The sequence below is a fragment of the Benincasa hispida genome, chromosome 3, assembly GCF_009727055.1.
Source record: "Benincasa hispida cultivar B227 chromosome 3, ASM972705v1, whole genome shotgun sequence".
Lineage (NCBI taxonomy): Eukaryota > Viridiplantae > Streptophyta > Magnoliopsida > Cucurbitales > Cucurbitaceae > Benincasa > Benincasa hispida.
In genome coordinates, this window is record NC_052351.1 from 21,901,657 (window position 1) to 21,973,745 (window position 72,089).

Below are 72,089 nucleotides of genomic sequence, written 5' to 3' on the forward strand. Positions count from 1 at the left end.
AAAATTTATTAGACATTTTTTTGAAAGTTTAAAGACGTAGTAAATAGAAATAATTCTATTTTTTTTATGTTTGTTTATATTAGAGGTTAAACTTGTAAATTAATGATATATCTTTTATGTTTTTTTTTTTTTTGTCATGAGAGAGTTTGATAATAATCTTGTTTGACCTTTTTTTTCAGAGAAAGGTAGGTGATAAGAAAATTTTAGGTAATAGAGTAAATTTGGAAATTAAAAAAAAGTTAAAAATGTGGTTGTTCAACATTTGTCATATGCGTAATTATTTTTAAATGGTATTATATTGATAAATATTGTTCCTCATTTTTCCTTTTATTATAATTTTTCTTTTTTATATTCCTTGAATTGGATTTTGGATTAATGGTGGGTTTGAAATGATTTTTTTTAATGGTTTTTTTTTTTTTCATTTAGAAAATCAATTTTTCTACGAACCTTTGAGAAAAATTAATATTGGAATTGTGTTTGTATATAACCTCTTTAATGATTTTAGAAGATAAAAAATATTTTTTAAAGTCTTAATGCATAAAAAAATCAAAAGAAGTTTTAAAAACTAAAAAAGAGGCCGATAGTAATTTATTCTGAGCATAATTTTCATCTTTTTTAAATAAACTTTTGAATTTTTAGGTAAATTCTAAAAAATAAAAACAAATTTTCAATATTTACTAATTTTTGGTTTTCAAAATATTTTGAACACACTTTTAAAATGTACATATGTAACAAAATCAAATCAAGAACCAAACAGATGGTTTTATTTTGAAAGCTTATTTTGACTAACTATTCAAATATATATATATATATATTATTTTAGAAAAAAGGAATATGAAAATTACCGTAAAGGCTTATGAAAATATTAAACCAGCATAATTTTTAAACCATTATCAAATAGATCTAAATTTTCTTTTTTACCCTCAGATTCGAATCTCTTTGACTTGAAGTAATTTGCAAAAGAAAAGTAAGATATATGGTGGATCGACTCATTATAATATTGGTTTTGATCAAATATTAGAAAAGCAATGGTTCCACGTTGAAAAAATTGAAAGAAGTGGTAGGTTTTAAACACAATAAAAGAAGTCTATACCTTTGATTTCAAATTATCCCAATTAAAATATTTTAAATGTTGATATTCTGACTTAAGTTAAATTCTCTTTTGTATGCTCCAGTTTAAGAGCGTGAGAATAAAGAATGGAGTGGTACAATACTTTGAGAGTGTTTTCTTATAATTGGGACTGGAGAGAGATTTTGAAAATCGTAATTTTTCATATAGTAGAATTTTTCTAGTATGTGATTTTTTTTTCTTTGGTATAGAGTTTTTCTATGCTAAATCTTGTGTTCCTAATTTTATTGCTTTATTTAATTTCTCGATATTTTTTTTCCATTTAACTCTTTGATAGTAATGTGAGGTTTTCCCAACATATAACTCTTAAAATAAAACCAGAAACCTAACAAAACATCAAATATATATAAACTAGTAAAGTTGAATGTACAGTTCAATTAAAATGTCTGAAATAAGTCATTTTGTAAGAAATTTGAGTGTTTGGTAATCATTCAAAATAATTTTTTAAGTGTATTTTAATCCCTTTTTATCAAAAAGTATTTAAATAAAAATAAATTTTTTTAAAAACATTTTTTTCTCAAGTCAATCTATGCACATTATTACTTCTTTTGTAAATTGAATGTTCAAAATTTTCACCAATACATTTGTAATATTGATTAAAACAATGATAAAATAGCTAGAGATAAGTACAAGGAAATAAAAGATAAATATTATAGTTATAGAAAAAGCTGTTAAATTGGATGGTAATGATATTAAGGGTGTATATGGGTTGAGGATTGGGTTGAGTTGGGTTGAGAATGTTTTTTGGACCAACTTGAAAATTTCGGATGATTAGATTGACAACCAAAGGACCCAAATAAAGTCCCTAACCCAACCCTTAAAATTTGGGTTGGTTGAGTTTGGCTGTCTTGTCGGGTCATAACTTATGTTTTCTTTTTAATTAAAAATATGTAAATTTATATACAACATATGACTAATAACTAAAATCTCATAAAATTCAAATGTTAATCACCTAATATTTATGATATATATTGTAAACTTTAGACAAAGAAAAATATCATAATAATTTTAAAAGAAAATATTAAAAATTCACAAATTAATCAATACTAAATAATCAAACTCTATATATATATATATAAATTCGAATTGGGTTGAGTCAGCCCAATTTTTTTTAGCCAACTCACGATCCAACCCAACCTAACAAAAATAGAAAAAGTTTAACTCAATCTAATCCAAGAACAAAATTAATCCAATACAACCCTTATATTTTGAATTAGGTAGTTCGAGTTGTTTGGATGGTCAGGTTATTTGAACATCCTAAATGGTATATCACAAGAATTGAAATTTCATTGCACATAATGACTAATTAAATGTCCTTGTTTGAATTTTAATTTAGAAAAATAATATCAGAAATAGGATCATGAATAATGAATATATATATATATGTGTGTGTGTGTCTATTGTGAACTTAAGGAGAACAATAGAACAAGGATACCAATAAAATATAATATAATAATAAATTAAATTAAACATAATATATAAATAAATAAAATTAACAAAATATACAATAAGAAATTTCTCTAAATTCTCCACTTTCTCCAATTTTCATGGACTTTACCCAATATGTGTGTCTTTCAAAACCCATCAAATGCAACTATTTATAGGCGATTTGGTAAGTAGAAAGTGGATTACATAGACACTAAGAATGAGTATTTACAAGACATATAATTAAATAATGGACTATAGAGGGGGTGACATTTGGCTTTTTGACATTAAGGTATCTATTTTACACATAATTTGTGATATTTATAATGTTCCCTCTTAGATACCTATTATATATATATGAAATATGTCGCATTAAAAGCTTACTAGGAAAAACCCCATTGGGAAAAAAAATTCTAATGAAGGAAAAAGAGTACATATTTCATATAATATAATACTCTTAAAAAGAATTCAGTATAGTTATTCCCTCTCATGGAAACATCACTTGAGATCTTTGAGTCGTCGCATTCCAATATTGTGTACCAATTTCTCAAAGGTTGCAATTTGTAATGATTTTGTAAATAAGTCCACTAGGTTATCCCGAACAAATTCGTTACAGTGATGTCACCATTTTCTTCAAGATCATGAATGTAGAAAAGTTTTGGTGAAATATGTTTTGTTCTATCTTCTTTAATATATCATCATTTGATTTGAGATATACATGTTGTGTTGTCTTCGTATAATATCGTTGGAAGATTCTACTAGAAGACAAACTACATGTTCCATGAATGTGCTGAGTCATTGATCTTAGCCATACACATTCTCGACTAGCCTCATGAATTGCCAGCATGATTTGAGAAAGTAGTCATTATGCTCTGTTTCACTGGTCGCCATGATACAACAGTTCCTCTACATGTGAATAGATAACCTATTTGAAATCTAGCTTTATGCAGATCATATAAATATTCATAACCTGCCTAACTAACTAGATAAAATTTTGATTTATTTGAATAAAACAAACCCCATTAGTCGTTTCTAGGAGATAGTGGAGTATATGCTTAATTCCATTCCAATGTCTTTTTGTTGGAGAAGAACTATACCTTAGTAATAAATTTACTGAAAATGCAATATCTGATCTTGTATTATTAGCAAGATACATAAGTGCATCAATTGCACTAAGATATGGTACTTCAAGACCAAGAAGTTCTTCATTATCATCTTGAGGTTGAAATATTTCTTTCTTCATATCTAGCAAATGAACTTCCATTGGAATTTTCAATGGATTGTCCATATAGAACCTTTTCAAAACTTTTCCTGTATAAATTGATTGATGAACAAATATCCCATCTGTTAATTGCTCAGTTCACAAGTCAAGGCAAAATTTTATTCTTTCGAGATCTTTTATCTCAAATTCTTTCATAAGATATTCTATCGCCTTTGAAAGCTCTTCAAGAGTCCCAATTATATTTAAGTTATCAACATATATAGTTATAATAGTAAATCCTAATTGTGATTTCTTTATAAAAACATATGGACATATTAGATTGTTTTGATATCATTCATTCAACAAATATTCACTCAAGCGATCGTACCATATTCGTCTTGATTGTTTCAATCCATATAGCGATCTCTATATCTTTATTGAATACAATTTTCGGGAATCTGATTTATATGTTTTAGGTACCTTAAATTCTTTTAGGATTCTCATATAAATATCATTATCAAAAGATCTATATAAATATGCTATGACTACATCCATAAGAAGCATGTCTAGATTTTCATGTACAATCAGATCAATTAAATATCTTCATATAATTATATCCACTACCAGAGAATACATCTTTTCATAATCAATACCATGTCTTTGTGAAAAACCTTATGCAACTAGTCTTGCTCTATATCTTGTGACCTCATTATTTTCATTTATTTTCCTCACAAATACCCACTTGTATCCCACAGGTTTGACACCTTCTAGTGTTTGAACTACTGGTCTAAAAATTTGATGTTTTAAAAGTGAGTTTAATTCTACCTCAATTACTTCTTTCCACTAAAGCCAATCTTTTCTATGTCGACATTCTTCAATAGATTTTGATTTAGAACCCTCATTTTCAGATATAATATCAATAGTAACATTATACGTAAAAATATTGTCAATAACTATATGAGCTGGGTTCCATCTTTTTCCTATCATAACAAAGTTTATCGAAATCCCATTATTATCTTTAGGTATTTCACCTTCCTCACTAATCATATCAACGATTTCTTCATAGGTATTTGCATCCTCAACCAAGTCTTTTTTACTATTAATGATTTTTATCTTTGGAACTCACTAGTCTATCACGCTTCTAGTGTGTTCCAAACTCATTAATGACAACTTTCTATGTTAGGATATCAATTTTCGATGGAACATTTGCAGTAGTATATGTGATTTACCTACTTTCTTTGCATCTATAAATGTTGGGAATGTCCTAGAACTCGCAGTTCGTGTTAAATATTATATTTATCAATAATAATAAGTTGTTGATTTTGCATTCTATTATGAAAATTCACTAAACATATTCATGGCTATAGTCTGAATACTGTAACTTTATATAGTGACATAAACAGGATCAAGTTAACAGTATATAGCTTAAATGGTCTAAAAAGTATATGGATGAAATTAGGTATCTTATCTTGGTAACACTATTGGATGTGACCCACTCTGTAGTTGTTACAAGAAGTTGTAAAGTACTACAAACGATGTGATCCATAGATAGTTCATGTTGAGACATGTGAATGGAGGCATCCTATGCAATGAGTTTGCATATAGAGTAGAATACGAAAATAGTCACTTTTCTTTATAACGCTTGTTTACTTTTAAAGCTGACTATTTCATCTATTAAGTAACCTAGGTTAACTTGATCTTAATCCTGATCTAGTTATGAACTTCTGTTTGTTCAGGATTATCTTTTGATCTGCAAACGGCGAGAGTAGTCCAAATAGCATTGCTCAATAAGCCTCCCATTTTGGGATAAGACCGGATGAATAGCTGGGGACATAGCCCTGCAAGATGAAATTCACTCCTACCCAATTTAGGGTTAGTAGATAGGTTGTTCTCTTAAGTATTGATTCCAAGTCTTAAACAATCGGGGCCCCGCCTTCTCATGATATAGAAAGGACTTGATTTATAGGGATTATGAATCAAAATTGTTCATTAGATGGTTAATGGAAAAATAAAGAACAAAATGTATTCACAGGGGTAAAAAGGTTATTTTGACCCAACTGTGATTACGAACAACCTGTGAAGAATCAACTTGCTGATTATGGTTATATAAAGTGGATATAATATATTTATAATGAGGGGAATTCAATTATGGGCTATGGTGGAGTGACCCATTAGTTAACGAATGGGGGGTTAATTCGGTCTAGTGAGTTTAGATGATTAATCTTGGATCGTTGGAGCCCATAATCTATAGGTCCGCGAGGTCCCCCTACTAACTCATAAATGGATAAGCTTTAAAGTAGCTTGAGAAGTTAATTTGAAACGTTCAAACTAGAATTAAACGGAATAGGAGAATTTATATTTAAATATGATTTAAATATATGAAGATGGATTTGTGTAAAAATTAATTTAATATTTGATATTAAATTAATTAGAATTATTTAAAAATTAAAAATAATTTATGAAATTAATTTTATAAAATTAATAAAATTTTCAATTTTTGAAAATCACTTGATTTTGAGAAAAAATTGAAAAGTTGGAAACATGCACAAAATGGAAAATCAGTTTTTTCCATTATCATCTTCTACATGCTCACACAAACACCACTTCCTTTTTTTACATTTACTCCAAGCATGAGTTGCAACCCATGCAGTATTCTTCTTTGTGTGTTCAACTGCAATAAATAAAGAAGATTGGAGTGAATTTGAGGCAGACATTCTAAAGAAATTTGAGAGAAAATTTCGGGTTGAAGAAGAGTTTTCAAAGCAGTGTGGTGCAGTGAGCTTCTCCTTGTTTATTCATTGCTTCAAGTTGTTCTGAGTCCCACAACTCGTTCTAAAGCTCTAAGAGGATAGTGGGGAAGATCTTGAGGTGGTTCACGGTATTTTTTGGAGAAGACAACTGCAGTTGATCAAGATCTTGAAAACTTCTATAAAGGTATGACTACAAACCCTCTTTTATTAGATGAGTATGCTTTAGTTTCTGCCAAAATTAGTTAATTTGAATGCTTATTGATTCTTGTTGCTTCCGCTGCATGTTGTACACTCTTACAATATAAATGCATCTAGTAACTAATTTACTATATTTTGTAAATGAAATATTTTCTGAACTTTAGTTCACATTGATCTGTACGGAGATCTAAATGAGACAATAGCGATGAATTCCATCTAATTTCTTTTTCCAACTTCTTAATTTCTTCCCCTAATTTTGGAAAATTTGTCTCATTAAAATGACAATCAGAAAATCGTGTAATAAATACATCACCCATCAGGGGTTCAAGTTACTTGATAATTGATGGGGACTCATATCCAATACATTGTCAATTATAAATTTTGTTCTTCTAGGAAAAATAATACTTGCTTTTCCAAACCCTTCACTTAGATTTGCAGAACCTGATATTGTATTGACTTTTGCTTCCAACATTGACAGTTTGGAAAAATATTTTCTACTTGTAAATATTGTATGTGTAGTTGCACTCTCTGCCAGACATATATCTTCATTACTCATTTTTTAGTCACCCAACATATGAAATTGATCCAAGTTTCTTCATTAAAAAAAAATAATTACAATAAGAAAACAACATTTGGAATATACAAAGGTTAACATCTACTAAGAGAAGAAAAAAACATAGAGATGAATAAAAAAAAAACAAATTAAATCTAGATATTTTCAAAGTCAAAGGAAACACTTGATGTCCCATCAATTCTGTCGATTTTCTCTTCAAGAGATTCAAGAAGTCCGCCACATCCAAAATTATCATATGGGATGGGTCAAATATGTCATCCTGATATTCAAAATTTGCTTCCACATTTTTTTCTTTTTTCCTTCAGAGAGACTTGATAGAGATCAACGAAGTGTTTGACGTATGATAGGTATGTGACCAATGCCCACTCATTCCATATCGGAAGCATTTATTTCAACACTTCTTGAACCCTTATCTTGTGAAGGTTTTCATTTGTGATCATCATTTTGTGTGGTTGTTCTTTTAAAATTTGAATGATTAGAACGACCATCACGAAATTAATAATTATTTCTTCCTCTGCCACGATCACAACCTCGACCATGATTATTATTAAAATTTACAACATTCACTTCAAGAAATGGTGTCGTTTCAGTTGGTCGAGATTCATGATTTTTCATCAATTACTTGTTATTTTGTTATTCCACGAGAAAACATGAAATTAGTTTAAAATATTGTTTAAAACTTTCTCTCGATATTACTACTGTAGAAGTATATTCGAGACATGAAATGTAGAAAATGTCTTCTCTAACATATAATTTTCTCTCCGCATAACAACAATTTTGAACTGATTTTAAATAATGCGGAGTTGTAATCACTTACTAATTTGAAATCTTGTAGCCTCAAGTGCATCCACTCATAACGAGTTTTAGGAAAAATAACTATTTTTTTATGATCATATCTCTTTCAAATTTTTCGAGTTATTTTTTATTGTAAGATACTTCATCTTCAATCCCTCATGGGAATGATGATAAAGGAAAATCATAGTTTTTGTTTTGTCTTGACTGGATGTCATATTTCCTTATTTAATAGTCTCTCCAAGATTCATAACATTCAGGTGGATTTCGGCATCAAGCACCCATGACAAATAATTATTGTTGTTAATATCAAGGGCGAAAAATTCTACTTTTGTGAGATTTGTCATGACAACACTATCATAAAATATTGTATTTATATTAAAAATTTAATAGATATTAAATATGTAAAATTATATTAAATTTATTAATTATAACGAAAAGGGAAAAACCAACATACCTTTAGAACTACCTTTAGCGGGAAAAACAATAGGAGTTCATGCTGATAACGTGTTGTGAAATTAAAGAGCATAATGGAAACACGAATAGTAATAAAATATAATATTAAAATTAATATAATATAATATAATAATAAAATAAATAAATTAAATATATATATAATATGTAACATTAATTAATTAATAAAATATGAAATAAGAAATTTCTCTAAATTTTCCACTTTCTCCAATTTTCATGGACTTTATCCAATGTGTGGGTGTTTTAAAACCCACCAAATGCCACTATTTATAGGCGATTTAACAAGTAGGAAGTGGATTATATGGACACAAAGAATGAGTATTTACAAGATACATGCATGGCTATATACATGGAGCATAGAGAAAGTGATATTTGACTTTTTGACACTAAGAATAGGTATCTATTTTATACATAATTTGTGATATTTATAATAATGATTGTATGTTGAGTCTAGCTACTATTTAACATGTTGATGTCATTGCTTACACACACATATATTTATTTATTTATTTAACAGACTCTTCTATATAGACACACCCTTTTGAAATTATTGCTTCAATTTTTGGAATTGATTAAGAAGTTTCTTTGAAAGATATCTCTTCACATCTTCTATCTTAGATAGAATAATTAAACCCTTCCTTTTCAATTCTTTTTGGAATACCTTCAAATTTTTTAGTTAAAATATCATCTTAGTCTTTGTATTTTAAATTTATTCAATTTTAGTTCATACATATTTAATAGACCTCAATTTAAGTCTCTCGATTTTTTTTTATCAAAATTGGTTAAATAATAATAATAATAATATTTATGCAAGAAAATATGATAGGTAAATGTTTCCATAATTCATAATAAAAATGGTAATAGGTAATAAAAAAAATTATAATAGTCAACAATAGAAACTAAATTTAAGATTTATTAAAAGTGTGAAAACTAAAATTAAATATTTGATAATACATAAAAACTAAAATAAAATAAGTCTTAAAGTATAGAGACAAAAATAGTATTTTAACTTTTTTTTTCAATAAAGCCTACTAGGGTGTTGGATAATTATCAAGATTTTTCAAGTAGCTTATTTATTATTAAGAAGTTTCTTGGAGACAATTTTGGGTCATTGGATCTTACACGTTGTCCAAGATCAATTCATGGTCAATAGATTTTTCACATCTCTCCAAGACAATTGGAGCCATTGGATCATTCACATCTATCAAGAACAATTTGAAGCCATTAGATTTGCTTGATGACCATGTTTCTTTGGGCTATAAATAGGTAAGGTCCCATGGTTGCGAAACTATCCCAAAATCTCCAACAAATAAATGAGATAAAATAGAGAGAGTTTCTTCTTGTAAGGGAGTTTGGTGTTCCTCTATAAGAAATAAAGTTTGTACCTCCTATTTTCATATAGTGAAATTCTTCTATCCTTACCCGTGGTTTTAACCCTAATTTGTTTAGGGGATTTTCAAGTAAAATCACTGTGTGTTATTCTTTCTTTTCTTTTTCTTCATTATTATTATTCTCAATCTACTTTAGTTGCGATTTTACTTTATTCGATCACAATCCATTTTCACTACAAGTAGTATCAGAGTCTAGCTTAGTTTTGTGTATTAATATCTACTTATCATATGCTCTGTAGTTGCCATTAATAGTTGGATTCTCCACATCAGAAAATAAGTAAGATATTTTCATCCGAATTAAAAGGCACAATTGAGAATTGTTTATATTTTGTGATAGAAGTAATGGCAACAAAGTTCGTGATTGAGAGGTTCAACGGAACTAATTTACGTTGTGGAAGTTGAAGATGAAGGCTTTCTTGAGAAAAGCTAATTGCCTTTCAGCCATTGACGAGAGACCGACAGAGATCACAGATGATAACAAATGGAACGAGATGGACAGAAATGCTAAGGTAGGAATGCTATGGCAAATATTCATCTAGCATTAGCTGATAATGTATTGTCAAGTATTAAAGAGAGAAAAATCGCAAAGGAGATTTGGGACCATCTCACAAAATTGTATGAGGCCATATCACTTCACAAAAAGATTTTCCTTAAGAGGAAGTTACATACTCCTCAAATGTCAGAATCCATGTCAATGATAGAGCACATGAACATGTTGAATACTCTATTTTCTCCATTGTTAGGTTATAAAATAGAGCCAAATGAATGTGTTGAACTTCTACTTCAAAGTCTTCGTGATTCGTATGATCAACTTGTCATCAATCTGATAAATAATGTTCTCACTGACTATCTAAGCTTTGATAATATTGCAACTGCTATCATGGAAGAGGAAAATCAGTGCAAGAACAAAGATTAGTTGGTAAGTTCACAGCAAGCAGAAACCTTGGCCGTGACAAGAGGCAAATTAATGGAACATGACTCAAGTGGGAGCAAAAATCAAGGAAGGTCAAAATCACGAAGCAAGAAGAATATGAAGTGCTACAATTGTAGAAAGAAAAAACATCTGAAGAAGGAATATTTGAATATAAACAAGAAAGATTTCAATCCTCAGGGAAATGTAGCAAGCACCTTAAATGAAAGTGGTGCATTGTCTTGTGAAGCAGTGACAACTACAGAAGCCAGAAAAAAAAATGGTTGATGTATGGCTCTTCGATTCAAGAGCCACTTATCACATTACCTCTCGCCAAGAATGGTTCCATCCTTATGAACTTGCCTCCGGAGGACCTGTCTTCAGCTGTAATGATCATGCCTTAAAGATTGTCGATATTGAAACTATCAAATTGAAGTTCCATGATTATACAATTCGTACGATTCAACAAGTGCGACATGTAGAAGACCTGAAAAAGGACTTGCTCTCATTAGGTAAACTTAATGATCTTGATTACAAGGTTGTAGTTGAGAAGGGAATCATGAAGGTGATTCAAGGTGCGCTAGTACTTATGAAGGGAAGAAAGGTGGATGCAAACTTGTACATGTTAGAGGGAGAAACTTTGCAAGAAGGAGAAGTATCAATTGCTTCAAGTAGTCCAAGTGAAAATCTTTCGATGATGTGGCATCAGAAACTTGGGCACATGTCTGAACAAGGATTAAAAGTTCTTGCAAAGCAAAATCTACTCGCAAGGTTCACTAAGGTATCTCTATCCTTCTGTGAGGATTGTGTTACAAGTAAGTAACAAAGATTAAAGTTCAACACATCAAAACAAGTAAGTAACACAGATTAAAGTTCAACACATCATATTCTAGAAGTAAAATGATCCTAGAATTGGCTCACTCTAATGTATGGCAAGCACCAGTTACATCTCTAGGAGGAGTAAGGTACTTTGTGTCCTTTATAGATGATTACTTCAGAAGATGTTAGGTGTATCCCATCAAAAACAAAGGTAGATGTGTGTTCAATCTTTAAAGTATTCAAAGCGCAAGTGGAACTTCAATCTGGTAAGAAGATTAAGTGTTTACGGATGGAAAATGAAGAAGAATATACAAACAACGAGTTTGCAAAATTTTGCAATCAAGAAGACATCGAAAGACAATTCACTACTACTTATACTCCCCAACAAAATGGGGTAGCAGAGCGGATGAACAGAACATTGTTAAAGAGAACAAGAGCAATGTTGGGAGCTTCAGGCTTAGAGAAAACTTTCTAGATGAAAGCAGTCAATACCACTTGTTATGTAGTGAATCATGCTCCATCAATTGTAATTGAGTTGAAGACACCAATGTAGATATGGACTAATAAGCCCGTTGATTATTCGAACCTCCATATATTTGGAAATTTTGTGTACGCGATGTACAATGCCCAAGAAACTACAAAGTTGGATCCAAAATCCAGGAAATGTTTATTCTTGGGGTATGCTAATGGTGTGAAGGGGTATCGTCTGTGGGATCCCATTGCCCATAATATTATCTTCAGCAGGGATGTGATCTTTATGGAAGATAAGAAACAAGTAGCAGATGATAGCACTATAAACGAAAGCTCATACTACGAAAGTACATGTGGAGCAAGAATTTATAGAGGACTCTTCTAAAGTTGAACCAGTGCATGAGATCCAAGAACCAGCTGAGTCACAAGTACCACGTTGATCTAATCGAATAATAAAGCCACCAGGTTAGCAATTTGAATATATTATGGAGCACAATGTTGCATATTGTCTTCTATCCGAGGATAAAGATCCATTAACTCTCAAAGAGGTAATGACAAGTTCTGATGCTGCTCAGTGGATGACATCAATACAGGAAGAAATAGAAGCTCTTCATAAGAAGAGGACTTGGGAACTTGTAACGCTACCACAAGAGAGAAAGCCCATTGGTTACAAGTGGGTGTATAAGATCACGCGGAACAATGATGACCAAGTAGAGCATTATTGTGCAAGATTAGTGGTAAAGAGATACACTCAGAAAGAAGGTATCGACTTCAATGAGATCTTTTCTCCAGTAGTTCGATTTACTACTATTAGAATAGTCGTGGCAATGTGTGCTACATTTAACTTACACTTGGAGCAGTCAGATGTTAAAACTATGTTTCTTCATGAAGATCTCGAAGAAGAAACCTATATGCTCCAACCAGAAGATTTTGAAGTAAAAGGAAAAGAGAACTTGGTTTGCAAGTTACATAAATCTCTGTATGGTCTCAAACAGGCGCCGAGGTGTTGGTACATGAGATTTGATTCCTTCATTGTGAGCCTTGGATACAACAGACTTAATGCAAACCCTTGTGCATATTTCAAGAGGTTTGGAGAAAAAGACTTCATTGTCCTGCTATTGTATGTTGATGACATGTTGGTAACAAGCCCCAACAAAGATTGTATTGAAGAATTAAAGGCTCAATTGGCTAGGAAATTTGAAATGAACGACTTGAGACAAGCAAACAAGATTTTGGAGATGTAAATTCACTAAGATAGAAATAATAGGAAGATTTGGCTATCACAAAAAATTATTTGAAAAATGTCTTGCAATGCTTCAACATGCAAGATTGTAAGCCAATTTCTACCACTCTTCCTGTTAATTTTAAGATATCCTCTAGTATGAACCCTAGCAATGAAGTAAAGAGGATGGAGATATCTCGAGTACCATAAGCATCAGCAGTGGGAAGTTTAATGTTCGCCACAATTTGTACCAGACCAAACACTGCACATGCAATGGGAGTTGTTAGTCGGTATATGGCGAATCCTGGTTGAGAGCATTAGAATACTGTTAAAAGGATCTTTAGATGCATTAAAGGATCCATAGATGTTGCTTTGTGTTATGGAGGATCTAACTTTATTGTTAGAGGATATGTTAACTCAGATTTTGTAGGTGATCTTGATAAAAGCTTATTGGCTAATTATCAAGATTTTTCAAGAAGCTTATTTATTATTAAGAAGTTTCTTGGAGATAATTTTGGGTCATTGGATCTTACACGTTATCCAAGATCAATTCATGGCCATTAGATCTTTCACATCTTTCTAGGACAATTGGAGCCATTAGATCATTCACATCTATCAAAAACAAGTTGGAGTCATTGAATTTGCCTGATGGCCCAAGTTTCTTTGGGCTATAAATAGGTGAGGATCCATGGTTGCCAAACTATCTCAAAATCTCCAACAAATGAGAGATAAAATAGAGAGAGATTCTTCTTGTAAGAGAGTTTGGTGTTCCTCTATAAGAAAGTTTGTAACTCTTATTTTCATATAGTGGAATTCTTCTATCCTTGCCCGTGGTTTTTACCCTAATTTGTTTAGGAGTTTTCCACGTAAAATTACTGTGTGTTATTTTCTCATTTCTTCTTCTTCATTATTATTATTCTCAATCTATTTTAGTTGCAATTTTACTCTATTCGATCACAATCCATTTTCTCTATGTAGAGTTAAAACTATAAGCTTATATATAATGACAATTTAATGTGGTATTCGGGTGAGACCATCTATATTCAAACCCGCTTTTTCAATAATACTGGTATTTCCTTCCCTATTCAAATTGTGGAAACTAAATTACTATTATATATTTAAGGTTTCACACTATGTCACTAGAGAGAATGTACAAAATATATATTAAATGATTAAATTAACCTTAGCCTAAGTTTTGTCTAAAATTAGCCCCTAGGATGCACATATTATTTCAATATAAAGAAGAAAAAGTGTATGAATTTAAAATGTCTCGTCGTATATATGTGCATTTAAAATAACATCTTAGCCGCCGCATAACCAATTTTTGCTTCGGATTAGATTTCCATCCTTTTTTTTCTAAGAAAAAAACAATTTATTGTTTTGCAATAATTAAAATAAGCTAATTTTGTTTAATAATGAAATGTTATTTGTTTCCTTGTTGTTTGTGGAGAATGTTTGGAAGATTATGTGGATTTGTTTTTTCAGTATTTTTGTCGTCTAAACTAAATATTATTCCTATCTTTGGCTAATATTATATTAAAGAAGGCATCAGCCATCAAATAAGTTGGCTTCATTATTACAATATTTTCCAAACTTGATTTTCTAAGTTGAGACATTATACGCCACAAAAATATTTGTACTTTTGACCGTCAATATTAGACCCTTATTTAATTTATGGATAAATGACTATTCTTAGTGCTTTGTAAAGAAAAAAAAAAACCTTTAAAATACATAAATTACTTGTCTCATATTATCCATTATAATATCAAAGCTCATAAAGTCTAAAAAAAAAATGCGGAGATCTTACAATCTAAAATTGTAGATTTAGATCTTTTCTTCGACATTTGTTAATATAATATTCACAAATAATATATTCAATCTAATAAATAGAGGTAAGATTTTTTATTTTTTATTTTTTTTATTTTTTTGACAATATGAAGAGAGAAGATCGAATCCCTAACCTCAAAATTGATAATATAATTTTTTATATCAATTAAGTTAAACTCATTTTGAGAATAGAGTTAAAGATTAAACTAACTTTTATGTTGCATTATATTATTCGCACGTTGATGAATTGACTAGTTAGTTAATATTAGAGATTAAATTAACATAAGTAAAATTACAATAATAACCTCAAAATGGAAGAATTTTCCATGGTAACTAATTGACTGAGTCAATCTTGGCTTCCTTTAGTATATTTACAAATGATGTGTCAACTTTTCTTGGGTTGAAATCTTAATTAAATAAAACTTGGTCTTATTAGAGCATCATAATTGAGATTATATTGAATTCATTACTTTTCAACAACCACGTGATTACATTGATCGATTAGACGTTTGTTTTGTCAACTACAAATATATTATTACACAAAACAATTTATCATTATGCAGCATAAGCACCCTATTATTATTATTTAGAATACGAACCTTTGATTTTATTTTTCTTTCAATATTGGTGAATAATTTTAATCAAAGGCACCTATCTTATATAATAAGAGCTAGAAAATTATTTGCATAAATCAAGTCGATCGTCAACAAACCTGTTTTAAATTTGAATAATGACTAACAAAAACAAGAAAGTATACAATAAAAAAAATGCTAATCTCTTTACCTTTAGAAATTTTATTAATTAATCTCAATAATTTTTATTATTAATCATGAATGTTAAAATATACATTTTGACACTATATATATAATTAAGACCTCAATATACATACACACACCCACAGAGTTTAAAATGTCGATATAAGAAAAATATATTGAAATTTTAATTTTACAAAAATATCGATAAAATGTTGATGTCGATGAATATTTTTAGAAAAATATAAAAAAATAAATTTAAATTAGTAAATAAACCTTGTATGATCTTTAAACAAGTTTAATATGTTTATTATTTATAATATTTTTACATTAGTGATATTTTGTTACTTATTCTTTATGTTTTATGAATTCTTTATAATATAATGAAGATACCAATTCATGTCTCATATTAATATTGAAACCATAGAAATTTTTGTTCCAAATAATATTATTTATTCTCATAAAATTGATATCAACAATTCAAAGTATTATGCGGAAGTATGTCACAGCAATAACGATGACTGACAAACAAAATTGAGAAGACTCTTCAAGTCATTAAATTGATCTTAACAAAAACAAAATGAGTGCCAGCCTAGGCATTAGAATGATTATAAATCTACTAATATGAATTAACAATGAATAAATAAATAATAAACGGTAATAATTTAGGTTTATTTTCAAAGAAGTCAGCTCAAAATGTCAAAGAATGATGTGAAAAATGGTGAAATTGACGGAAGGAAAGCTGAATTTGGATTGGAACACATTGACAGACATGGTCCAACTTGCACGTTAACCTTTGCACTTAAAACTCTAAAAAAATCTGCTTTTGACTTTAGAAATATATATGATATATATTACAATTTACAAGTATATAAAGAAAGTTGAAACTTGAGTGATTTTTGTGCTTCACTTTCAAATTTGTCATTTCCCATAGCTTAGATTCCTATTTTTTTAATCATTTGAGTTCATTATTATCGTCTCATCTATAATTGTATGATGCATTATGATTATGTTTTTTGTTTTATTCAACATAATTTCATTTTCAAGATTAGGTTACATCCAAAGTAGAGACGAATTAGCACCTATAAGATTCGAAAAGTAAGTTATTTGTGATGAATAAGGGCAAAGCACAAAAGAAGGGATGACCTTGCCTCCTCTTAAGTTATAGAAAATTGTACTAAAAGTTAAATTTTTTCTTTTTTTTTTTTTTTTTTTTTTTGAAGTTTTCTCTTCAAAATAGAAATATTATACATATAATTAAGTATAATTCATAAAAGTAAAGTTCTGGGTTGAAGATATATTTGTTGATTGGTACAAATCGTTGAACATATTTTACATGTCATTGAAAAAATTGTTGATACGACATCTTAGGTGCAATAATGATATGTTATATTTAAGTTATATAAGATATTCAACTTATAATGTAGTTCAATTGATCCAAACTTTCACCTTATTGTTGAAACAAAAATAAAGAACTTCAACTCAAATATTTGTAAACATGGTCTTTAAATTTTAGTTATATTAGAGTTTCCTTCTAACTTCTTGACTGCTTTGGACTTTGTTCATTTTTATCGTATTGCATTCTCGTTTAGACTTTGAAGTGTGATGAAAGTGCTAGACTATGTTAACTTAGTTGAGATATTTTATTGCACTTATTGATTCCTTTCATGTCAAATTATTTTTTTTTTAAAAAAAGGTTATACTATAAATTTTTTAAGTACATCCAAAAAGGACCATTTCATTTCTCACTAGTGATGAGCATTAAATATTGTAACCTCCTATGACTAATGCCATACATGATCAAATCTCCAATATGTTTTTTATTTGAAAAAAAAATTGTGTGTAGTCTCTGTGCAACCGAGAACAACACCCAATAAAAAGTTATGTAGTAAAAAAATTGAATTGAATTGTTTTTATTTTATTTTTACTGTGTAAATACAAGGGGAAGCATGAGATAGGTGGAGATTAATTGACATTTTTATTCTATACAACTTAAATCATAGTTTAAATTTTCGTTAGTAACTTTCATATTTTTGTGTACTAAGTATATAATAGGTCTTTAAATTTTTAATTTTATAACTAGTACACTTTTGAAATTATCTTCCATTTTGAATCAAATAAATCTTTAACTTATTCAGTATCTTTGTTACACTTCATAAATCTATGAAACACAAAATGATTAGACCAGATATCAATTTTCTTTCAACCAAATATCTTTTTGAGCTTTATAAACTCGAATATCATATTATATAAGCATGAGTTTTCATCTCAAGACCAGTTGGCGACAATGAGAGAAGTGACTCGTGTATCTTATTAAGATATTGAGATCTCCTCATCATTCAAAACCTTTCACTTAATTAACTTAACATTCAATCCATATGTATGAATGAGATAAGGATTTAAGTATATATTAAATTATCTTAAATTTTTAAGAAAAAACAAAGAAACTTCTTTGGATATAATGAATAATGAAAGGATTTGGAAAGTGATTGATTAAGAGATATGTTTAAATTGTGAAAGAATAGTGGGACCATAGGGATTTAAAGATAATAAGCAAGTGGTAAAGGTTGTATTGTGTGTAATACTAATAATGGGAGACAAGGGATGGTCCAAGTTGTGAAGAAAGGAACAGTAATAATGCTGTTGAATGGTACAGCTGATGTATATTATTCCAAAACCAAATTATATAATGATTATATATAATGTCCAATGGGTGACTCCTTCAATTCCTTCTTGATTTTCTCTCTATAAACACACAGATATGAGATTCTGACACTTTTACTACAATACCCAATCCCCCATATTCTTATATTATTCAAATTTATGCTTCGTTTTTTGGTTGGAATTACATGGGATGGCTGTTTATGTGGGAAACAAAACTCTGTACACAGACATGGAGAAAATTGGTGTGAGAAAGAAGCCATTTTTATGGATGCTTTTCTTTGCTACATAACAACTAACTCACAGCCAACACACTCTGTGTCTATATATAACGAACCTTCTTCTTCCACCTTCCACTTCCATCCCTTTCATGGATAATCCCAACCCTAATTTATCAAATCATTAATCACACTATATTTAACATGGTTTTCCATCAAGTTCTTTGCTTTTGTACTCCCTAAAAACCATGTTCTCTCTTTCCAATGGAGTTTTCTTTCAAGTACTACTTAGTTTTGGTAATATGCATATACTTGTTGTTGAGGTATTTGGCCCAAGAAATTAGGAGTATAGAATCGCGAACTTCCACTTTTTGTATCACAATTAAAAATAATAATTTTATATCATATTAACTCTATATTATAGATTTTAGAAGTTCGCAACTTTCCAAAATTTTCAACTCTTTGGGAGCGTCTAGAGCAAGAAGTAGAGTTGTGAACTCCTATAATTCCGGTATGTATGGAGTTAATAAAGTATAATTGATGTTTTTTTAGTCGTGTGACCAATAAATTTCTTGGATCAAAGGAGTGGAGTTCACAACTCCATTTACCCTAATTCAATGGGCCAATAGAGTTCACAATTTCACTCCTTACTATAAAATGAAGCAAATGATTTGAGGAGCCACTATAAATAATCCAAACAGTTTTATACCATTATATGTATGATATCATTAGAAACTACAAATTAAAAGTATCTTAAATTCACATGTAACAGTGTAAAAGTGTCGGCTACCCTGTGACAGTAAGTGAAGAATTAGTATTCTTACCCTTGGAGACCTTTCAGTTTCCAGAAACATAACTAAATAGAAGATTGAAGGGAAAGAAAATAAAAATTATATGGATATATATGAAGTGGGATAAAGATTAAGATAGAAAATAAGAAGAATTAGAAGTTCTAGAGGAACAAACTCAAATTAGGGGGAAAATAAATAAATAATAGAGAGAGATATATGAAGTTAAAGATGGAGCATTGAATGAGATTGGATTAAGGGGAAAAGAAAACCCAATACAAATTTACAAACCCTTTTTGTAGTGAAGAGGCTTAGGTTGTTTTTGTCATTGGAGGGAATAATGTGTAGAGTGATGAGCAAAAGCAGGAGCAATAACATGATGATTATGATGTTGGGAAGCTTCAAAATCTGAATAATTAAAACCCAAAGAGCTGATTTCACCCAAACTACTGCTTTCTCCAGAATTACTACTACTTGCCATAATCCCATAATTAAAATCCTCCACTAACCCATTTTCAAAATTCTCCAACATTATTGGATCTCCAAATTCACCACTACTATTTGTATTTTGATCAGCTCCATGGAATATTGCATCATTGCTCACTCCAAATTGCATGTTGAACTCATCAAAATTTGAACTTTGAAACATTAATGGATTTTGATTATCCATTAATGGGTTGTTGAATTGAAATGATTGAGGATGATGATGATGATGATCAGAACAAAAAAACTTTCCACCCATTTTCAAGATCAAGTCTCTAACTTGATGATCTTGGCTGCTTGTGTTGGGAGTCGGAACATATGGGGCTTCATAATTATTGAGATTCATGGACGAGACTGAAGCTGCAGGATGAAGAATGATATTATTGTTGAAGTTTTTATCAAAATCATCCTTTTTGAGGGGTTGAATAATTCGACGAGCTGCTAGAGCTTGTTGCTGCTTTCCCAGAAGCTTTTTCTTTAATCTTGTGTTCCAATAGTTTTTTATGTCGTTATCAGTTCTTCCCGGTAACTGAGCTGCAATTATTGACCATCTACAAAATCAAAAAAATTCTAGATTAAATGTTGAAGAAACAAAAAAGGGATTTAATTTTTCTTTTCCCAACAAATTGAAATGAATTACCTGCTTCCTATGCTTATATAGAGGCTACAAATGATGTTATCTTCTTCCTCGGAGAAGCCTCCATGTTTGATGTTGGGGCGGAGATAATTCAGCCATCTCAGCCGGCAACTTTTCCCACATCGCTTAAGACCTAACAATAATATTCTTGTTAATGACGAGTAATTTGAAAGAAAACAGGAGAAAAATTGAAAATGATTTAATTAGTGGCACCTATTTTTTGAGGCAAGGCAATCCAGTTACCGCCGGTGCCATATTGCTCAATATAAGCTTTGAGTTTGGCATCTTCCTCGGGAGACCAAGGACCTTTTTTGACATTAGCTTTGTCACAACAAGGAGCTCTTCCCATCTTGATCTTTTCTTTTTCTTTTGAGGTTTTTCAGCTATTTAATTTGTTGGTGATTGGTACCAACATGATAATGGTTAGGTTTATATATATATATAAATATAAGAGAAAAAGAGAGAGAGTAGTAGCTGGAGGAGAAGAGAATGCATGGAAGGAAGGGGTCACACACACATAGGATTTCAAAAGGGGGTTTTGGAAAAAGATCCCAACTTTATAATTTAATACATAAAGAAATTGAAATTTTGCCACAATAGGTAGACTTAAAAAAAGCTTTCTTTTTTGTCCTTGACCTTTTCCCCCTCATTCTAATCTAATATAAACATTCATCCCCCTCCAGCCACCTCTCCCTCTCTCTCTCATATTTATTATATTATAATTTTTTTTACTACTATTCACCATAAAAATTATTTTTAAAAAAGAAAACCCAATAGAAATAGAATTAGAAAGAAGGGGAAAGTGTGTATAGAATAGTCATTTGAAGGGTTCTCTTCTCACATGGGGCTTTGGTCAGGAAGAGGAAAGAATGGTTCCAAAGTAACAAAAGTATGAAGAATATTTTTATGGTATCATATGTGGGTGTTTGTTTGTGTGTCCTATAGAAAGGGGAATACCCTCTTAACTATTTTTTTTTTTTTTGAAAAAAGTTGTTTTGAATTGGTCAGGCAAAGTTGTTCCCTTCTTATTTCTTATATTTTAAAAAAAAAAAAATTTAGAAAAGGTTTGTAAAGGAAAAAAGTTGAGATGATGGTGGATAGCATTGGGGGCAAGAGCAGGGCTTTTTCGGTACATAAGAGAGATTTGGTGTTGCCTTGCTGCTAATATTTATACTTATCTGCTTTAATTTCCTCTTCTCATCTCTTCATTTAATCCTTCTAACTTATCATCTATATACCAATTACCATAACTTACCCCATGCCTCACTACCTCGTAAATTAAACTTAAATTTTCCATATGTACTTTGAGACTTTAAATTAAATCAACAATTTTTGTGCAGTTAAATCAATGTGCATAAGGTTTTGGGAGAGAGGGTCAGAAAGAGAGAAATTATAGAGTTAAAAGAAAAGAAATATTAGACTGTAGAGTGAAGCAAAAACATTTTCTGAGTGGGAGACTGACAGGATATATTCTAAACCTAAAATAGTGTTAGGGCAATAGGTCTCTGCCATCATTTTGGTCTCTCTTTTTTTTCACCAAATATTTTCTCACTTTTTAAGTTCTAACTGATAAATGAAAACTATATGCACATCCCTAGTTATTTAGGGCTCAACTTTTTTCTTTCTCATCACACACATGATGAAAACAAATCATAAACAATGCTATATATTTTTTATACAATGTTTGGCCTGTGGGATCTGTTTCTGTAATTTGATATTAATTATGAAGCTTTCTTTTTCTTTTCTTTCCTTTTTTTTTTTTTTTTACGATATGTGGCAGAAGAATCGAACTTCTTAGTTCAAAGTTTATAATATAACATTGAGTTATTGCTCATTTTGACAATCAATTACGAGATTTTTTTTTTTCTTTTAGAGAATGAAACAAAGGGTCAGGAATTGCACCCAAACATCTCTATTAGGCAGATACCTTCTTACCACCTTCATCATCTCCCATAAAGATATAACATTAAGTTCAAGAGGGATTATAAAGATCAACAATCAATTACGAAGTTAAAGCTGCTTTGTCGATTTATTATTTAGTTTTTAATTTTTAGTTCTTAAAAATTGTGTTTTCATATTTCTTTTTCATCGTTTCTATTTTTCTGTTAATTTGTTGTTTAAAATGATTTTTTTGAAAGACTCAGGAAAAACAAGGTTAGAAGACCAATTAAAACATTTCAACTAGATTGATTATCCCTAAATAAACTCAATTTTCATACTGACTAATTTTCACCAGTCATAGATGCACCACTTCAACTCAGGTGACAAAATTTTAGGTTTCAATAATTTAATCTCATTAGATTATAAGTTTAGTCCCTAATCTTCTTAAAAAGTTGTGTTGGATAACAAACCTCTAAGTTTTTTTCTTTAAACGGAAAACAAGGTCGCTTTATTGATAAAGGTAAAGAATATAAAGGAACGTTGAAGGAAAATCTTTCAATTAAAGAAAATGGTATAAGCATCATAGTTATCTAACAGTTTAGATTTAGTACACCAATTAGTGGCAATGGTGATGATAATGAACCTCTAACACTTTAAAATATAACAATTAAGTCTTCATAAACTTTCAATTTTTAGGGTAAAAGATCTCCAAATTTTAGAAATATCTAATAGATTTTTAAATTTTTAATTTAATTTCTATTAAATTTCACGTCTACATAATATTAAAAAAATCACATCACTGTTAGATGTACAAATTTTACTTATATACCTACACAATTAAGAGGAATCTATTAAATTACAAGTCTAAATAAATATTTCAATTTTATGTCTAACAAGTCTATGATTTTTTTTAAAAAAAAAAAAAACTCAAATATGTTAGAAAATCATTAAATACAAATTAGAAATCCAATGACCTTATCAAACACACTTTTAAAAAATGTGGACTTATTAAATAAAATTATAGAAGCTTAATAACCAAATTAACAGGTAATTAACGTTTATTCTTTCTCATAATTCAAACACCCAGATTCATGTTTTTCGATCCTAAACATACTAAAAACAACGATTTCCAAAACTTATTTTATTCGGAAATATACATATATAGGTGTAGCAAACATTTCCTTTCTCTTAATATTTTCCAATTTTACTCAAACATTTCCAAAGCTAGCTAAACACATGTAATTAATTTTTCCCAAAGGTTGTTACCTTTTTATATACTTCAAGCAATGATGCTTGTATTAAAATATGTTTAGCCGTTGAAATTTTAAAAAAGGTTTAGTCAAATATCAACTTACAAATATATTTTCTTCTAGAGGTTGCAATTAAATTCCAATTTTTCATTCTAAGTGCGATTGTAAGATTTTTTAAAAAAATAAAAAATGAAATTTTTTTTCACACAAATAGTAAAAATATCAAACTACTTACAAAAAATAATAATAAAAAAACACTGATAGACTTCTACTTTTAATTTCTATCACTGATAACACTGATAAACTTTTATCAACATTTATCAAATAAGGTTAAAATTTAGCTATTTTGTATAAATAATTTTTTCTAAAAACCTTCCTTAAAAATTAATCAAGCTGAAATTACATTTTACAACCTTAGAGAGATAGAAAAGAAATAGACACAATTTCAAGAACTAAAAAATTATGAAACACGAAAACATGACAACGTATATATCTAAATAAAATTCAAAATTATTAAATGAAGGGAAAAAAAAAGATCTAGAAGGTAAAGATAATGTTTACATAGAAACAAAGACCCATCCATGTGTGAATAAATGGGTAAATTTTCGTAACGGTTGGTGACCAAATGAGAAGAGAAACAATTGAAATGGGTGTAAATTGGGATAATAATAAATAATAATGGGAAAAATAATAAGAAATAATGAAATGAATGGAATAGGATAATAAAATAAGTTAAAGAGAAAGGAGAAAGAAAAGTTTCAAATTATGACAACAATAATGGGAGTGACTTTTTGGTTAGCTAACAAAAAAAGGAAAAAGAAAGACTCGTTGTGAATTATTAAAATAAATTATAAGTAAAAGAAAGGTAGTGTTATTGAAAGGGAAAGGATATAATGGGCAATAACCAATAGACAAATGGCACATGTCATCTAATGGGACCCAAAAAGGTGAGTAGAAATCTTTGACAAAGATGCACTGTCTGTCTCTTTGTTTGTGTGTTATGAGAAGGAATTGGTAGCACAAGAAAACGAGGCAGCCACTGTCAAATCAACTGCGTCACCTTAATTTGGCCTATATTTTCTTCTCCCTCACATATGTTACGTGCCTTTCTTTTCCCACATTTATTTCCCCCTAATTTCCATTTTCACTAATTCTTTCTTTACTGCTTTTTTTTTTCTTTCAAATAATTTAATATTAAATATTATCACTAATTAATCTCATCCCATTAAAATGTGCATTTGCTGACTTGACTCACCCTAAAGGTTCGATTTTATACAAATATGTTTTCAGTCCTATCCAACTTTTTGTTTAATAGATTCTTGAACTTTAAAAATATATGGTAAAAATCATTGTAAAATAGATCAATACGAAACCGAATGCTTAATAACTTATTAAACACAAACTCATAAGTGGAAGAATTTGTTAGACGTTTTAAAATTTAGAGAACTTATCGGACACTAAATTGAAAGTTTAGAGACTTAGCTATGAGATATTTTTTTAATTTCAAAGACTAAATAGACGCAACTTTAAAACTGAGTGGTTAAATTTGTAATTTAAATCTTTTTTATCTTGGTTTTTTTTTTTTTCCCCCTCTTATATAATGAATGGAGAGAGAAAAAAAAAAGGTAAGTACAACATATGGCTTTGTCAACACCAAAGGGATGGAAATGGTCTTCCTGGCCCCTGCCTTCTATCTCTCTCATATAATATGGTTGTGTTTGTGATGTGGGATGCATATAATATGCCCTTCAAATATTTGTTTTTAACAGTGTCCATATATGTCCTAGAGATTATGTCCTTTTCCCCTTCTTTTTTTTTTTCTCTGCATGTTTATTTTATTTATTTCTTTTATCGTGGTGATAAAAAGGACATGTTTGAAAGTATTTTTAAATTGATTTAAAGCACTTTGGTTGTTTTCAAGATCACTTGGAAAAAATATATATTAAAAGACATTTTTCTATTTTAAATATTATAGTCATTTCAATCCTCACTTTCAAATATGTTTTAAGTTTTACTTATGTAAATGATTAAAATCATTTTTATTATATTTAAAATCACTTTGAAATATACTTTTTAATCATTTAAAATTAATTTAATGTTTACGTTTATATTTTTTAACGTATTTTTCATATTTTCAAAATAAAATTATTTTCAAGTGATTTTGAGAATAACCATGGTGATTTCACTCATAATTAAGGATGCCATAAATTGTTGTGTGTGTGGCCAATTAGCATTGCCTCCTATAAGATCTTATAAGAGATTTAATTTGCTGAAATTTATTTCAGTGGCTTTGATGGATGAAAGACCCTGCATTTTTCTAATTCTTCTAGGTCTACTTGACAACTTAATTAACATGTTAAATTAGGTGTAATGTAGATGTTCATTATTAGTATTCATTGGTTCATGTGTCACTTATTCATTATCTCATGTGTTGTCCATGTGCCTCCAAACTACATATTATTAGTATCTATGTAATCCACCTCCACTTATCAAATTGTCTATAAATCGTGGTGTTTAGTGGATTTTGAAAGATACACATATTGGTGATCAATCCAAAAAGATTTGAGAAAGTGGAGAAATTCATCTTTGTTGTTTTATTTATTTTATAATATTTTTATTATATTATATTATTTTTAATTTTAATATTATATTTTCTTCATATCCGTGTTCTCATTGTGCGCCGTTGTGCTCCTCAAATTCACAGCATGTTATCAGCATGAGCTCCTGTCATTTCTCCCGCTAAAGGTAGGTCCTAAAGGTATGTCGTTTTTTCCCTCTTCGTTAAATTTAATGTACTTTTTCATATTAAATATAGATTAAATTTCTAATATAAATACAATATTTTATGACTGTTATGACGAATCTCACAAAATTAGAATTTTTCACCCTTGATATTAACAATAATAATTATTTATCATGAGTGTTTGATGCCGAAATCTACCTGGATGCTATGAATCCTTGAGAGACTATTAGATAAGGAAATACGACATCCAGTCAGGATAAAGCGAATGCTATGATTTTCCTTTATCATCATCTCCACGAGGGATTGAAGATGGAGAAACTTACAATAAAAAATCCACGTATCTTGTAGAAAATTTTGAAAAAAAAGGTATGATCATAAAAAAAAATAATTAATCGACCTAAATCTTGTTATGAGTGGATGCACTTGAGGTTACAAAATTTCAAATCAGTAAGTGATTACAACTCCGCATTATTTAAAATTAGTTTGAAACTGTTATTATGCGGAGATAAAATTATTGATGCTGATATGTTAGAGGAGATATTTTCTATATTTCATATCTCGAATATGCTCCTACAGTAGCAATATCGAGAGAAAGGTTTTAAACTAATTCATGTCTTCTCGTGACCGAACAAAGTAACAAGTTATTGATGAAAAATTATGAATCTCGACCAACCAGAACGACATCATTCCCTAATAATAATCGTGGCCAAGGTCATGGTCGAGGTCAAGACCATGGCAGAGGAAGAAATAATTATTATTTTCGTGGTGTTGGTTCTAATCATTCAAATTTCAAAAGAACCACACAAAATGATGATCACAAAGAGAAAGCCTCATAAGAGAAGAATTCAAAAAGTGTTGAAAAGAAATGCTTCCGATGCAGAATGACTAGCCATTGGTCACTACCTGTCGTACATCAAAACACTTATTCGATCTCTATCAAACCTCCCTGAAAGAAAAATAGAAAAATGTGGAAGTAAATTTTGTATACTAGGATAATGACATATGTGACCCATCCCATATGAAAATTTTGGATGTGACGGACTTCTTTGAATCTTTTGAAGAGAAAATCGGCAGAATTGATGAAATATCAAGTATTTCATTTGACTTTGAAAATATCTAGACTTAATATTTTTTTTTATTCATCTCCATATTTTTTTTCCTCTTAATAGATGTTAATTTTTGTACATTCCAAGTATTGTTTTTCTTATTGTAATTATTTTTTTTTATGAGGAAACATGGATTATTTTCATATTGGGTGATTAAAAATGAGCAAAGAAGATATATGTCTGCCAAACAATGCAACTACACATACAATACTTACAAGTAAAAAAATATTTTTCCAAACTAACAATGTTGGAAGCAAAAGTTAATACAATATCAAGTTAACCTAATTGAAGGATTTGAAAAGGCAAATATTATTTTACCATGAGGAACAAATTCTACAATTGACAATGCATTGTTCTCTAGTCAATCATAGAGAAATCTACTAAGTTTTAAAGATATACGTTGTAATGATTATCATATTGAGACTAATAGTAAGAATAATGTGGAATGTCTACATATCATATCTACTATCTCATATGAAAAAATGTATACTGGAAGAGTATCTTCTGGATTATATTATACTTATATACGAGTAATTGAAACATATGCAACAATGAACCTGAAGTTCATGAATCCAAATATATTTGCTATTTGATATGACAGATTGAGTCATCCAGGGTCTATAATGATGAGAAAAATTATTGAGAATTCAAATGGACATTCATTGAAGAGCTAGAAGATTCTTCAATCTAATGAATTATCATGGGATGCTTATTCTCAAGGAAAATTAATAATTAGACCATCACCAGCGAAAGTGGGAATTGAGTCCCATGCATTTTTAGAACGAATTCATGGTGATATATATGGACCTATTAACCCAACGAGTAGATCATTTAGATATTTTATGGTATTAATAGACGCATCCAGCAGATGGTCATACATATGCTTATTATCAAGTCGAAATCTTGCATTTGCAAGCTTACTTGCTCAAATAATAAGTCAAGAGCACAATTTCTTGATTATACAATTAAGATCATTCATCTTGATAATGCTGGTGAATTTACATCTTAATCTTTTGATAATTATTGTATGTCGATTAGGATAAGTGTTGAACATCCTGTAACTCATGTTAATACACAAAATGGTTTAGCAAAATCATTCATGAAACATTTGCAATTAATTGCTAGATCATTGCTTATGAAATCTAAGTTTTCTTCATCTGTAAGGGGACATACTATTTTGCATGTAGCATCACTTGTACACATTAGGCCAGAAGCTTATCATAAGTACTCGTCATTACAATTAGCTTAAGGCCATAAGCCAGATATTTTCCATCTAAGAATTTATGGAAGTGCAGTATATGTTCCAATTGCTCTACCACAATGTACTAAAATGGGTCCTCAAATGAGGTTAGAAATACATGTTGAGTATGATGCCCATCAATTATTAAATATCTTGAACCCCTGATGGGTGATGTATTTACTACACGATTTGTTGATTATTATTTTATTGAGACAAATTTTCCAACATTAGAAGGATTAAGAAATTGAAAAAAAGAAATTACATGGAATGCATCACTATTGTCTCATTTATATCTCTATACAAATCAATGTCAACTTGATGTATTTACCAGATGTATTTATAGCAAAAGATAATTTATTTGCAAAATATAGCAAATCAATTACTAGATGTATTTATAGATGCAAAGAAAGTATCTAAGTCACATTTACCAGCTACAAATGTTTTATCAAAAATTAATATCACAAAATAGCAAGTAGTTACTAATGAGTCTGGAACATGCTAGAAGTGTGGCAGACCAGTGGGTTCCAAAGATAAAAATCCTCGAAAAAAAAATAATTTAAAGTAAAAAGAACTTGGTTGAGGATGTAAATACCCATAAAGAAATCTTTGACATGACTAGTGAGGAAGGTGAAGTACTTAAAGATAATAATGAAATTTCAATAAACTATGTCATGACAGGAAAAAGATGGAACCGAACTAATGTAGTTATTGACAACATTTTTGCGTATAATGTTGTTCTTGGTATTATATCTGAAAATGAGGAACCTGAACCAAAATTTGTTGAAGAATGTTGGCACAGAAAAGATTGGCTTCAACAGGAAGAAGCAATTAAGGTAGAATTAAGCTCACTTTTAAAACGTCAGGTTTTTAGACTAGTAGTCCGAACACAAGAAGATGTCAAACTTGTGGGATACAAATGAGTATTTGTGAGGAAAAGAAATAAAATATGAGGTTACAAGATATAAAGCAAGATTAGTTGCAGAAAGTTTTTCACAAAGACCTGATATTGATTATGAGGAGACGTATTCTCCGATGGTGGATGCAATTACATTAAGATATTTAATTGGTCTAATTGTGCATGAAAATATGGGCATGCATCTTAACAGCATATTTATAGAGATCTCTTGATAATGATATTTATATGAGAATCCTTGAAGGATTTAAGATGCATAAAACATATAAATCAAATTTTCGGGAATTTTATTCAATAAAGTTACAGAGGTCGTTATATGAAGTGAAATAATCAGGATGAATATAGTACAATCGCCTTAGTGGATATTTGTTGAAAGAATTATACCAAAATAATCTAATATGTCCGTGTGTTTTTATAAAAAAAATCACAGTCATAATTTATCATTATAATTATATATGTTGACGACTAAAATATAATTGGAATTTCTGAAGAGCTTTCAAAGGCAATAGAATAAGAAAGAATTTGAGATGAAAGATCTCGGAAAAAAAAATTTACCTTAGCTTGCAAATTGAGCATTTAGCATATGAGATATTTATTCATCAGTCAACTTATACAAGAAAAAATTTGAAAAAATTTTATATGAACAAAGCACATCCATTGAACATTCTAATATTTCAATGGAAGTTCATTCACTAAATGTGAAGAAAGATGTATTTTGACCTCAATATGATAATGAAAAACTTCTTAGTCTTGAAGTACCATATCTTAGTGCAGTTGGTGTATTAATGTATCTTGCTAATAATACAAGACCATATATTGTATTTTCAATAAATTTATTAGCAATGTATAGTTCTTCTCCAACAAAATGACATTGGAACAAGATTAAGCATATACTCCACTATCTCCGATGAACGACTGATATGGGTTTGTTTTATTCAAACAAATCAAATTTTGATCTAGTTGGTTATGTAGATTCTAGATATTTATTTGATTCACACAAAGCTAGATCTCAAACAGTTTATCTATTCACGTGTGAAGGAATTGTTGTATCGTGGCGGTTAGTTAAACAGCCATAACGGTTATTTCCTCAAATCATGCTGAAATTCTTGCAATTCACGAAACTAGCCAAGAATGTGTATGCTTAAGATCAATGACTCCATATTCATGAAACATGTGGTTTGTCTTCTAATAAAATCTTCCAATGATATTATACGAAGACAACACAACATGTATATCCCAAATCAAAGGAGGATATATTGAAGGAGATGGAACAAAGGACATTTCACCAAAACTTTTCTGTACTCATGATCTTGAAGAAAATGGTGACATCACTGTATAGCAAATTTGTTTGAAGGATAACCTGATAGACTTATTTACAAAATTATTATCAATCACAACCTTTGAGGTGCACAACATTGGAATATGGCGACTCAGAGATCTCAAGTGATATTTCCAGGGGAGTAAATATATTGTATTTTTTTAAGAGTATCAGATTATATGAAATATGTACTCTTTTTCCTTCACTATGATTTTTTCCCAGTGGGTTTTTTCCTAGTAAGATTTTAACAATGCATATTTTATATATAATGGGCATCTAAGGGGAAGTATTATAAATATGTTAAATTAGGTGTAATGTAGAAGCCCATTATTAATGTCAATTGGTCATGTGTCACTTATCTATTACCCCATGTGTTGTCCATGTAATCTACCTCCTACTTGCCAAATTGTCTATAAATGTTGACATTTGTTGGGTTTTGAATGACACACATTGGTAACAAATCCAAAAAGATTGGAGAAAGTGGAGAAATTTAACTTTTGTTTTTTATTTATTTTATAATATTTTATCATTATATTTTATTATATTTATTTTAATATTATATTTTCTCTATATCCGTGTTCTCGTTGTGCACTGTGTGCTTCTAAAATTCACAATAGTATCCAAATAAAATATTTGGAGAGTAGTATTTAATATGCAAATTATATTTGTGTGACCAAAATCAAGAAGTCAGCCCTATGTTTTCATATGTATACTTATGTAGTTGGTTTTCTAAATTCTAAATACATAACCAACCCAAACTTATTACCAACTGTCAATCATCCCATTTTCTTTTACAAACCTTGTGTCAACCAATTTCAATAGATTGGTAATGAAAAAATACACAAGTTTTTTTCCTATCATATTTGTGAGATGCACAAATACTTTACCCCTAAATTAAAAGTACCTTAAATTATTAGATTATGATAAATTCAATACTTCCAAAATTTAATATTTCCAATGCATATTAGTATTTGAGCCTACCAATAGGAAAATTTATATAGGTTGACATATTCAATTTAACCCAAGTGGCTAGTATAACAACCTAAGCCTTTATATATATATATATATATATATACACACACACACACACACATATATATATATATATTCATTTTACCCATTATTCAATTTAATCATATAGTTTTTCCTTTTTTTGTTTAATTTTCTTTTAATGGCTTCAAGTGAATGTGATTCTCTTAAGTTTAAACAAAGACGTGTATGACCATATAAATGTGGGGAAAAATCAACAGAACTGCAAGAAAATTAAGAACATCTAGAAACACATTAAATAATAAAACCTATCTTCAAACAAACATCTACTTAATTCTTCACACGGTTCCTAATTACAATCAAATTTAGAAAACACTGGAGAAAAGCAATGTAAATGTAAGGAAACACGAGATTTGGGTTGGACATCGAAATGATATCATGCTTAGCTAACTATTGGAATCATTCTTACAAATTGGCTAAACTCAAACAAAGTCTTAAAGTACAAATTAGCTTTAATATTTATATAAATGGCCACTGAAACTAAACCTTTTCCATGGAATCAACTTCTTCTTCCTCAATAAAGCTAAAGCTATAGTCAGCTATGGGAGAGCTTTAATTTCCTCTCTAACCATCTCTTTTAGATCCAGGTGTCCTTTGAGTTTAAAAAGGAAAAAGAACCCTTTATTATTTTATTTTTTAATTTAAAAAAATAAATAAAGAGAGGGTGCAAAAGGTCAAAAATAAAAAATAAAAAAATAAAAAGTTAATAGAGAGATGAAAACAAAATAGGAAATATTGAAGATTTCAAAGTGTGAATTAGGGGAGGTGTTGGGCTAGGTGGATGACAAGATGGAATGTGTGTAGCTTATTTTACTTCCAAATTTGACCTACTTTTGGACTCCTGAGGCAACAGGACAAAGACTTGAAGAAAATTTGATAAATTTTTATATTATTATTATGATTATTATTATTATTATTATTATTATTATGTTGTGATGGTCAATGAAAGATTGATAAGATTTGTTTCCAGCTTTCATTTCATTATCTTTTCAGACTGATGTTTGCCTGCAGCTTCCCTGTTTTTGTTTATTTTAATATTGTTGTTGTTGTTTGTTGTTTGTTGTTTGTTTTTTGGTCGCAAAGAGAGAGATGTGGGTTACAAATTATGGGAAATTGTTTTTGTTCTTCTTTCAACAGTTGTAAAACAGTACGAACTATAAATGGGAATAGACAACATATAAAGTTGTAACTTCTAATTGCACTCCCACACTATCTACTTTGTTTGAATTTAACTACTATTACTCTACTATTTTTCATACGCCTTTGTCTTTCATTTCTCATTTTAAAATTGATAGTCAAGTTGTTGGTGGTTGGTTTACAAATATTGCAGGGTTGAAGCTTCACCAATAATTTAGAAAGAGTCATCCTAGGTGCAATAAGGTACTGATTATGTAATGAGAAGAATTAAATAACTATGTAATAAGATAATTAGTATATTTTAATTTAATATTTGTTTACTTAGCCTAATACCTTTTTTTGCTACATCAAAATGGATACTTGCATGTAGCTTAGTTCATTCACATTTAATTGAAGCAAACTTATTTAGTTGAGGGATCAAAAGAAGAAAAATGACGTTTCATTGCATAAGGATGTTCTTAATGATTTTTTCACTTACAACATTATCTTTCTCAATCTAAACATAGTACATAGCAAAATAGTCAAACAAGAAATTTGGAAAAAAAAATAAATAATAAAATAGGAGTGCAAGTCCCACTCTATTACATATGCTTGCCAACTATATTTCACTGGGATTGTTGAAATGTTGCATCAATTTCTTTGAAATTCACACGAGAAAAAGGGAATAATTAAATAATAAAACATGAGCGCTTTTAAGGAAGTCATTTTGGCCAAACTTTAGAAGGGAAGAAAAACAATGCTCTAATCAAATTAGTGCATATTTAATTAAACAGTCTAGATGGTCTAAAATATGGCAATTCAATTATTTTCTAGGCCTGTCCAATTCCATATAATGTTACGTGTGAACTAAAGAATTGGTGGCAGTTCACCCAATTATTCCATGGACGAACGACTTGCTCAGAGGGTTTAATATTAATGGCCAGCAAAGGAATTATGCAAAATAGTTTTTGATATTCGTAATGCCATTGGCCACTCATTTCCAGTTCAAACCAAAGCATACAGAAAAATCTTATAATTATTCTTGGAACATTTTCCAAATCTATCTACACCGTTAATTAGAAATGAGAAAATTACAAAATCTCTGGGACTGGCAGAAAAGGTAAACGATGATTCTACAAAATCACCTATGCCTACGATAGACTGACAGTCCAATTCATTTTATCTTCGATAAGGCCCATTTGTAATCTGGTAAGCACAGAATAGAGTTGTTGTGAAACAACTCCAACACCATTTCCATAAGATATCCTGCAAAATTCAGCCATCAAATCAATACAAGGAGAATGCTTTCATGTCTAACACTCCAGAAACCACACGTCCAGTCATTGCCCCTACTCAAAGCAACTGACGTACAAAAAGAAGGGAGATATATCTCAATCTAGTTAAACGATCTCCCATTTCCAAGTCCTCTAGAGATAATTAATGGTTTATGTTGAGGAGACTTAATCCCATTCTAAGCATGTCGAAATGTCTTCTAATTAAAAAACAAATGAATACGGGAGTACTTTCAATCAGAGGGCAAATTCAATTTCCCAACTACTCAATCCACGGTCTCGCTGTCTCACAACGTATCCAGATATTGTTTTTGTAAATTTTACCTTTTCCCGAGATATGTGACACTGCCCACAGGTGATACAACCACTGCCGTCCCCGTACAAAAGACCTCGTCAGCTTCAAGTAACTCATCCACTGCCACAAATCGTTCCTCAACCTGACACTCATTCAAATCAGTGCCAACTTCTCTCGTCTTTTTATCAGAATCCCTTTTTTTTTTTTACCAAGATAAACAATTAATATTCCTTACATAAGTATTTAAACCACCTAAAGAAATGACCAACTCAATCACATTTCCGTCTATAAAACATTTGTAAGAACGCCTCTTGAGATAAAATCTAAATATCAGAAGTTACATTTAAAAGTTTTTGTTTTTTTTCTTTTTTTAATATCCATGAGTGGACACCTCAACTAATCTCATAAATCAATCCATCTAACCTTACAACATTTAGGTTTCAAAAAAACTGATAGAATATTAAATCCTAAGTAGTAGTCATTGATTGAATTCATTCCCTCTAACTCTTTTATCAAATCTATAATTCTAATTGACTACTAAACCAATCGATAATGGTTTACATTTGAAAGTTGTTTCTAAAATGATTTTAAGAAAATCATGAATATGTTGATAGTCGTATAATAACTTGAATAGTACAAATTCCCCATACATAGTTTTTGTTCTTTTTTAATTCGTGAGTACCCAAGCTAAATTGTTAGCTAGGGTGAACTTCAATTATTCTTATGGGACAGCCGTTGTCAAAATGGCTACAAGTCCATGAGATATAAAAAATCTCAAGTACAAATGACCAACATAGTTTGAATTCATCTCTTCTAAGTCATCTATTTGTCATATGGCCCTGTTATTGACCACTAGATCAACATGTGGTAGTTCCTCTCAAAACTATTATACAGTACTTAGTTGCTAAATATAACCATTTAACAAATAATACGATTAAGCTTCACAAATGGTTTTATTACATGCATTGTAAGGACCTTTTAAGTGATCTAATATGACAATTATTTGACCCTACGACGAAAAAAATGAAGTCAAAGATATCTAGGCTGCCACTGGAGCTCGCCCTCAATCATTGAACAAAATAAGGGTGGCCTATTTTCCTTTTTTTTCGCATTAAAATAATCGATCTTCCATTGGTATATATTTATAGTAAAAAAAACAAAAAAGCCCAAACCAAAAGGAACAAAGACAAATGGAGTATTTGTAGGACTTGTTTGATAGATAATCTGAAAACAAAAATTTGAAAATAAGAAATTAAATGAAAATAGAATTATATTTCATGTTTTCAAATATATGTTTGGTAACATATTCAGGAATTAAATTCTAATTTAAACTATTACAATCAAGTTGTCATTACCCACTAAATATTAGTTGATAGTAAACTATTATTAATTTATTTTTGAATGTTTTATATTAAAAAAATTGTATAATTATTATTTTGTAATGTTATATAATTTAGAGGATAACTATAGTTTGGAGGAAGTTAGAATTTAATTCTCATGATTTGGTAAATACTTCATAAATAGTTAGGGATTAGTTAAGAGGATTTTAACATACCATAGGGACTATATATAGAGTTATATCAAACCATAGACTTAAATACTCACTTTTAAAACCATAGCGACTAACTCCTAACCATCCAAACCATAGAGACCAAATTTGCAATTTAGCCTGATTTATAATAGTACATTACATAATCCATATTTTAATTTTAAAAAATTAATTGAGTTTATAACATAACATATTATATTTCTAAATATTTTTATCTTTATTTAATATAATCCTGCATTTTAAATTTTAAAATTCAAATTCTAGATACAATGAAAACAAAAAAATATTGTTTTTAGAATTTGTACTGTTTAAATCACAGAATCCAAAAATGGTTTTAAAAAACAGAATCTAAGTTATCTGCTAAATACATATTTGTTGAACTTAAAGAATTTGAAAACATAAAACAGAATCTAGATTGTCAACCAAACCGTCCTTAATCATTTAAATACCTCGGGCTGGCAAGGATATGAGCAACATCAACTATACTTCACACGAAAATAGAAAACAAAAAAATGATGGAAGTTATAATGTTGAAGAACCTGAAATCCAAGGCTACGAGCAACGTCAATGATACTCTTTCGCGTAATTCCAGGTAATATTGTTCCTTTTATGGCAGGAGTAGATATCACATCCCCCTAATAAGAAAAAAAAAAGTGAAGAGCCGGGTGCAATTGCATCAGCCGATCAATACAAATGAGAATGTCAGGTGCATTCACGTGAACCCATATTCAATTTAAAGATTTTTTCAAAACAAACAGACCATTGCGGACAGCAAAAATGCAACAGGAAAAATCCAGCTCATGTAATTATCAAGATCGTCAAGACAATTTCAGAATTAAAGGTTATAAAGAAAATTCACGCGTTAATACTTCGTATAAATTTTGTCAGTCAGGTGTATCATCCAGCCTCCTTAGTCCAGCAGGAAAAAGTTGTAAATTTAAGAGCTAAGATAATTGAAAATTAATTGAACTAGAATAAAGGACGTTAGAGAATATCAGGTTGCTGGTTAGGACTGACACTACAGTAACTGTTCAGGAGATTCAGGTTGTAAGAGTGATAAGAACTTACGGAACGTAAATGGACAGGTTTAGAACAAAGAAATAAAAACAGTTTAATGGTATGTTTCTGAATTCGACCCTCAAAACCCTCCGTGAGATCTTAGGCATCGCAGCTAAAGTAAATAATCATATAATCCAAATAAATTTATAAAAAGCTACACAACTCCAGTCTCTGCCTAGAAGGATTTACATACCTATATACTTCTAATAAAGCTTTCATGACGATTCTATCAGATATACACCTTTAGAACGTTCAAAAACACAAATGTCTGAGAATAGTAGAGACTTGACTCAAGAAATAAAGCGCTCATTTAATAGTGAAGACATTAGATAACCTTCGACGATAGGGCAGGCAACGCCTATTTTTTTGGCTAATTTCCAGAATTATTTGAAGTAATGGCTCGCAGAAATCATCAAGGGTAAGTCCCTATTGGGTTTCTCACCATGCAGAGCATGGAAAACTAATCCTTGGAACCGTGTAGCTATTAATGTTTGCACAGAAGATTGAGATGTCACTGCTAATCTCTATATTTAACATCAGAATAATGCAATCATAAAAACTGTGAACATTTGGAGCATCTACAAGGAGAAATGTTCTTTTAAAAGAATATATATATAAGCAAATTAAGGCCTTTTTTCCTGTGACAAATTTGTTCTAAAATTTCTGATATTTTTCTCGTTTAAAAAAAAAAAAAAAAAAAAAAAACCAATTTAACAAAAATAAAATAATAATAATAAAAGGATGGGATGCACCCATCTCTATGCTTTCCCTCTCTTCACTCACAACAAAAAGAATATATATATATATATTTCAAAAAATAAATAAAAATAATTTGGCACATGGCAAATTATGATTGGGCAACTTAGTGGGATGCATAAAGATGGGTAATACCCGATACACCTAAGTATTTTCCTATTTTATATGATTTAATCAATAAAATATGGTACAACTTTAACCAAGTGTTTCTAAAAGTAAGTTATAGTCTTGTAGATCAATTAAATTGTTAGAAAAAAGTCGTAAATAAATGAACTCATTCCTTAGGTCCTTGGTTGGTGAGTCCTTTATTATGAACCAAGATAGTATGGGTTGCCTTTATCCCACATTGGTTAGAATGGGATGACCAATGTGGTACTTTGGCTTGACTCTCCCACTCCAATAGTGTGGTTCTCCAAAGTGTTAAAGTACTTAACAACGGTATCAGAGCTGGTTGTTAACGTTCTAGAGTGGAATAGACGGATGGATGGTTTTGACTGGGTACGGCCAAGTGAAATACTGTCGAAGTAACCGCCAGGACATCGGGTTTCTGAGGATGGGGTATTGTTAGGAACCAAGGTAGTATGGGTTGCCTTTGTCCCACATTGGTTAGAATAGGATGACCAATGTGGGACTTAAGTGGCTTGGCTCTCCCACCCTTATACTAGCTTTTGGGGTGTGGTACTCCAAGGTGCTGACTAATATACAAGCTAATTTTTTTCCTATAGGAAATATAAGTCAAATTTCAATAACCAACGAAACATCCATATTTTTAGCCCTTGTGTCATCTAAAATTTGTGGACCCAGAAGCTGCAGATTTTTAACTAAGCCATGGATTTCCAAACATAAAAACTCGCACAGCTCTCCTTTCTGTGAATCCTTCAGAAAAATGCAAAAATATTTTGGCCTCATCTATGATAACTATTCTGTAGAATGTGGCTTGAGAGGAAGAGAAGCCCTTCTTCCAGGAGGGGGTATTTCCATAAATAAGACATTATTTTCTTGAGTCCTCTTTTTAGAACTTTACTAATAGACGTCTTAGTAACTCTTTTAAGTGACTACAACCCTCTTAGATTCTGTCAGTAAATTTTATTTTATTTATGACATTTGTTTCTAACTGAGAAAGTGATAATAATAATTTTAAAAAAAAAATAAAAAAAATAATAATAATAATAAGCTATAGTGTTCAGCAGAGTACCTTCACAACAAAAATATTGCATGAAGAAACCTCCTCGAGATATTTTTTATGTACACAATCAAGGTACAAAACATCAGAATAGCCTTTTGCTTTTGCAGCAGATTGCGCCTTCAGGACCTACGAACAAGAATTTAACAGGCAGAAACAATATCAATTATCCCAATAATAGGAGTGATTTTCCCATCAGTCTCATACCATAATTTTGTGGGGAGAACATCTTCATTTAAGTAATTCAGCTAACAGCATTATAAAAGAGGAAATACTTAGTTTCCTTCATCAGTCAATCACAAATTAAGATCAAATTACACATTTTCTAACTTAGGAGGTTAAACGTGATTGTGCTACTCCATAATAATATAACTAAAGCTTCATGCACTGGCCCTGGTTTAGTCGGGAAGCAAACGGTTCTTATTCCAAAATAATAAATAAGAAAATAGCAAATGGCTATTGAAAACGGTATCAACTGTTACATAACCCAGTAACTATAAATAATGTAAAATAGAAAGCATGCTCACCGCCGCATAGTTGCCAATGGTTTTTACACCTCCAGTACCCCCAGGTGTAGCACGATGCAACTCATGCTCAATAACTAAATTTATAGGTGCAAGGCCTTCCTGTATTAAAAAATATAAATCTTAAAATTTTAAAGCAGAGTAAAAAGCCGATACAACACAACATTAAGAGAAACTAATTAATGTAATGACATCACATATAAGTTTTTATAGCTGGGGGAAATCTTCTCAAAAGATATATATATATATATATATGTAGCTGCGGAAATGACCATACGTCACAATATATTTCAAGCATTACTCTAGCATTGACAGTTTTGCTTCCAACAATGCAGATATAGTGGATTTCTCAAACTAACACTATAACTTTCGAGCTTATAAATTTCAGCACTAAGGAGTTGACCATTTGTCCAAATCACGAAGGTTGCATTGTGACCAGTAATAGCGGCATTTAAGTTGAAATTTGAATTATGAATCAACTAATGAACAAAAACATGTGAAAAGGCCCAAAAAAACATAATTAACATTTACGAATATAATTTTTGAACATTCATGGATATACAAAATGACAAACCTTAAAATAGTTTCCGACAGGTGAAACATAAACTATGAATGTGTATTCAGGAGCAGGGGCAAGACCAAGAACTGCTCCGGTGCCCATCAGCAAAGGCCTGATGTACAATGAACCTTTACCTGAAGGGGGCACCTGAGATGCAAGAGCAACTAATTATGAACTTTTTATTTTTTTATTTAAAAAAAAAAAAAAAAAAAAAAAAAAAAAAAAAAGCACATCCCAAACAAACTGTAGACAATAATATTCATTACCCAACGTTTGTTAGCCGAAACAGTTGCCTTCACTGCTTCCACAAACTGATCAACAGTTGGTGATTGCATGCACATCCTCTCTGCACCCATCCTCATCCTCAACGCATTTTCCTCTGGACGAAAGAGAAGAATAGAACCATCTTCTTTTCTGTACGCCTTTAGACCCTCAAATAATCCCTACTCGGAGAGAATAATATTTATCAAGCAAAATACAGGATCTTATAAATTATATAATGAAAAGAATGCATTAGTAGTTCAATCATGTTGAATACAAGTATCCTTAATGTGTGATCATATACAAGTATACAACGGTCAGGATCCTAACTGGCAAGTTGAATTAGTCATAAAATGCAACAGATGTTACAGATCTATAATACTACGACTATTAAGCTTAAGTGCATCTTAAAGCTCAAGGATACAGATGTACAACCTATAGAACAAATCCTGTTCAAGTAAGGTCGTCTAAGCCTAAGTGCTCCTATGTCCAATGTTCCCAACAACGTTCAAGTTTACAATAAGTGGTGCTTTGTATGCCCATGCTTAAAATCTCCTTGAACACGGTAACAAATTTTGTGACAAATGTACTTTCTCCCTCCCTTTCAGAAGGCATTTTGTCCAATTCTAGCCACTCAATAAGATTACATCAATGCTGTTTTGTCCATCTATTCATTGTCCCTTAAAAATATTTGACCCTTCTACATAACTTGTGGGAAGATTGACGTCTAGTAAGAACAAATTTTAATCACAAGGATAAAATCAACCTGAAATAAGAATAAAAGAGAGCTATGCAAATGGTACCAAATTCTGTAGAACTTTCTGGAAAGTTATCTACTGGTACTGATCAGAGTTCAGTCAAAACAAGGACAAAACAACCTCCATTAAGAACAAAAGAGAGAGGAACAGGGGTAACAAATTTTACAAGAACTGTGAGAAAAGATTCAACCATTAAGATCAGATTTCAATCTTTTTTCTTTTAATAGATAAATAGAAAAAACAATTTTCATTCAAAAAAATGAAAGAACACACGAGCATACAAGAAACCAAGTCCAAAAGAGACGTCCTTCTACGAGAAGGAACTCTAGCTATGCAAAATGATATCTATAGAAAAGTTACAAAACGTCATCGAAATTGATGCCCATAAAGAAACATGATAACAAACAAGAGACCAAAATTCACTTGGGTCCCTATGCCTCCCTCTAAAAGTCCTATTATTTTGCTCACCCCCACAAAATCCATAAGGAGGAACTCTGACAAGCGTAATTTGCAATTTAAAAGCGACCCTTCTTCCTATGAGGTGGATTGAAGAGGAACTCCTCGAACATACTGCTACTATAACCCTGACGAGTATAAGAAATGTCAAACGTCCGAAAAAATAGCTCCCAAACAAAACTTGCTAACTCACATTGCCAAAAGATATGATCCAGTCATCCAGATGGACCAAATCTTCCTCCACCTTTCAACAAAAAATACAACAGAACGACAAACGAGCAAAGGTAACTTACTCACAACTCAATCCATCATATGAGCATGGTTGTGAAGCACTTGCCATGTAAAGAACTCAACTTTCCTAGAAATCTAAATCCTCCAAAGAAACAAAAAGACCAAGTCATCTAAGGGAGAATGATCAACCAGACCATGACGAAAGAACTTACACGAAAATCCCTCTGAAGGACTGGATCTCCAAACTCTCACATCCATTCTCTCACACCTAAAAAATTGACTCTCGAGTAAAGAAGAACACGAGCTCCCAAAGCAAACAAGGAAATCTACAATAATAAAGTAGTTTTTAAGAGAAGGCAAACGAAACAGTTTAAAAATAAGGCACAGAGAGGTCTATCCCCACCCAATGATCTTCCCAGAAGTACAAATCTCTCCCTCCCCCACTACACAATGGACTAAATGAACAAAAGAAGGGAGCTCTTTTGAAATATCCTTTCAAAAGTTCTAATGAGTATCTTTAACCCCTTTAGACAACCACTCAAAAGGACGGAGTCATGTTTACTAACAATGATCTTACGCCGAAGGTAATTAGGTTCAAGGAGAAACACCACAACCATTTGGCTGAAAGGGTTTTACTACAGAACCTAAGATTTCCAATATCAAGAACCTCCTTAGAGATCGACCTCTCAATAATCTCCCACCTTACCAAGTGCGAAGCTTTACCTTTCCCTTCATCGACCCCTTCCCAAAGGAAATCACACATCAATCTCTCCAAGCTCTTTTAGACCTTGCACAGGGATATGAAAAGCGAAAAGAAATAAATGGACATGTCATTCAAGACAAATCTAATCAAGGTAAAGCCTACCTGCTTTAGAAAAGAATCCTTTTTTCCAAGAAGCTAACCTACTTATCCACCACCAAATCCCACAAAGCGATCAACTTGAGAATGCTTCCAAGAGGAAGATCAAGATAGGAAGAAAGAACATCCACTACCAGAAGGAACAAAAAGGGGGGCAGAGGGTCTCCTCGTCTAAGCCCTTTCGAAGCCACCAATTAACCCCTCGAATTCCCATTAATAAGGAAAGAGTAACAAACAGTGCTCAAGCAACACACATCTATATCCTTCATTTATAACCAAGGTCTTTCTTATTCATCACCTTATCCAAAAAGTTTCAATCCACATAGTCATAAGCTTTTTCAAAGTCAGTCTTAATAACCACTCCTTTCTTCTGTGATTTGTAATCCTCAATATCTTCATTAGCAATAAGGGCATGATCCAAAATCTGTCTCCTAGTAATAAAAGCTCCTTGCGTGTCAAAAATTGTCGACAAAGCACCCTCTTTAGCCGATTAGGCAGAACTTTGGCAAGATTAAATTACAGTCATAACAAGGATAAAACCAACCTCAGACAAGAGTGAAAGAGAGCAAATGCAAAACTAAACCAATTGAAAATGATAAAGCAAGAAATTAAATCATGCTACTTCATACATAGAACATGAGACAAACTTCAAAAGTAAGAAAAAGATAAATATCACGTTTAAAGTAATTGAATGTTGTAACCTGCCCATAATTTAAGACTCCAGCTGAAGGACTCAGTTCAATGTTCCCAAATCGCTTTAATTCACCATCGGAAAAATTGCCACCTTGAGGACATTTCATGACATACATATAATCAGTAGGAATTATTCCAAAACCAAGGTTGTCCCAATCTAACTCAGGTATTTCCGTTGCAGATTTGCTGCAGAGTTGCAAAAATGTTGTTGGATATCAGTTGAACGTAAGAAACATAACACTCCGCACAGGGTATTTCGTACGTAGATATATAACCATTTTTATAAGGTGCAACATCGTGAAGTAACATCGGACAACTGCTGATACCCTTGGGGTGATTATCTATACATACTCAACCATTTTACCCTTTTTTTTTAATGAAAACAACAATTTTTATTGAGGAAAAAAATGAAAGAATATAAGGGCAAATGAAAAACCATCCCACAAAAGAAGGAAGTTTCTTCTATAAGAAGGGACTCCAACTATGCAAAATAACACCTATGGAATAGTTACAAAAAACCCTATTATTTCGCTCTCCCCACAGAACCCACAAAATAACAAGTAGCCCTGCAGAACAAATAAAGCGACCCTTCTCCTCATAAGGCAAGTTGAGAAGAGTCTCCGCGATCATAGCACAAACATCTAAGACAAGCAACCACAATGTCAAACCATTGGAGGAAAAATAAATAAATAAATCCCAAACTGAACTGGCAAACTCACAACACCAAAGAATATGGTGCAGGTCTTCCTCTGCCTCTCGACAGAGAATGCTACAGAAAAAGGGCCAACAAGCAAGAGCAACTTCCTCTTAAGTGATTCATCATGTTGGTGCAGCTGGGTAAAACTTGTCAAATAAAGAAGCTCACTTTTCTAAGGATCTTAATCCTCCAAAGCACTGAAAAAACCGAGCTAGTACTCAACCATTTCACCAGGGCTCATATAATCTTATTTCATTAATGTCATCCCCAGAAGTATCCCAAAACTTGACCATAAATCACAAGAGATTATGAACTGAAATATGATAAAAGAACTTCCTGCTCTTCCAATCAAATTACATTTCTCACCATTAATTTAATATATTCCTATATTAATCGAGTATATCACCAAGAAAGATGGATTCCACCGAGGTAAATCGTACATATAGGATAGAAAACAAGAACAAGAAGAAACCGTAAAGTTACCAAACAAGATTTTCACCACACCTGACGGGAGAAGCCGTTTGGCTAGCATGGAAGGAAGGAAAACAAAGCTTCTTCTGGAAAGAAAAGACGAAAACAATGTGAAAATGAAGGAAAAAGACAGAAGCAATAAAGGTCAAACAGCAATCGTTCGAACAAAGGGAAAAGGGAGAAAGACCTTGAGAAAGAAAGAAGACGAATGCTTTCTATGGAAGAAGGAGGCTGAAGATGAAGAGGAATGAAGAAAAGGAGAATAATGGCGAGAAGAACATAGAAGATAATTTGGCCTGAGACCTGCAACGGCGGCGCTGCCCTCCATTTCTCTCTCTCACTGTGAATTCGACTCCCACGTTTTTCCTTCGATTCCCTCTCTCTCTCTCTCTCGGACGGAAACAAATGGTTGAAAAAAAACAAATGGAAATTTAATATTGAATATTGTTTCCCCTTCTTTTCTTCCCTCCCTTTTTTAATGGGAATTCCTTGTTTTTCTTTTCCGTTTACTTTTTTCTTTTAAATAAGTAGCGTTATAATTCTAAATTAAACTTTACTAATTTAGTATGAAATAATCCACAAAGTGAGAATTTATTTTATTCTGAAGATAAAATTGTATTTGTATAGATAGGAAATAAATAATTGTCTCAATCTTTGTAGTATAGCTTCAAGACCTTTCATACATTGTAATGTAATATTCTTAAAAAGGAAATTGGAGGGAAATAGTCGTTGATTTGAAATTTAGGAAGAGTTTATTGTTGTTATTATTATCAATGTTGAAACAAATATTAATATGTGGGGTGACTATTTTCGAAATGCTAGTTTTACTTCTTTATTTTTATTTTTTTTTTTTTTCCTTTTCCCCTTCCAGTCTGGCAAGTGATTAGTCTTTTATTGATTTTTTTTCTTTAAAAGATAAATTATATACTGAGAAAATTGCCAAACGAAAGGAAAAATAAATAAATAATTGGATTAAAATGAATTCCCTAATAATTAATTACAGTTGAAAAACGATGCCTTTACAGTGTCTTGTTAAAGGCATGGAGTTATCCAAATGTGTAGTAACTTATCCAACAATGAATTAGCTATATGTTCCTTTTCCAACTCTTTATATCATCGTTGACTCGAAGAAAACAAAATTATATATAAATAACTAATAATCTTTTTTTGTGGTTATAGATTATGTTATTAAACAAAATTTATGTCATGTTTTAGTTTATGTTTATCTTGGTAAGGACTTAATCGTTTATTGGTCCAGTTTTATTAGTATAAATCGTACGTTAAATAAATTCATAAGGTCAAATAATCTATTAATTGAATTCTGGCCGTTTTTTTACTTTGCCATTTACAACCATGTTTCTCCTAAACTTACATGGTAAATACGTTAAAGTCATTAAATCAAATCAAATTAGCATAATCAAACAGTTTAAGAGCATAAAAATACATTGCCATAGAAAACTAAATAGAAACAGCATTTGTTCATCTTTCCTCTGATCTCTTCGTTAATGTGTTGCAAATTATTTTTTATGTTGTCTCCATCTGAACCATCAATTCCAAACATTATATAATACTAAATTATTTGATGCTCACGTCACATCCTAGGTCAAGCTGTATACGAATGAACTCTCTAACCCGTTATAGTTAAATTATCATTTGTCTTAAAGATCTAAGTTCAAATCTTATAAAGTTGTTGCCAACAATTATAGTAATCTAAACGTGTATCCATTCAAATTGTTGCTCGCGTGTCACTCGAACACTTGATTTCCAAATGTACTTTGACGAATTTACAGAGAATATTGTAAGCTACAAACAAATTGAATTATAACATACGTGTGGATATATCACAAAAAACAAACGCATTCCCTGCTTCTTCTTTCTTTTTTCCTGGAAAGAGTACTTTTTTTTTTAAATATTTTAAATCTAATTTCTATTTAATCCCTATATTTTAAAATGTTACACATTTAATCCTTAATTTTGAGTTTTGTTTCAATTTAACCCAAGTTCTAAAATACTACAATTTTACCTTTGACATTTAAATTTTGCTTCAATTTGATTCTTATGTTTCAAAATTTACACTTTTAACCTCAATTTTGTAACTAAATACTCACTTTTCGAGTTAATTTATGTTGATAAATTAAAAATCATAAAAAAAATTATAATTAATTAAGTTCCACTATTTTTATCTCTTAAAATTAAAATTAAAATTAAATTTTTACTTTACAATTATTTTTAATTAATTAATAGAAAATGCCATCAATTATTAAAAATGGGTATTAAATGAAAAATTAAAGTTAAAAATGTAAAATCTTGAAACCCAATCACCAAATTGAAATAAAACTTAAATCTCAAGAGTATTGTAACATTTTAAAATTTAGAAATTAAATTGAAATAGAATTTAGAACTTACGAGCTAAATTTGTAATATTTTAAAACTTAAGGACCAAATAGAAACTAAAACCAAAATTTATAGGCCAAAAAGATATTATTTCTTTTTTTTTTTTTTTTTTTTTAAGAAATTCGAAGAGAGGCACTTGACAGTTGAAATAGTCACAGTTCTTCTGAACAATGGTTTTGTTTAATAAAATAGTAATGGAAATCTAAAGACAAATTATGGGTAGAAGTACATATAATATGATGTAATATGTATAATTAATGAATTATAAAAAAAAATTACATTCTCTTTGGCCAACTCTGCCTCACACTATTGAAGGCAACAAATGGTAGCCAAAATCAATTTTACTTTGACGTGTAGACATCACACCATTGAAAATGACACCATTTTCAAGTAGTTGCCAATGCCTGACAAACTAGAACTTCTTACCCCCACCCCGACACCATTTGCAAGTAGCCAAAATCAATTTTACTTTTAAGTTCAATTTTGTATTAACTATACTTTTAATATGAGAGATTAAAGTGCATACTAAATATGCGGTTACATACTTATCAAGTTTTAAATAAAATATTCAAAGTGCATCCTTTTAAAGAAAATACAAACCCATTCCTTAAACACAGTCAACAAAAGAATCATATACACACCACCCAAAGTCCAACCCCCACTTCAAGGCATGGATACTAACATAAATGTTGTTACTAAAAGCCCTTTCTACTATCAAACTATCTATTGACATCTTAATTCGTAGCAATTAAGAATATTAACATGCTAGAAAATAAAGCCACTCTATACCTATGCATTAGAAGGGGGTGGAGCCACGACACTTCCACAAGCGCTCTGCCAAAAATTAGTTTGATTCATCGCCACAAGAAGACCAAGGCAAACAATAGAAACAGATATATTCTCAGACCATTGCTTTACAAATTCCTTTCTCAACATGTGAATGATTTTTCTTTCCCTTCCTCCTTCGGGCTCTCTCTGCACATTCTATAACTCTCGCGGAGGTGTAATTCCTAAATAAAAAAGAAAATAGCGTATTATGGCATGAGGTTGATATACGGCTCATTCACAGAAAACTGGAAAGATGCAAAGAAAACTAGAAAATTGTAAACAGAATAACAATAACAAGAGAGAGTCCCCAGCAAGCATAAATGTTTGAATATATCAGCAAGAAGCCAAAAATAAAAATTCAACCATCTCTGGAACAAACCTTCTGCTCCCAACTCCTCCTCCTTTCAAATTACAACTCCGCTCACCTCTTCTCTTCCTTTCCCTCTTCCCTTCCCCTCACCATCGTTTCTAGCATCTCAGCTGAGTCCTCCGTTTTAGGTGGAGAAGGCTCCAAACTCTTCAGCAGCAACTATTGTTTTAACATTGGGTCCAATCACCATTGCATGCCATTCTGTACTTTTCCTGAAAGCACCACCCACTCTCCCTTTGATCGATTTTACCTTTCCTTCGAACTTTTTTCCAATCATTCCAGTTTGTTCCACTTTGATACCAGATGATACGAATATAAGAAACCAGAATATTACAGCCAAGTTCTTGGGATTTCAAGAGTTAGGTCACTCCAGTTACGGTGATACCCTCCTACCCAATAGACAAACCAAATAACTGCCAACTTACTAAAAAAATAATTTTCCCCCCAATTAAATTACCTTGTCAGAATTGAGAAATAAGGTAGTTCTAAAAAAAGAAAATTAAATAAACAAAGAGAAATACGGTAACATAATTCAAGCACATGATGCCTTTTCATTCCGTGATTACCTCTATTAGGCCTATTATAGGAATGACTTTAGACTCCATCCATGCCAAATAAATTTAAAAAATTATTTATGAATAATTTCAACTTCATATCAAAATAACATATACCTAACAGCAAATAGCAGCTTGTTCAACATTTCCTAAGCGTACATTCTGAACCATTCCATGGATTTCAATACTGCAGGGTAATATACCATCCATAAATTTAGAATGCTCAAATTGCATTTGAATAAAGAATTTCATAATAAGCAGCATACCTTTTCTGAAAGAGTTTCCTGATGGTTCAACGTATCTTGGTCAGAAGATATGTCAGAGTTCTTCTGTTTATAAGTTGTAACTTCAATGATGTTAATGTCTGTACTTACAACAACAACTTCAGCCTCTTTGGCACTTTCTTGGTTTTCTGTGGATGATACAAATGCCTTGGAATCCTCAGGCACATTCATTTGTGTTGCTTCTTCACTGAAATCAAATTAATCGCTTTAAAATCAGTTATAAAACTTTGTTAATCCAAAAACCATTAGATGAACTAGGTACTGAGACATTGTAGGAAGAGTGAGAACTAAAGATCAATAGAAAATGAATGAATTTTATTTGACAAGACAAAAAAGACGTACGGGCAACTAGAATCATCTTCCATAGGGTCCGCAGAAATTTCTTCTTGTCTCTGTTTCTTATTGTTAATTTCTAACTCCGGTTGTCCTACAGAATCGGGATGAGTGATGTTGGTAGCTCTCCTTTTCCTTCCAGCCAAAACCCTATGATCAGACAATGTAACATCATCTACAACCTCAGGTTCCGGAATAGGTACTCCATTCATGTCCTTGCCTGCTGGGGGTACTTCAACAATTACTTTTGGTTCTGCAATAGCATATTTCACATCCTGCCTTTCAGCAAAAGTTCTTTGAGACTTCCCATTACCCCCATCCATTTCAAAATCCTGAGACTGAAAGAGTTGTCCAGAAATTGAGCTGGATTTGTCAGCCTGACTGATCAGATTCTTAACAGGATACTTTGTAAATGGCCTCTCTCTCTCCGGAGATTGTTTGAATATCAACTCAGAGCAACGTTTAATCCACGAGAAACGAGAAGTAGGAGGTGAATCACCATCTAATTTGAGCATAGATGGGGAGTCAAAGCCATTAGTAATCTTTTGAGTATCTATCTGGTGCTGTGAATTCAAATCAGCATCTCTAACAAGTGCCCGTTGCTTCAGATGCCTTCCTGGAGAACTTATTGGCTGAGCAGGTTCTAAATCAGATTGGTTCATCTCAGCCACAGCCATATTATCCAAAGCAACTTTCAGATTCTCGAACTTCTTCAGGCGTTCAATTTCCGCAACAATTTCCTCCCTGTCAGCATGCAATAACTCTCTCTGTTTTTCTAGTTTCTCCCTTTGAACCTTGAGTTCCTCGATGGAATTGTTCAGTTCAGTCCATTCTTTGTTTCTTCTTTCACGATCTAAAGTAATTTCCATTCTCTCAGTTTCGAGTTTTTTTGTTTCTAATGCAACCTCTCCCAAATCCTTAGTTGCTTTGTCTTTAAGGAAGCTAATTTTCTCCAGTTCATTCTTCTTTTCTTGCTCAAAGTTTTTCAGTTTTTCCCTCAACTGGCTTTCTAATTCTTCACGCCTCTGCTCAAGGCAATTCTCAAGCTCCTTCTTCTGTGCCTCAACATCCATTAGCAAATCTTTACGTTCTTGCTGCATTTTATTCAACCACTCAGACCGTTCACATGTCATCTTGTTCAAGAATTCCTCACGCTCACGAGAAAGTGTCTCCATATCATTCTTGAATTGTTCTCGCATTACATCCCTCTCCAATCTAAGGCTATCACGTTCATCTTTGATAAACTTGGACACAGCTAACCGCTCTGCAGCTAGAATTTCAGCTTCTTTGCGCAGCTCCTCTCTTTTTTCATCAATCATCTCCCACTCAGCTTCAAATTTGGCCTTCTCGACCATCAATTTATCTGCCTCATCCATCAATTCCAATTTCTGAACTCGAACTGAATCAAGTTCTTCTTTAAGTTTCATCTCTAGTAGAGATAATTCATTTGTTTCACTCCTAAAGGCTTCAAGCTTGTCCTTTGCACAATCAACTTGTTTCCTTCTGTCTTCAAGAGAATCAAGGGAGCACTGGAGCTCTAGCTTCATTTTAGAGCACTCATCTTTCTCTTTTTGCAGGAGTACTTTATTAAGTTCAAGCTCCTGTTCAAGAGCCCTCAGTTTCTTCTCTTTCTCCTCAAGAAACTTGGATAATTCATCTACCTCCTTCTCCTTTGTTACCAATGATCTAGATTGAACCTCCAAGTCATGTTCCTTTTCCAAAAGTTGCTCATCCCGCTGTTTAAGGTCCATCTCTCTCAACTCCCAAGCACGTCTTTTGCCATCAATTTCATCTTCAACTGCTTTCTGCTTAACTTGCAGCTCAGCATCAAAGTCTGATATCTTTGTTCTCAAAGTACTTTCATGGTTTGCAACAACTTTTTGAATTTCATTCTGCAGAACTCAATCAGAGAAGAATTAGAATGTAACGAATGCTTCAAAAAGTAGGTCAGTTTACTTAGGATGGAATAGGGTGCAATCCAGGAGGGAAAAAATTTCAACCACATTCCTTAAGGTGCGCGTAAAATAATAAGATGAACCATAATGTTGCAAAAGTATAGCTCAAGAATAGGTCAGAGAAACTCACAGATTCCTTTGTTGCAATTTTTTCCTGTAAAACAAGTAGCTCTTGCTCTCTCCTGTTCAGCAAGATTTTCATTCTATTGACAGCCTGAAAACCCAGAAGATGAACCAATTATATTTTCAGGAAAAAACAAAAAATTATTCACGGGATAATATCCTATCCAAAATAAAGAGAAAAAAACTAACATCTTCTCTCTTAGATAAAGACGCTTCTGAAAGTTGCAACTTGGACTTCTCATCATGAATTGCTCTGCGCTCATTCTCAATGTTAGCTCTCGACTCCTCCAACTCTTTTTCAAATCGATTTAGCTCTTGAGTCTTACTTAATATATATTCCTCCCGCTGATTAAGCAAAGCTTGTCCATCAAGTAATCTCTCATGTTCCTGCTGCAATGCTTTCTGTCTGTCACTTAAAGATTGCCTCTCAAGCACAATCTCCTCCCCTTTCTTATCACAACTGAAAAAAGAGAGTATATATTTCTATTAATTTCTATAATGTTTATAAATCTAAGAACAGAAGAAGTTTCCGAAAAAGTATAACAACTATTCATCCACCATAGCAAAAGTGAAGAAGTTATTGTCACAACTGATGGTCCATATTGTTTGTGCGAGCTACTACGACTTGTCAATATTTTTTATCTTTCCATTTCATGAGAAATTAATGTTGTGGATCTACAGTTGATAATGAAGCTACTATGTTGTAACTTTCAGGTCACCTAGTCAATCAGATTAGGGGTAAAGAAAAGACCAGCAACAAGTTCTTTGAATCAGCGTAATTAAAGGTTATGGCCTGAAATAAATTCAATCTTCAATGACAACAAATGCTATTTGGATGAAGCCTTTGAGATTTCTACGTTTTATTGTTCATATGGTGTTCCCTAATTTTCTTTTTGAAATTACACTCTGTATGTTACCCATTCTAACTCTCTGTGTTGGGGGATTTTTTTTTTGTGGGTGGGGGGTGGGGGGTGGGGGGTGATCATCAAAAATCATCATCATTGGTCTTGTCTCAAAAATTGTCACTCTTAAGTTGAAAACAGGCGAAGAATCAAAGGTTGAAGTTCATAATGATAAGTGATAGGTCACAGTGTCACTTACAGAGAGGAGAACCAAATCATATTTTTAAAAAAATGAATACGAGAAATCACATCAAATATGATGAAAGAATAAAATAAACGAGAGCAGAATGCATACTCGGACTTGAAACGTGTCATACGCCTCCTTAGATCATCTTCCCGTGCCTCAACTTCCAGGAGCTTTCTTTCTGCAGCACGATTACACCGGTTAGATTCCGCTTGTAAAGATTCTGCTGCATGTAGTTTGGCTTCAGCCTCGATAAATCTCTTCTGAGCATCCTCCATCGTAGTGCGTGCTTCAGCCAATCTACTCTCAGCTGCAACCTTTGTTTCAGCAGATTCTAGACGCATTTCATGCAAAGCTTTCTCGAGCTATATTACAAAGCAGAAAATTACGCATAGATAAATGCATCGCATGGTCAAGAAAACTCATTTACAGACAAAAACATACACTTGCAATACACTCTTCCTTGATACCAATAGCCTTCTTCAAACTGTCCTCCCGTTTCTTTGCTTCAGTTAAAGCCGACAAGTGGGCAGCTTGGTCACGCCTATACATTAATTCAGATGACTCAGCTTTACTTTTCATCAGCTCGTAATCTGAAGCCAACTCCTTCCTTTCTAGTATGAGAAGGCCCATATGGTGTTGGTGATCAAATATCTAACAAGAATACGTATATTAGTTTAGTAGGAAAAAATGGAAAATTTAAAAGTACAATAAAAAAAAAACCAGAGATCTTTCAATTAAGATGCAAGCCCATTAGAAGAAAGACCAATTCAAAACTTCACAATATTTACTCACGAGGAGAATTTTATATTAAGAAGGTATAGAGTTGAGGTAATTGAAGACAAACAACAGTAATAGTATTATACACATTAGTCCTACACCACTGACCATAGAAATGTCCTTCATTGTTGTTAGAAAGTCCAATGACAGAAAAGAGATGATAAAGGTCCAGGCACACTACAAAGTGTGAAAGTTGAACTATAAGAAACTAAAAAGTTCAAAGCAATTTCCACCCTAGGATAGCAGACACAAGTCAGTAAAGCAAATTAGAGCCCTATCTTATTAGATTAAACCATGAAACAAATGACTATTAGATATAAATCAAATTCAGAGCACCTATCATAAAAAGAGACCAAATTGGTCATTCTTACATCCTTTTCAAGTAGGGAAAAAAAAGTTAAAAATTACTAAATTCATTATTGCAAGTGTACGAATCTCTTTTCTACCCTTTCTTAATACACTGCTACTAGAACGAAACAAATGAACCCTACCTGCGATGAGATATTACTTCATGTTCAATAAATGTAAGGAAAGTTATTAGTTAACCTTACGATGCTAATGAGAAGTCAATCCAAGTTAGGCACCAATAAAACAATCGTGAATTTCATACAGAATCTTAAAGAACACCTCAATGAATTTTTGGAGATATTACATCAAATTCATAATTTTGAGCTCCAAAATTTCAAATGGAGTCATATTGCAACATGACACTAAATTCTCATATCATCATAAATTCGAATAACAATACTCTTTAAAATGAAATTGAGATATAATAAGAAAACAGGAGTTACACAATTGGTAGGTTACCTAACCCTTCGATAGTCTAAGTTTCACTTTTGGTTCTAAATATTAATAAGAAAATGGATCATTAATTTCAATACGGTTACACAACTGACAGAAATGATTCAAACGTTATGCACCTAAAGTGCATCAGCAGAATTACAAAGAATCAGTAATTAAGACAAAAACGATAGTAGATAAACTAAATGTAAATCTCAAAAAACTGAAGAAGACAAACCTCAGCTTCGAGTTTAGCAATATAAGCTATAAGCGCAGCTTTATCTCTACGTTTAATGGATTCCTCGTCGAAGCCAGCTTCTTTCAGACGCCTCCAGATAGCTTCATCGGGAAGTGGGGTTTGCAAAACCCTAGAACCAGGTGTCAGAGACAAACCCTTACCGGAACTCAAAGTAACTCCGGCCGACTGCGGACTCGCCATTTCGGAGTCCGAATTGGAAAGGGAAACAAACCCTAATACACTCAAATCTCCTCAATTCGACGCTCAGCCACGACCGATCTTGGAAGAAGAAACCTACTTTTGCTTTCTCTCCTCACTCCCTCTCTGAAGTGGGAACCATGATCGGGTTCCTTCCACTTGGTCTACTTTCTTTCCGCTCTGAATCGCTTTTACTTTTTACTCTCTCAGTCCTCGTTGGCTCACAGCAAAATTCACACGATACAGTCAAAACAAAGTCAGCGGACAACAAGAAGGAGATGAAATCTACGACGTCGTTTTGCTGTTAATCCATTTAACGATTCTTTTTTTTATATTCCCATTTGATTCTCAAATTAACGGCCTGATTATTAGAATTTAAAATAAGGTAAAGATTAATTGAAGATTTGTGAAAATCTCAGTCCGCTTTGTAGCAGAAGGAAAGGAATTAAATTGAGTGCGACAGTCCGCAATGAAATCCACGTCACGTTGCTGTTTAGCTTTTTAAACTGTTGATTTGGGCCGTGTATGGACAGTTGGGCCCAATCTTTCAACTATCGAGAAGCCCAACGCCCATTTATGGAATTTACCGTTCTATCATTCATGGGCATTTAACAACCTTTCAAGTTTCTAGCATGATTTTAGGAGCAATATTAGGCAATTTCTTGTCCTTTTTTTTCCCAAAATAATGCAGTGTATGATATATTATATATTTTGATGAAAACAAAAAATTATTGAACATGCCATTTTAATTTGTTCATCTAAAAATATAAATTAGACGTCTTAAATTTAAAAAAATGAAGACAATTTCAAGTGCTGAAGTTTCTTTTATTCCAATGAAAGCTTCTTTCTTTTGGGTATTATTGTTTTGTTCAAATTTTATTTTCATCACGTACTTTCGATTCTATTTATTTTACTTTTTCTGTACTTCCCAAACACTTGTTGTGGTTCTTGTATTTTGTTTATATAATGACCATTTTGATCCTTATCTACGAAATTTTACCACAAATTTTATACACAATAATTATCATTTTAAAATGGATATTTTGAAACTACAGTGACTAGGTTTGAAAATATGAAGATAAAAATTAAAAAAATTGAGAGTAGAAGGGCCTAAATCAACCAAAAGCAAAATAATATTTAAAACCTACTGTTTTTGTGAATATTTGTAGAGAGATGCAATTGGGTATTCCGGATCTGTATTTGCCTCGTATCCACTGCTATCCCGGGCCCAATTTAAGCCCAATCCATCCGAACCCAAAGGCCGTAGAACGGGCCTTGGTAGCCTTTGACCTTACGGTTCAACTCTAGACCATTTCATACAGATCCGTGGGACTTAGGAGCATCAACCCATAGTGGGCACTGCGCGGGCCAATCAATCCACTTCCCGTTTGAAAAACAGTTGNAATAAAGAAAAGAAACCGAATATTTAGCCCCCATTGTATTTTAGAAAATTGAAGTGTATGACGGAATTTAAGGTTTCAAGAAATACCAGGTAATTTTGAAATAGAAAACAGGGCCGACATATATATACAAGTTAATTGTTAATATTTGTCAAAGACAAATGTCATCCTAATTTTACTCAGTTAACATAATCTCTATATTTTATTATTATTTGAGATTCTATTTAATTATTTTTCGAATTTATCTCATCTTATAAAATATCCAAATTTTTCTATCAAATTTATATTTGAAATATCCATATATTATTAAAACTTCTTTTATCCATATACTTTAATCAAATCTTTAGATTATTTTTCATAATTGTATACATACATTTTTAATGAATTAACTTATATTTCTCACATTTTTAAGAAATATCACTTCCTAAAAAGTGGTCATGCATTAATTTTACAATAATAAGTTGGATTGTTGATCCCTACATCTCCATAACTTTTGTTACTTACACAAATGTTTCATCATTCTTGTGTGATTTCTTTAACAAACGATTGTTTTTGCTGTAACTTTACCATTATGATTTGATTTAAAATAAATCAATCTCTTCCTCATTTTTCTCTCTTTTGAAATTTAAATTTATTTTTAATATAGAAATTAGATTTTGATAACTAAATTGATTTAAAATAAATTAATATCATCCTCATTTTTCTCCCATTCAAATTAGCTATTTGTTTTGATTTAACCACTTTTCGAAAATAGTAAGAATTAAGCAATATTTAATTTATTTATCACTATTTGGATTTTAATTTATGATATATCTTTATATTATTTTATTCATGTTTTATTATTCTAAATTTGAATTAATTTTTTTATTTTAATTAGGATTTTACGGAATATTTTATACATATTATCATCTTATTATATTATTATATCATTAATTTGGCTTTTTGACAAACAAATAAGTATTCACTTTTGCAATCTTATTGTTTTTACTATGCCTCTACAACGAACGAGTTAGGCTTTTTCATAGGTTTTTGTGGTTGATGAAATTATAAATATGTTGAAGCTTTATGAAAACGAAATTATAAATTACATTGTAAATAAACGAACTCCCTTCCTTATTCTTCTCCCCGAATTATATTTGAATTTATATTTTTTTTTATCAAATTAGATTTTATCGAACTACTTATCGATTTCTTTTAATTTTTTCTCTCCCATTTATATCTGAATTTATTTTTTTATTATCAAATTTGATTATATCCAACTAACCAAGTATTTTTTTATTATTTTATATATATTGTTATCAAATTAATTTGATTTTTTTATCAAATTAATTTGATCTTTTTTTTCTCTATATTTTCGATGTTTTCAATTTTTCATATACAAACATGTAAAAATGGTTTGTTCAACCTAAAAAAAACATATAAATGGAAATTAAATTTTAAATGTTTGAAACATGTGTGTATATATATATTTTTCAGTTTATTATTATTATTATTATTATTATTATCATCATCATAATTATTATTATTTATTAAAAGAAAATAACAAAAAACCTTAAATCTCATATTCTTCATTTAGCCGCCCCCAAAATCTCATTTTATCCTTTGCAATCTTATGTCTTTGATCGTTGGTTCAATAACTCTTTCTTGAATTTCATCATCTTGATTAGCTTTTAACGACCACCCTCACCAGGTTGCCGACCTTTTTTTCGCTTGTACACATGTTTTTTAAATGGTCACATTGAATGAGGATGATGAGACTCCCTACAAGTGGTTTGTTATCATACACAATCATACTTCCAATGATCACATCAAGTTGCAATTCCTTAACATATTCACTTGTCAATAAAAAAACTTTACTAGTAAAATCAACTTTGCTCTTTCTCACCTTGGAGGAAGTTTATTGTTGTATATATCCATAAGTTTCTAATGACCCCCATCGACTGCTCGTCATCTTCCTTTACATAAAGGACCATATTGGGTGATTTTTAATTTTGCTTTTGGAATATTTATATACTATGTATTCGTGATTCTAGAATGTCTAGGTAGAGTGTATTTGGGGTATTCAGCTTATTTTTGTAGTGTATCTCTTCATTTTCATTTGTACTTAATTTGGTTGTTTTAGGATAATTTTGTCATTTACTAATTAGTATTTTTTATTATATAAATTTGTTTTGCTATTTTTATAATTTTGAAACTTTTTTTCCATTTTTCCAAATGAAACTTTAAAATTTGTTGTTTCTCTTGTCAGTCCTTGCATTTTAAATCTAATATTGGCCCCTCCTCTTCTTCCTCCATTGCAATCCAAAGAGACTTAGATGATTTATGGTGGAATTTATTAACAGCAAAATTTAAAAAATGTCATCGCACTTTTATTTAAAAGGGTTATGGCCATATATATATACAGAGAAGCGTGGTTTGGATAAATTAGCTTAATAAACTAACAGCCCAGATACATCAGTTACATTTTTATAACTATCTAACAACATGAGAGTATATTTACAAATAACCTCTAATACTCCCCCTTAAAATGGGCAAAAAAATGTCTTGTAATCCCATCTTGTCAAGCAACGGTAAGAATGAAGCTACAGATAAAGGCTTTGTGAACACATCAACCAACTTATCACGGGAATGTACTGACAATAGTTTAATGGACCCATTGGCTACTTGATCTTGGACAAATGGCAGTCTGGTTCTATATGTTTTGTTCTTTCATGGAACATAGAATTGGTTGCAATGTAAACGCCTGCCTGATTATCATAGAAAATAAGAGCTAGTGATGGTAAAGTGATATGCATTTCAGTAAGGAGACTTTTGAGCCAAATGATCTCACAACTTGCGACTACTAATGCTTGGTATTCAGCTTCAGCTGATGAACGAGATACTATCTGTTGTTTCTTAGAATTCCAGGTCCCAAGGGAGTTCCCCAAGAAGACACAAAAATCAGTTATAGATCGCCTTGTGTCAATACGGTTGGGATTGGTGTCCTAAATCTCCTTGTAATCTTATAGTTTGTAAATTGTATATAAACATATTTTTGTTAATAAAATTAGTGTTATTTTATAAGCATATACTCAATCCAATAAACTAAGATCAGAGATTATTTCATGCAATTTAAACAAGTATGTAGAAACATACAAGTAGATCTTGTTTAAATAATAACCTAAACGGTCTATCGTAGATGGATAAGGCTAGGGGTGAGCATGCTAGACCGAAAAATGACACGACCAATCCAAACTAGCCGAAATGGAGTCAGACGATCGGAAATCTACGCAGAGCAGTCGGTGTCAGTTTTCGATTTTTCGAATCGAATAGTAACGACCTGACCCCCTAGGACTTAAGTTAGGCCGTTATTAAATACATGCATGCATGGAACTTAAAATGACACCCTTTTATGGTGAAATAAATGTTAAATAAATAAGGTATGTTCAAAAGTCCTTCATTACATTCAAATATTAAAAACAACAATAGGGTACCCATAAATCATAAATGATAATAAATAAGTCTGAAAACAATTCTTAATAGTAAGTTTCAAACATGAAAACTGAAAGTTAAGAAAAACATGAAAAGAAATCTAAATCTCATGAGCAGAAGCATAAAATTGGTTCCAGTGGCTCATGGATTTCTCTTAACAATCGCCGGTGCATCTCTACCTTTCCTAAAACAACAACATGAGAAAGAATGAGTATTAAACACTCAGTAAGTAACCCCACCACTAGGGTCAGGCTAGGCATCTATGTCCTCTAGATACCTACCTCTGGTGGAACATATAAACTTCTCTAGTCCTCATGGGATACATACATACATGAAATTTCTATCCTATGATAGTTAAGTATGTCCACTATCTCTGGTGAACCTCGAAGGAAACACAACCCCTGGTGAATATCGAAGGAAACACAACCCTCGGTGAATCCTCATGGAAACAAAACCCCTGGTGAATCCCGAAAGAAACACAATATCTGGTAAATCCCGAAGGAAACACAATATGGTGAATCCCGAAAGAAACAAAATCTGGTGAATCCTTAAGGAAACACAATATCTGGTGAATCCCGAAGGAAGGAAACACAATATCCGGTGAATCCCGAAGGAAAAACAATCTGGTGAATCCTGAAGGAAACACAATATCTGGAGAATCCCAAAGGGAATATAATATCTGGTGAATCCCAAAGGGAACACAATATCTGGTGAATATCTAACTAATCAGTGAGGACACTATCACAATCTCAATATCACAAGTATCACAACATGGTTCTATAACATACATATATATCTCATCATCATGATTCTACAACGTACATATACCTCTTATCATCCTAGTCTCATAACATACATATACATCTCAAAATCATGGTTCTTTAACACTCATGTGAATTTCTTCATCATAGCTCTATAACATATGTATGCATCTCATCATCCTCAGATTCAGCAGGATCTCCAATAACAATAATATACTCAAATCATACTAGTATTCAAACATCTCTATGCGCAACTAGTCTTTTAAACCCTCATGTCAGCAAGACATACATAAACATCAAACTATCAATATATCCTCAATAAATCATGATTATAATTGCCTGGCACTAGTGCAGTTCCAGTAGTGAGATAACTTACCTCGATACTAAATTCAGATATCGATCCAATCAACAAGTCTTCAATAATAAATCTTTGAATTCAATTCCCCAACGAAGCCTGAGCAAGAACCACTCTCAAGATTCTAATCTCCATAATCTTCCTTCAATCAGACCCTGCTTCCAACTTTTAATCCTTTTCTCCCGTAAAATTTTCAATTCACAAAGAATTTAACTTACCTCCTTCCACAATGAAATTAATTCTTGACATTAATTTCAAATTAAATTTGTGTGACATAACCCCCTTCCAAAATGAAATTGATTCTTGACATTAATTTAAAACTAAATCTGCGTGATATAACCCCCTTCCAAAATGAAATTAATTCCTGCCATTAATTTTTAAATAGAATAATTTCAACGTCAATCCATTAATTTTCAAATTGAATAATTTAAATGTCAATCCATTAATTTCCAAATTGAATAATTTCAACGTCAATCCATTAATTTTCAAATTGAATAATTTCAACGTCAATAGTTAAATCCCGCAATTACACTTAAGTCCAAAAATTCCAAAAATGTCATCAATTAATACAAATTACTAAAATTATATAAATAATAAAAATTCGGGGTGTTACACGAATCCAGCGGCGGTCGAGGCGAGTTATAGGTTGAGTCTCGACCCGACTTGACTGATTTATTATTTAAAAAATATATAATCTAAAATGCCATTTTAAAAAATTAGGGTTAACAATCTTCTTCTTCGTTCATTGAGTAGCCTACCGTCTTCTTCATTCCAGCCGTCTTTTTCATTCCAGTCGACAGCCATCAAATCCGTTCCAGTCGTCGTTCTTCTTCCTTCTTCTTCGTTCCAGCCGCCGTCGATCGCCTTCCATTTCGGCCGTTTCAATTTCAGCTGTATCTTCCATTCCATTGAGTCGTCGTTCTTCTTCGTTCTTCCTTCCATTTCAGTCGTCGCCGATTCTACAGATCCGTATCTTCCATTCTAGTAGTTTCAATTTCAATGCTTCCCCATTATATGTAAAATTATGGATGTGTGTGTAGTGATTGTAATGTATTGTACACAGTGGTCAATGTCATAATCTAGTACTTTGAAAACAAAAAATGGAAATTAGTTTTTTAAAACTATTGTCCAGGCCATCCTTAATGTGCATGAACTTAACAATCTTGCTGAGATTAATTTTGAGTTATCAAAGTATATGAAGGCAGTGTAGATACTTTGAGTATCTGAGTTTTTGTAAATACTTTGAGACTTGAGTTTTTGTAAAGCTGAAATACTTTGAGTTTTTGTTAGTTGTTTAACCGACGTCTAACATGGTGTGGTTCAGCTACATGGATTCAATGGACATGGAGTTCTATGGAACTGCAACTGATGCTTCAAAAAATGAATGAAATGTAGAAACATATGTCAATACAAATATCATTGAATTTGATTCAGCAAATGAGACATCAAATATTCCAAATCCACCAAAAATAAGGAAGGTTGTGAAAAAAATCCATGGTTTGGGATCATTTTGAGAGGCTAAAAGGTGATTTAAAGACCTTCATGCTCAATGTAAGTACTGTGGAATTGTCTATGCATGTCATTCTAAATGTAATGGTACTGGGACTATGAAGAATCATTTGGAAAATTGTAAAAAATACCCTTACCAGAAAATGAGAGATCCAACCCAAATGACATTAGCTTTCAAAACTAAAGGCAAAAACAATGTTGGGGATAATACGTCACAACTTGTATGTGAGTCATACAGTATAGAGAGTTTTCGGGAATCGTTGGTTGAAATGATAATTGTTGACAAATTGCCATTTAAATTTGTGGAGGATAAATGATTTAAGAAATTTCTTGATAGATTAACATGTGCAAGTCAACCTATATTTATTGTTCCGTCTTGGTTTATTGTGGCTAAAGATGTGCTTAAGTTGTATGTTAATGAGAAAAGGCGTTTGAAAGACATGTTTGTGAACAGGAAGTATAAAGTTTCTCTCACTACAGATTGTTAGATATCGAGACAAAATATAAATTACATGCTACTAACTGCCCATTTCATAGATTCTGATTGGAGATTATGTAAAAGGATACTTAGTTTTTGTCCAATTGAGAATCATAAAGGTGCTACTATTGGTAAAACCATTGAAAAGAATTTGGAGGACTGAGGCATTGAAAGGGTAATGACTTTCAAGATTGATAATGCAAGTTCGAATGACACTGCTATTGCTTATCTACTGAAAAGATTCAATAAGGGATTATTGTTTGGTGGAGAATTCCTGCATGTTCGTTGTGTTGCTCATATATTAAATCTCATAGTATGTCATACTTTTAAGGAACATAATGATTGCATTTAAAAGATTCGATATGTTGTACCATTTATAAGATCTTCTCCTGCACGTTTTTTTTAAATTTAAAAAGTGCATTGAAATTGAAAAAAAAAAAATCTTGTAAGAGTTATGTGTTATTTGATGTTCCCACTATATGAAATTCTAGATATTTGATTTGTATTAGCAAACAGTGGAAGAACCAAGGATCATTAAACACTCTAATTCATTAATTTTGGTAGAAACTAAAACATGCTCTTGCAGAAACAAATGAGTTTCAAGTCATACCTTTGTAGAACTGTGGAAATCAAAATTTCCAGGTGCAGATTTCTCCAAATCTCGTTGTAGACCACCTCAAGAACTTCCCCACTATTCTCTTGGAGCTCTAGATTGAGTTGTGGGACTCAAAATAAGATTGAATGAAGGGAGTTTGGAGAAAAACTCACAGCAGCAACCCATTTGAAGAACGCCTTCTTCACAACGAATTTTTTAGAAAAAAAATTCTACAGATTGCATGTCTCAAATTCACTCCAATCTTCTCAATATATTGCGCGCAATCATGCAAAGAAGATGGTTGCATGAGATGCAGCTCATGCTTGGAGTAATTGAAGCCTAAAGTAATGGGTTTTGTGTGAGTAACTATGAAGATATAACGGAAAAATCCAACTTTCTATTTTTGTGTTTTTCTTAAATATTTTTCAATTTTAGGCTAAAGTAATGGGTTTAGCCTAAAGTAATGGATTTCAATTTTTAATTAATTTCAAAGAACAATTTTTTTTTTCTTTCTAAAATTGAAAATATTATGAATTTTACAAAAAGTAATTTTCTTAATAAAATCAATAAATAGTTATTTAAACAATTTAAATAACTCCAATTAATTTAATAACAAATATTAAATTAATTTTACACAATTCCACATTCAAATATTTAAATCATTTTTAAAGATTAATTCTTCAATTCCGTTTAATTCTTAACATTAAATGTGTAATTATATCTCATATAATTACTAATTTCTTTAATTCTAATTTGAACGTTTCAAATTAACTTATCACGCTACTTTAAAGCTAATTCATTTACGAGCTAGTAAGAGAACCTCACGGACCTACAGATCATGGGTTCCAACGATCCGAGATTAATTGGCTAAACTCATTAGACCGAATTAACCCCTATTCATTAATTAATGGGTCACTCCACTAAAGCCCATAGTTGAACTTCTCTCACTGTAGATATATTATGTCCACTCGATATAACCATGATAGTAAGTTAACCCTTCACAGGTTGTCGTAATAATGGCTGGGTCAAGTCTCTGTTTTACCCTAGAGATTACCTCCTGTTCCTCAAGTCACATTGATCCTCTAATGAATAATTGATTTGTGATCCAATCAACAAAACGAGTCTCTCTCGGACCAATGAGAGGGTGAGGCCCCTTGTTCAAGACCCAGTATCATAACTTAAGAGAACAACCTCTCTACTATCCCTAATAGTCGGTAGGAGTGAATTTCTTCTTACACCCTATGTCCCTAGTTATCTATCTGGTCTTACCCCTGAAATAGGAGGCTATTGAGTCAGCGTTGTTGAGTCAACCCTCACCTATGCAAATATAAGGATAATCCCGAATAAACAAAAGTTCATAGTTAGTTTAAGATCGAGGTCAAGTTACCTAGGTCATCGCTTTGAAAAAGTTAGTCTTAAACAGTAAACAACTTCGTAAAGTAAGAGTGACTAATTTCGTGGTCCAATCTAGTACAAACCCTTTTGCACATGACGCCTCCACTCCTTATGTCATAACATGTATGAATTAGGATTACTTCGTTTGTAGCACTTTTCAACTCTTTGTAACAACTATAGAGTAGGCCGTATCCAATAGTGTTACCAGAATAAGGCACCCAAACTTATTCATATACTATAGATTATTTTGACTATTTACTCGAACCTGATCAACTTTTATGTCTCCTAAGTTCAAGTACTCATGTAGTAGTCAATGGACTTTTTAGGTTTATTGGATTTCTAATAAGAAAAACATATATTCAATAAAAACTTATTGAATATTCAGAATAAGTTCTATTATTTACAAACCACGAGTCTTAGGACATGAAACCCAACATGAGGCAGCTGTGATGTTTGAAAAGACTTTTGATAGAATAGAAGATGAAGATACTTCTTATAGACATGATTTGTCACAAAATAAAGAAGATTGGACAAATTATAAGATGTTGATTAGGTTTTTAAAGGTCTTTTATGATGTGACGTTGAAAATTTCAGGGTCTTTGTGCACCACTTCGAATATGGTTTTTCATCAGATTACAGTGGTTTAAAATTGTATACGTTTGAATGTTGGTAGGGCAAATGCAATGCTAGTTGGAATGACCAATAACATGAAGGCCAAATTTGAGAAGTATTGGGGGAACAATGAAAAAAAATAATTTATTGTTGTATGTTGCTATTGTGCTAGATCCTCGAAAAAAGTGAAGGTTTGTATCTTTTTGCCTTAAATTTTTTTTTTAGGCTAGACGTTTCCAAATCTATGGGAAATGTAGTGGAGCAATATTGTAGACGTCTCTTCATGAGTACAGTACTACTCAAAGTGGGAGTACGAGTGCGAGTACTACTACTAATACACCAATTGTCTCAGCCTCGGAGACCATGATTAATTGTGATCCAACTGAAAAGTGGGTGAAGACTTTGTCTGTGATACAATTGTTATTGATTTTGTAGGCGATGAGACTACACCTTTCAAACAAGGGTCAGAGATTAATATTTATTTATTGGAAGCCAATGTTAAGAATGAATGTGATTTTGACATACTTCAATGGTGGAAGATGAACAATCATCAGTTTGAGGTTCTTAGTCGTATGGCTAGAGATATTTTAGCAATTCCAGTATCTACTGTAGCGTCTAAGTCGACTTTTAGTACAGGAAGATGTGTTGTTGATTCATCACGTTGTTCATTGGCTCCAAAAATAATGGAGGCTCTCATTTGTACTCAAAATTGGCTAAATTCTGGTACAATAGATCTTGAAGATCAACATGACATGGAAAAAGCTTCATTATTTGAAGAAGGTATTTAGTCAATTGTTTAACTTTAAACTTTATTCATTTGTATTTTGTAATTGTAACTTGTTAGTTTAAAATCTTAATGAGATTGTCTTTCTCTTCATAATCTTAAATATATAGGATTCAGAGCGGTTATGGACAATAAAAAAGAGATTCAAGACCTTCCAGATTTTGTAAAGTTTTCACTTATCAATTACGCATTTATCATTTGATTTTATTGTAATTTGGTTGTATTTGACAATTGACTTTATGTTTTATTGTAATTTGGTTGTATTTTACAATTGACTTTATGTTGTAATTTCTAATTTGATTGTATGTGACTATGTGTCATGTGACATTTCTATTTGTGATGTACACTCTCGACTTTCATATTAGTGGTCGTCAAATCAAATCATGTCAATATTTTATTTTTAATACCTTTATTCCCTAGGTATTAAAATGTGAAATAATATCTTAAATTCTGAATCACAATCACAAATTAAGAGAGAAAACTAAACAGGAATGATAATGAAGTTAAATAATAGTTGGTTTTTTATTTGTATTAAAAAAATTCTATTTATAATGATAATTATTTATAACTAAATATAAATTTTACCTAATAGCATTTTTTCTAAGAGTTTTAATAAATTAATATAATTTCTTAGAAAAAAAGGAAAATACAAAAATTGACCAAACTGACCGACCGACTGATCGGTCCGCTGGTCGTGTTTCTACTCAGTCGACGATCAGGATTGGTTTGGTCATATTCCAAACTGATTCTGGTCGGTTCAATGTCGATCTGGTCAAAACAACAACCCCGACCTACCGATGATCACCCCTGGATAATACTGGCTATCTTGTCCTGGTGACACTACGGATACAACCTGCTTTGTAGGTGTTACAAGTGTTGTAAAGGTCTACAAATGATCTGATCCTGATAATTCATGTGGAAACATGTGAGCGGGGGTATCCTACACAAAGACTTTGTTAAAGACCAGACCACAAAATAGTTAGTCTCTTTATGTAACGTCATAAATAATAGAGACTTACATTTCACTAGGATGACATAGGTGACCTGACCTGAATCCTGAAAGAGTTGTGAACTCCTGTTCATGAAGGTGATCCTTTGATACAAGCCTACCATTTTTTGGACTCGTCTAACTAGGAGTTAGAAACATAGCTACACAAGACGAAATTCACTTCTTCCTCGATGCAGGGGCAAGTAGATAAATTACTCCTTTAAGGGCTGATTCCGAGTCTTAAACATAGTGGCCACACCCTCTTCTGACCCGAGAGGGACTTGGTCATAATTGGACTACAGTTTATTGTTCATTAAAGGAATCAGTGGTACTTAAGGAGTTAGATGTAACTATAGCGTCAAAACAGTATTTTGGCCTAGCTATACTTACAAGCAATTTATGAAGAGTCATCGCATTGTTGATTGGTTATATGCAATGGACACAGAAATTTATCTATAGTGTGAAGAATGCAATTTTTGATCTTCAGTGGAGTGACCGACAGTTAACGAGTGTCACGTAATTTGATTAAAGAGTTTAATTAATTATCCGAGTCTGTTGGAGCTTCAATCTACCAGTTCATAAGGTTCTCTCTGTAGCTTAACAATGATTTAATTGAGAATTAATTTTGGATAATTTGAAGTGTTCAAGTTAATTGAGGAAATTAATTAAATATGATATAATTAATTAAATTAATTATATATGTGATATAATTAATATAATGTATTTGATATATTAATTAAATATGATATAGTTAATTAAATTAACATGAATGGGTTTTATGTAATTAAATTTAATATAAATATGATTTATATTGAAATGAATTAAATATTTGAATATGATTCAAATATCAATTATATGAATGAGATTCATATAAGTGAATTTAATATAAATGTGATTTATATTAAATATCATGTATTGTTGGGAGAAAATCAAATCTATAGGTTATGTTGTATTTGATGCAATATAAAACCCTACGTGTTATATTTGATTTAACATATAGTGTATATATATAATAGGAAAGTAGTTAATATAATATATCTATATATATATATTTGAATTACTATTATAAATTTAGTTGAAACTAATTAAAGGGAAGGAGTTACAACTCCCTTCCCCCATTCTCTCAATTATTATACATGGGATTCAAATAGTTGGAGATTCATCTTCTTCCTCAATTCTTTCTGAGAGAATAGTTCTCTCTGGAAAAGTTTTACAAAGAAGAAAAGTTATTCTCTTCCCTTTCTTCCTCTCCATCTCATTTCCCTCTTCCAAGGATTCAAGCAAAGCCCACAACTCTTGCTTGAATCCTTTATCTCAAGAGAATACGGAAGGTTCTCAAGTGGTGGTGTGCGTTTTGAAGAAGGAGATCCGCGTGGAGAAGGAATCCCGTACGTGGTCTGTGTGAGGGAGTTCTTGAAGCAAAGGTTCTTCAAAGGTAAGGATTTATGAAACCCTAACTAAACTTTTTTTTAAAGCATGCTATAATTTATGTAAATGTATATCTTGTTCTTGTTTTACTGTAAAACTTATATTCAAAGAAAAATGAAATTTGGGTCGATCTTGCTTCCGCTTAAAGGATCTTTTTTGAAAATTTTCTTCAAATATGTGTTCCTCAGTCTACATCAGCAAATGCCCGAATAGAGAAATCTGAAGTTTTAGACAGAAATATACCTCTGCCAGGGGAGCCTTTGAGATATTTGATTAGATGGTGAGTTGCACTGAGATGAGCTTGAGTTAGTTTACTCATGAACTGACTGAACTTGTGGACTGCAAAATTAATGTCAGACCTTAAAATTGTCAAATGCAAGAGTTTTCCAGCTAATGTTTTGTAGATAGATGCATCTTTAAGGAGATCACTGTCATCATGTTTTAACTTTATGTACATCCATTGGTAGACTGGTTGGCTTGGCTCCAAGTAAACTAGAATCTTCAACAAGCTGTAAAACATAGCGTCTATGAGGTAAGAAAATGCCTGACTGAGAACGAGCTAGTTCAAGACCAAGGAAGAACTTCAATGAGCCTAAGTCTTTGAATTTGAAAGCTTTAGTTAGGGCAACCTTGAAATTTCAACATGAATGGAGCTAGCTTCAGTTATTATGATGTCATCCACGTAGACAAGGAGAGCAAGAAAGGTTTCATTTTTTCCTCTAATATAGAAAGAATAATCTGCTTTTGACTTCTTGAAACCTAAAGACAAAAGGAGATAGAGAATTTGGCAAACCACTGCCTTGAAGTATGTTTTAATCCGTATATGGACTTGTCAAGTTTGCTGAACATTTTCTACCCCTGAATTGAGAAAAGAGGCTTGTATTCGAGAGGTACGCCCATGTTGATAGAGTAAACTAACATACAGTGGAAGAAATCATAATAAAAAAAGCACTCTAAATACATTTAATTTGAGTTCTAAAAGCATGTCAAAAACAGTTTTCTGCTAAAGTTGGTTTCAAGAATATAACATGCAGGGGCTTGAACAATGTGGCGCCACACCTTCTCCTGGCTCAAGAGGAGTTTGGTCATAGTTGGACTATGTGTTGAGGTTGATGCTCTAAAGTCTCGTGTCTTGTAGTTTGTAAACAGACCTGACCACGAAGTGTTAACGTCTCGTTATATAACACCGTTAATGACAGAGATTTCACTTCACTAGGATGACCATAGGTAACATGAACTCAATCCTAAGTGAGTTGGTAACTCCTGCAATTGAGGGCGGTCATTTGATTTGTATGGGTGCGAGTGGCTAGGTCACTGATTCGAACCTACCATTTTGAGGATTCGTCTGATTTGGGAGCTGAGAACTCTACTACACAGGATGGAATTCACTTCTTTCCCGAGGTAGGGGAAGTAGATAGATAGCTCCCTTAAGGGCTGATTCCAAGGCGTGAACGATATGGGGCCACACACCTTTTCTTGGCCCGAGAGGTGTTCACATGTAAATGGACTATGTTGTATTGTTCATTAGAGAAATCAGTGGTACTTAAGAAGTGAGATGTAACTATAGGGGCAAAATGGTAAATTGGCCCAGCTATACTTACAAGCATCTGTGAAGGGTCATCGTACTCATGCTTGGTTAAATTTGATGGACACAGAAATATATCTATGGTAAGAAGAGTTCAGCTGTTGGTCTTTAGTGGAATGCCTAACAGTTAACGGATGGTAGATCTTGTGGCTAAAGAGTTTAGTCAGTTATTCACAGACCATTGGAGCTTCAAGCCACATGTTCATTTGGTCCCCTGGGTAGCTTGGATAAAGTCGAGAATCAGTATTTGGGTCCGTTTGAAATTCTTAGTCTAAATCATTCACACCATGTATCAGACGCTTGTTTCTATAATTAAATGTCATGATCATTTTCATCTCCATATTTTTGTGTATTTCCATTCCTCCATTAATCGCTTTCTCCACGATGTTTTCTTAATCCCTTGGTAATTAGAATGAATTAAACAAGTAAATTAATCTGTGCTAAAGAAATAAACATGTTTAGCTAAAGCATGCTAGACGGCATCTTCATCTGTGAGAGCAGAAGTGAAGATGCCATTCTGATCTGTCGAGAGAAGGTTAGAAGAATGCGTTAACTAAAGCGAGAAGTACTTCCAGAGATGGAAGCAACCTTGCACTCATTACGTTCATCCCGGTTTCACCACAGAGATGTGGGAACACGACCGATCACCGAGAGGTGTACGCCAACGGAAAGTGGAACTGCACTTATATCTTTAACGCAATTAATGTACTTGCGATGTTTGTACTAATTGTCTTTTCTCTTTCTGCTTCGTACATAAAGCATTTCCACCGCATAACACGATTCTTTATATAACCTTCACAGTCAGTCTCAAACTCAGTATCATGTATCATGTAATCTATATCTTGTATCATCATAGCTTAGGTTTACTTTTATTGCACTTTATTTTACTGCACAACTTTGTTTTATCGCAATTCTATTTTACTGCATGATTTTCCTTTATCGCATGTACAACCTCACTTTTATTAAATTGAAAAACCCTCGGTCGCATATATCACAAATGTAACACAATTAACCTAAAACAATCCATGTGTTCGACATCGAATCACTCCGAGAAACTTACGGTGGAATTATACTTGGTTTCAACGTGAGGAAACTTGTGACAATGCATAGCATACTATAAGCATTTCATTAATAACGCATACATCTAGAAGTAGTATGTAAGAACTTATCAACTGATGCTTGCAACAAGTATAATCCATTCCATTTGTTAGCCTTGTCAATCGTCTTCAAAGAGTAATTGTCCTGAATGAGGCAAAAATCACTAAAAAAAGTGACCATGACGGGTAGATAGGAAGTTAAAGAGCTTATGGAAATTAAGTTGAATCAGAAATATGATATATATAGCACATTTTGTAGCATGATATCTGTACTGATTTGAATATCCCCAACAAATTCAACCAGAAGCTGAGACTGATTAGGCAAAGTAACAGTTGTCGGTTTAATTTGTCTTAGAGTAGTGAATAGGACCAGTTGAGCAAGCCTAAAAGGGATGCTCATCCTTCCATTCAATCCATATGTCAGCAAGCGATTTCTCCATCCAGATCTGTGTTAAGACGTTGGCACTCTTTTGTATTTGTTTCTATCTCTATCATCAATTGACAAACGGGAGTTCGATTATATATGATATAATTGATCTAGTTAATTACATATGATATAATTGACTGAATGTATGAGATACATTATTTTGGAGGAAATTAGATATAAATATGATTTATATCAAGTTGAGGAGAAATTACTATAGTAGATATGTGATATCAAACTATAGGGTAAGAATATAATTTGATTATATTCATTAATTATTAAATTGGTTAATTATATGATAA

At 31.7% G+C, this 72,089-nt stretch overlaps 3 protein-coding genes across 4 annotated transcripts; all 3 read right to left on the reverse strand.

Moving 5' to 3' along the window:
* Positions 1-19,731: 19,731 nt before the first annotated feature.
* LOC120073150 (transcription factor RAX3) lies at positions 19,732-21,327 on the reverse strand. The gene is made up of 3 exons (XM_039025804.1): positions 20,936-21,327; positions 20,726-20,855; positions 19,732-20,636 (listed from the first exon to the last, which is right to left on the reverse strand). Exons 1-3 carry the CDS (start codon positions 21,069-21,071, stop codon positions 19,928-19,930), a joined length of 975 nt encoding a protein of 324 aa, XP_038881732.1. The 5' UTR covers positions 21,072-21,327; the 3' UTR covers positions 19,732-19,927.
* A 12,964-nt stretch (positions 21,328-34,291) lies between these two features.
* Positions 34,292-45,419, reverse strand: LOC120073149 (branched-chain amino acid aminotransferase 2, chloroplastic). Its single transcript, XM_039025803.1, has 10 exons — positions 45,170-45,419; positions 45,016-45,068; positions 43,823-44,000; positions 40,823-40,999; positions 40,572-40,703; positions 40,001-40,099; positions 39,486-39,602; positions 37,015-37,110; positions 34,956-35,068; positions 34,292-34,605 (listed from the first exon to the last, which is right to left on the reverse strand). Exons 1-10 carry the CDS (start codon positions 45,308-45,310, stop codon positions 34,491-34,493), a joined length of 1,221 nt encoding a protein of 406 aa, XP_038881731.1. The 5' UTR covers positions 45,311-45,419; the 3' UTR covers positions 34,292-34,490.
* Positions 45,420-47,889: 2,470 nt separating this feature from the next.
* LOC120073148 (protein CROWDED NUCLEI 4) lies at positions 47,890-55,142 on the reverse strand. Of its 2 annotated transcripts, XM_039025802.1 has the most exons (9): positions 54,708-55,142; positions 53,354-53,563; positions 53,021-53,274; positions 52,013-52,283; positions 51,831-51,914; positions 49,755-51,637; positions 49,395-49,599; positions 49,246-49,315; positions 47,890-48,386 (listed from the first exon to the last, which is right to left on the reverse strand). In XM_039025802.1, the coding sequence occupies exons 1-8, from the start codon at positions 54,906-54,908 to the stop codon at positions 49,310-49,312; spliced, it is 3,114 nt and encodes a 1,037-aa protein (XP_038881730.1). In that variant the 5' UTR covers positions 54,909-55,142; the 3' UTR covers positions 47,890-48,386; positions 49,246-49,309. The 2 variants fall into 2 exon arrangements, with proteins under 2 accessions (XP_038881730.1, XP_038881729.1); XM_039025801.1 differs by lacking the exon at positions 49,246-49,315.
* Positions 55,143-72,089: the final 16,947 nt, after the last annotated feature.

Excerpts from the sequence above, each read along its gene's own strand:
- LOC120073148 (XM_039025801.1), bottom strand. The coding sequence starts at position 54,908 with ATGGCGAGTCCGCAGTCGGCCGGAGTTACTTTGAGTTCCGGTAAGGGT. Across the intron at positions 53,275-53,353 it reads AGGAAGAGTGTATTGCAAGT|CTCGAGAAAGCTTTGCATGA; the intron begins GTATGTTTTTGT and ends TTTGTAATATAG. Across the intron at positions 51,915-52,012 it reads CTTTATCTAAGAGAGAAGAT|GCTGTCAATAGAATGAAAAT; the intron begins GTTAGTTTTTTT and ends CTGGGTTTTCAG.
- LOC120073150 (XM_039025804.1), bottom strand. The coding sequence starts at position 21,071 with ATGGGAAGAGCTCCTTGTTGTGACAAAGCTAATGTCAAAAAAGGTCCT. Across the intron at positions 20,856-20,935 it reads TGCCTTGCCTCAAAAAATAG|GTCTTAAGCGATGTGGGAAA; the intron begins GTGCCACTAATT and ends TATTATTGTTAG. Across the intron at positions 20,637-20,725 it reads TATATAAGCATAGGAAGCAG|ATGGTCAATAATTGCAGCTC; the intron begins GTAATTCATTTC and ends TTGATTTTGTAG.
- LOC120073149 (XM_039025803.1), bottom strand. The coding sequence starts at position 45,310 with ATGGAGGGCAGCGCCGCCGTTGCAGGTCTCAGGCCAAATTATCTTCTA. Across the intron at positions 41,000-43,822 it reads GAGTCTTAAATTATGGGCAG|GGATTATTTGAGGGTCTAAA; the intron begins GTTACAACATTC and ends CTCTCCGAGTAG. Across the intron at positions 37,111-39,485 it reads GCAATATTTTTGTTGTGAAG|GGGGATGTGATATCTACTCC; the intron begins GTACTCTGCTGA and ends TTTTCTTATTAG.